At 41.0% G+C, this 72,089-nt stretch overlaps 1 protein-coding gene across 1 annotated transcript; it reads left to right on the plus strand.

The window, feature by feature from the left end:
* The first annotated feature begins 3,298 nt into the window (after positions 1–3,298).
* Positions 3,299–41,450, plus strand: KBTBD11 (kelch repeat and BTB domain containing 11). Its single transcript, XM_063442910.1, has 2 exons — positions 3,299–3,990; positions 36,937–41,450. The coding sequence occupies exon 2, from the start codon at positions 37,768–37,770 to the stop codon at positions 39,673–39,675; it is 1,908 nt and encodes a 635-aa protein (XP_063298980.1). The 5' UTR covers positions 3,299–3,990; positions 36,937–37,767; the 3' UTR covers positions 39,676–41,450.
* Positions 41,451–72,089: the final 30,639 nt, after the last annotated feature.

Genomic DNA, 72,089 nt, shown 5'->3' on the forward strand with positions numbered 1-72,089 from the left:
GCTTGATTTTATAAAGCATTTATAGAAATACACAAACAATTACAAGGCAAAATATTTGAAAGGCGAAGCACTTGGGCCACAATTTGATGTGGTTATAGTAGAGCAGATTATTGTTTTATGTGAATCCTGGTTGAATGATGGCAGTGGCGTTTACATCTAGCATCTTTACTGGAAGGTCTATGCCAGGGTTAGGCAACTGTCAGTGCTCCAGATATTGTGGACTACGACTCCCATAATGCTATTACAGCTATAATGCTGGCAAAGCATCAGGGAGACGTTGTCCTTAACATCCAGAGTGCCAAAGGTTGCCTACCCCTGGTCTGTACCTTGCTTGGTGATATAAAGATATATCCTATTGGTTATTAATAGTGATGTCCCGAACGGTTCGCTGGCGAATAGTTCCTGGCGAACATAGCGTGTTCGCGTTCGCCACGGATGGCGAACATATGCAATGTTCGGTCCGCCCCCTATTCGTCATCATTGAGTAAACTTTGACCCTGTACCTCACAGTCAGCAGACACATTCCAGCCAATCAGCAGCAGACCCTCCCACCTCCTAGACAGCATACAATTTAGATTAATTCTGAAGCTGCATTCATTTTTTTTTTTTTTTTTTTTGTGTGTTTATTATACATTATCCTCCATAGCCAGTAACCTGTGTTTATTATACATTATCCCCCATAGCCAGTAACCTGTGTTTATTATACATTATCCCTCCCATAGCCAGTAACCTGTGTTTATTATACATTATCCCTCCCATAGCCAGTAACCTGTGTTTATTATACAGTAACCCCCATAGCCAGTAACCTGTGTTTATTATACATTATCCCTACCATAGCCAGTAACCTGTGTTTATTATACATTATCCCCCCATAGCTAGTAACCTGTGTTTATTATACATTATCCCTCCCATAGCCAGTAACCTGTGTTTATTATACATTATCCCCCCATAGCCAGTAACCTGTGTTTATTATACATTATCCCTCCCATAGCCAGTAACCTGTGTTTATTATACATTATCCCTCCCATAGCCAGTAACCTGTGTTTATTATACAGTAACCCCCATAGCCAGTAACCTGTGTTTATTATACATTATCCCCCCATAGCTAGTAACCTGTGTTTATTATACATTATCCCTCCCATAGCCAGTAACCTGTGTTTATTGTACATTATCCTCCCATAGCCAGTAACCTGTGCTTATTATACATTATCCCTCCCATAGCCAATAACCTGTGTTTATTATACATTATCCTCCCATAGCCAGTAACCTGTGCTTATTATACATTATCCCCCCCCATAGCCAGTAACCTGTGTTTATTATACATTATCCCCATAGTCATTTATCGTTGGACCTAGGCAGCATGATGTCTTAGGCCCGCCCAGAGATTGAGTGAGTGAATAATATAATATATTTGTTCAGAAACATATAAGTAATATATGTAAATCGGGTTCATGCAAAGAGGGTGAAAAGATATTAAAGAAAAACACACTTATTGCATCAAATTTACAAAGCCAAACTTTTAAAAGCTTTCCTCATTTCTTTCTCGGGATGAGGAATATATCGGTTGTAGACTGAGGATTTCCATCTGCCCTATCTTTTAATAATATGCACTGGAGTGTCAGTGTTGAAGGAGACCGAAGCTGCCCCTATTCTAAATGAAAGACCCGAGACATGGATACAACCCAATCTTCGGAGTAGTGTTCTGATGTAGAAGATGAATTTAGCCGTAGTCAGAGGGATTCAGTGAGAGTAGTGGTGAAATGTGTGTGGCATGACTGAGTGTGGGTAAGTAAGAGTCAAGTATTTTAACTGGGCACTAGTTCTAGGTGGGATAAAGTGGTATAGCGGATGGATGAGTAGTTTGGTTCGTTTTAGAGGTTTGTAGAGAAAGTATATAGTGATCATGATTTTTAGCAATATCCAATATTTTTAAGGTGGTCCCAGTGGCACCACTCATATCTGGTGTCACAATAGCTTGCATTTAAAAAAAAAAAAAAACTTTTTTGACTGTAATATAATAGCAGTCAGTTTCCTTCACACGTGTGTGTTTCAGGGCCTGCCAGGGCACAGTGTCACACCAGTGCAACTCATAACTGGTGTAACAGTAGTGTACATTAAAAAAAAAAAAAAAAACTAGAAATTTGACTGTGAAATAATAGCAGTCAGTTTCCTTCACACGTGTGCGTTTCAGGGACTGCCAGGGCACAGTGTCACACCAGTGCAACTCACTCTGGTGTAACAGTAGTGTACATTTAAAAAAAAAAATACAGGGGGCTTGTTGTCACCTTTCGGGGACCCTTGGTGTTGTACGTGGCTGGGTGGAGGAAGAGACCTTCAATGACATCAGTCAGGACAAGGAACGGGACATGGCTAGCTTGGTATCCAACCTTGTGCAAATGGGGAGTTTGCGTTTGTGCAAATGGACTGTTTGCGGTTGTTTGCGGTGCGTTAAGCGGGGAGTTTGGTCTGTCACTGTGAAGCGGGCGTAACCCTTACACTACCTGATCGATACAACATCATACCTGATGTTTTAAAGCACGTTATTCCAAACAATTTAGGAATGTTAGGTGATTTATGCCCTTTATGGATTAAAACCAGACTCTGCATCAACTATGTAATTTTCCATGGGAAGTCTATTGAAGTCTATGGCGGTTCGCCAGGTTCGCCCACATTTGAGGAAGTTCGCGTTCACCATTCGCGAACGGAAAATTTCATGTTCGCGACATCACTAGTTATTAAATATTGCTGAATACAGTGCTCATTATTGTCACAAGTCTTTATACAATGAAATGTACTTTTCAGTAGAGGCGTAACTCTCAATATACTAAATGAAGCCATATCCCTGAACTGGTTTAGGTTAGGATTGGGTAACCACTTGGAGGGTGCACTCCATTGGTCAAGACACAAGATATACTCTCAAAGGCTGGCTAGACATAATGTGAGTTATTGTGTATAGCAGTGCCAGAGGATTTGTAGACAGTTCACATCACATACACCTTTGTATTGCATTATTTCCAAACTCTCCCTAGCAAAGTAATCTCCAACACAACTTTGAATTCTGACAATCAGTCTGTAACATGGATTGATTTTTTTGTTGTTTTTTTTTTTAGATATATTTTCTTTGGAGGCAGCTCTTAAACAATCAAGCCATTATTTCATCTCCGCCTCCTATGACCTCACCAGCTCTCCCTGCAGCCCAACTTAGAAGGGGGGCAAGAGAGGGAAATGATCCTTTGCTGAGCCCTGCAGTTGCCCAAGCAAAGGGAGACCCAGGCACCTGCATGCTGACACTCACACAGCCCTTCCTGCAACCACCTGCTCTCTTTTATTTACTGTAACCATTGTATCAACACATCCTGCCTGCTCCCTGAGCACAGAGAAGCTCACTGTGCTGCATGCGCATAGCATGCTATAGCTGTAGAGGCTGGGCTATGTGAATGCCATCATACATGATACAGCCCCCATGATCCCTTCCTAATAGACACACATCATCCCCAAGCAGTGCTGAGAGCTTCCCAGAGAGCTGAGCTCCCCTGTAATCCTCTTGCTTGGAATCTGCTGCACTGATTCTCTCTCTCTGCATTGTTCGCAGGAGTGCGGAGACAAAGACTAGGTGGCGATTTGATGGTCTGTCATTTAGCAGCAAGTTGGTGTAAAGGGGTGTGGATCCACTCCTATCTCCTCCTGCCATGCATCACATGTGTCGTACTGGCTGATTTTCTGCAGTGAGGAGCTTGCTCTGTTCATCCTGACCTGTGGATGTGTGCTTTGGTTTTTGTTTTTATATCTTTTTTTTTCTTTAAAGATAGAATTCCAGATCTGCATGTCCATAAACGTGTGCTGTGTTTTTTTTTTTTTTTTTCCAAAGCCAATGGGAAGCTGTGCTCCAGAACTGGGATCAGGGAGAGATAACCTGGCAGCCCACCCCAATACCAGCACACACTGACCATGGACTGAGAATGCATTAAAGTGGGGAGACATTAATAAAAGGTAATAAGCATCTTTGTTAACCCCTTTTGTGACAGGTGAGAATGCATAGCTTTGCAAAGTATGCTCCGGCAACGAAAAGGTTAAACCAAGCATGCTTTGTATAGATGTGCAGCATTCATGCATTTAGTCTCCCCCTCCCTGTGTTGTTGTTGTTGTTGTTGTGTGATTGACATTGTCTTTATGCAAAGACACTGATTGAGAACCTGTCTCACTGACATGATATTAAAATACATGGAATCACTGTCAGACCTGGTCCTGAAAGGAAATGGCATGCAGAGGTGTTTTCGTTAAACAGCTAAGCACATTATGTATTGCATAATTACATAGCTATAGGAAATGTGTAATGATTGTATCTCACTCCCCCTAATGCTCTCCTTAATAAAAAATAACCTTGATGGTTTATCATATGTGGCACGTTAAAGGTTAATATGGATGAGAAATGTTGTTTTCCCCTTTCATCACCACCCCATATCGATTTCATCATTTGCCTCTTTATGATCACTTTCTGCATACTCTTTTAAGGCATAATCCAGTCGGTTAGTATTGCATTGCAGGCCAGAGTGCTCTAACAGCATTAGATCTGTGGCTCAACACAAAGGAGCTTATATGATGCCTTAGGTACAGCAGGCCAGATACATTCCTGGAACCCTACTGGACCAGAGGAGAGCCTGGTAAATGCAACTCCTGGGGACTGCAAGTTCTGTCATGCTGAGCTAGTCAAAGGAGAGTTAGCAGAATATCAGTTCTGGTATAAGAAATTATAATTTATTTATTTTTTATTTCTGACAGAGGAAATCATGGTTGTAAATCATACATAGAAAATCCCGTTGAATGTTCAATTCCAGTTAACTTAAGAAAACTGTTTTTCAGATCCATGATATGATTCAACAGCTAGTAAACACATGAGATTTGGCTAGTCACAAATCATTATCCTGTTACCAAGTAGACATTTAATTTGTATATGTATCATTATTATTGTTATTTAAACTTTGTATTTTTAGGTATAAAGGGAACAGTCTGTAATTCTATATGCACACACAAGCTACACACAGGATCTAAATAAGTAGATTATAGATTGTACATGGTAGTTATGTTAAAACGCCAGCTTTAAATTTTGTTTACTCAAAACTACAGTGAAAAACACAAAAACTGCGGCTTTTACTTTCTTAATTTAATATAGTAAAACATATCTGATAAAGTATTTTTTACAGGAAACATCTGTTGATTTATTCAATCGTGCTTGGAATTATAATAGTATTACAATGTTAATATTATATCAAATTTGATGTTAAAAAGTGGTCACTCCTATTAAACAAGATATATTTTTTTCTATTTCATTTTCTGGTGGGTTGTACCTGCCATTCTTGAATTTAGCTATATAGTCCTTACCACCTCTACTGGAAGGCTCTGCAAAGTATCTACATCCTTGTAATAAAGCAGTGTTTGCTGTGGTGCTAATATTTTAAACCTCATATCTAAACTTTATATCTCAAAAGGTAACATTTTCCAAAATAATATAATGAACTGTTATTCTGTGTTGTGAATAGTGATTAGAGTGATAACTTATCAAATCTGTTAGGAAAAAGAAAAGTGAACCTAGAGGCAGTGAATTTTCCCAGCACTGTAAATCAGTGTTAGACAATGCCAGCTTCTCATTTAGAAGTAACAAGTTCCATGATATTGGAACTCAGGCCTTTCTCCCTAGAGCTGTCATGCCAGAAAGCTGGGGGGTGGGTTACCATGACAACTCTGGGATGTTGAAATGATCTATTTAAAATGTAAAGATTCTTAGGACAGTGATGGCTAATTCTCAAACTGCACATATTTGTGGAGTATATTTTCCATCACCTTCAGCCAAGATTTTACAGTAAATATCAGATATAGCAGTAATGTAGAATTGTGTTTGTGTTGCTTTTTATAAAATGCTTTGTTTCTTCTAATGAACAAGACACAGGTCCAATATAAGAGAACTACCAATCTTTCTTTAAAGTAGGCTTTCAGTGCAGAGCGCCAGTCAAATCTAATCTACTGAAAATGGAAAGTTATACCGTATAAACTTATTTTCACATTTGTTTTCACTAATATCACAAAAGGGTAATTGTGTCTATATCTATTGTAAATATATTTTAAAATATAAATTAACAATCGCTGTTAAAAACATCAAAACAAAACAAAAAAACTATAATCTAAAATAAGATAAATCAGAGCACTTTTATTAAAGTTGTTTGTTTTTGTGTGCAGTTGCAATCCCCAGGTTTTAGACACTGTATCTGTATAAATAAATCCAAACAAGGTTGCTGGGTGTAACAACTTTATTACCTGGGAACTCTACCAGATAAAAGTTCAAGAGGTCTCTCTCATTGCACAAATAATGACGACAAGAGGGGTCTGCCTGCCTGGGGTAACAACAACATTTGTAAATGATCTCATAACAAACTTTTGCATTAGGTTGGATTTTAGTGAAAATATCTTAAGTTTGGGATGACCAGGGAGAGTTTTAATGACTGTATGTTTCCACACAGCAGTTATATAATATAGTAGTACTTTATTGCACAGCATCATAAATTCTTCACCGCCTCCACTTGCTTATCTCAGCCCTTACTTCTGTCTCTTATCTTTTCATGTTTCTCAAACCTGCAGTTCATGTCAGCTACTCTCCCCCCTTGTATTCTGGCCCCATCCATTGCTAGTAATTTAGCTCATGTATATGACAAGATGTAAGGTAACCAAGGCAAAATAACCACATTAAATGCACATTACTCAATTTAATGTTATTTATTATTAATTTGTCCTATATAGATACAGATTTTTCTTACTGTACTGAAGTTGGTCTGATTGGTATATCTACAATTATAGAGTCTAGGGACATTGATGAAATATCCTCAGTTAGTGCAGTGTGAGAGCATTAGACCCATGTGTGCTATACAGAGTGCTGCCAGGGCATTTAGCTCATGGTCAGAGACGTTTCCTGCCCTGAGTGAGGTTGGATAGACAGGCAGGCAGTTAGCTTGGTGTGCATGTATACCAGGCTAGTACACATTCTTTTCAGATGGTCATGTCCCTAATTCATATTCAACTGTATTGTCATTTTACCATGTACAAACAAGGGCAATGAAACACAGTTGGCCTCTGTACAGATATGCAGCAGTAATTTAAAATACTTAAAAAAAAGATGTACTTCCAGTGTAAGCTTACTACGTTACTACGTTATATTACAATTTCCTAATACTGAAGAATACAATCCTTCTACATTGCTACCAATTTTTTGCCTAAAAATACATTATAATAAACATTATAATAATGCCACCATATAAAAATTCAACACATTACCCATAACCTCAATCTGAAAATTTGTTGTACGGACTGCCATTCAGTTAATACTCTAGTGCAAATAAATACCCAATCCTTAATAGTGTTTCTTAATCATGTGACATAAAAATAAGTTGCTCAAAGATACAGTATCTCACAAAAGTAAGTACACCCCTGTAAATGTTTTAATTATATTTTTTCATGTGACAACACTAAAGAAATGGCACTCTGCTACAATGTAAAGTAGTAAGTGTACAGCCTGTATAACAGTGTAAATTTGCTGTCCCCTCAAAATAACTCAACGCACAGCTATTAATGTCTAAACTGTTTGCAACAAAAGTGAGTACACTGGGCCCAATTAGCCATTTTCCCTACCCGGTGTCCTGTGACTCGTTAGTGTTACAAGGTCTCAGGTGTGAATGGGGAGCAGGTGTGTTAAATGTGATGTTATCGCTCTCACACTCTCTCATACTGGTCACTAGAAGTTCAACATGGCAAAGAACTCTCTGAGGATTTGAAAAAAAGAATTGTTGCTCCACATAAAGATGACCTAGGCTATAAGAAGATTGTCAAGACACTAAAACTGAGCTGCAGCACGGTGGGCAAGACCATACAGCGGTTTCACAGAGCAGGTTCCACTCAGAACAGGCCTCACCATGGTCGACCAAAGAAGTTGAGTGCACATGCTCAGCGTCATATCCAGAGGTCGTCCAGAGGTTGTCTTTTGGAAATAGACGCATGAGTGATGCCAGAGGTTGGAGGGGTGGGGGGTCATCCTGTCAGTGCCCATACCATACACCGCACACTTGAATCAAATTGGCCTGCATGGCTGTCTGCATGGCTGTCTGCATGGCTGAAGGAATCCTCTTCTAAAGATGATGCACAAGAAAGCCTGCAAACAGTTTGCTGAAGAGAAGCAGACTTGAATTACTGGAACCATGTCCTTTGGTCCGATGAGACCAAGATAAACGGATTTGGTTCAGATGGTGTCAAGCTTGTGTGGTGGCAACCAGGTGAGGAGTACAAAGACAAGTGTGTCTTGCCTATAGTCATGCATGGTGGTGGGAGTGTCCTGGTCTAGGCCTGCATGAGTCCTGCCGGCACTGGGGAGATACAGTTCATTGAGGGAACCATAAATGTCAACATGTGCTGTGACATACTGAAGCAGAGCATGATCCCCTTCCTTCGCAGGGCAGTATTCCAACATGATAGCGACTCCAAACACACATTCAAGATGACCACTGCCTTGCTAAAGAAGCTGAAGGTAAAGGTAATGGACTGGCCAAGCATGTCTCCACACCTAAACCCTATTGAGCATCTGTTGGGCATCCTCAAATGGAAGGTGGGGGAGCGCAAGGTCTCTAACATCCACCAGCTCCGTGATGTGGAAGAGGACTCCAGTGGCAACCAGTGAAGCTCTGGTGAACTCAATGCCCATGAGGGTTAAGGCAGTGCTGGAAAATAATGGTGGCCACACAAAATATTGACACTTTGGGCCCAATTTGGACATTTCCACTTAGGGGGTGTACTCACTTTTGTTGCCAACGGTTAATACATTAATGGCTGTGTGTTGAGTTATTTTGAGGGGACAACAAGTTTACACTGTTATACAGGCTGTACACTTACTACTTTACATTGTAGCAGAGTGTAATTTCTTCAGTGTTGGCACATGAAAAGAAATAATAAAATATTTACAAAAATGTGAGGGATGTACTCACTTTTGTGAGATACTGTACATGAATAAAGTGCAAAATAAAGGCACATGTGCATGAAGATGCAGAACATGATCACCTAGACCATGTGCATAAGTTCAATGTGAGCACAGTAGTGCAATGTGAACACATAATCGTGTAAATAAAAGTGCAGTATGCAGTCACAGAACAGATAAACGTACATAATTATGTGCATAAGAGTGCAAAATGCGATCACCACGATTGCTCCCTCCTTTCTGGCCTGCCTACTTTCTAATCCTATATCTCCCAGTTTTGGAAGGCCTACGTTTTGCATTTTGTATTTTAACCTGACAACTCACCTTTATTCTCATTTCACAAAATTTACTGTGTAATTGTATTGTGAAAAAACAGACAAACAATACTAAAAAAGGGCAATCTCTGATGTAAAATATATAACTCCCTTGTTAATATTTCACAATTCTCAGTTCATTGAAACAAATACCATTGTGTAAAAGCAGAAGTAAAACAAAATAGCAATTTAATGATATTGTGTGCAAATGTGTAATTTTTCCCTTGAGAGCCATTATGACATTTCCTTCAATAGGGAGCTCTGACTTTACTGCAAACACAATGCTAATTTTAAAAATGATTAACGTGACAACTAATGACTACTAATATTATATATATATATTCCTTACTCTTTCTCAGTTGGAACACTTTATAGTTGAGCCACAATTTATAGAGCACAGTAGGGCAAACCTCTTTCAGACAACATGTAATGTGATCTACACACTCTGCACATAGGGGCTCAGCAATGTAAACCTGTGATTTGCGGCAAACACAAACACTACTTAATTTTCGTATTTAATCCCTGATTGAAAGCTGCTGGAGCACATATGTGAATGTACTTTAAAAAGGCATGCTGTTGGGATGAAAGAATATAGAGTACGTTTCATGCTAAGAAAAAAATATAACCATAAACTAATAATCCCTATAATTTGGGACATTTCTTTGTCTGTTTGTAAAGTCACTATTGTTGGCTCATGCGCTATTGGATGTTACATACTATGTAAAATCTGATCTAAAATACATTCCGGTCCTAGAAACTGACAGGAGTTCTCAAGTTATCTAAATGTTCTCTTTTATAATAGAGACTGCTGCTATTTAAACAAATATACGTGTAAGGGTTTTCATGTCCTTAAATAACTTATTTAAAAGTATAATGAATAATTTACACTAGTTGTTCTTTTTTTCCAATAGCCAGGAGCAATTTTCCATTTTTATATCTTAAAACAACCTCTTATTGACAAGATGCTCAGGATGTCCTCTCTAGAGGGCACTCAAAAAAGTGTGTTTATTTATAACTAATGGTATCATTTATTAGCACTTTTTCCCTATCTGCATTGAAGGCTCTTAGCCAGGTTTGTGCGACCGTTAGTGGAAGGGTGAGTGCTTTTCTGAGGTTTTATAGGCTTGAAACAAGCCCCCCCTATACACATTCCTTTTTCCTTACATTACAGGAATGACAGTACAGTTCTGCACCTTACATAGACAGGGCACTCGACTAAACCTTAAATTGTAGAGAATTCAATTCTGAATTGCTAATAAAACAAGCTCCAATTGTAGCTCAGTCACAGACCATTACCAGACCGGCTATGTTTTCGCCTTCATTTTGCCGTGTGAATCCTAATTTGCTACCATTCTTTGTGACAACATCTGATAGAAACTAATTCACGGAAATCCAACTAGCTAACAATGCAAGAGTCAGAGAGAGGGGCAAAGTACCTCACCAAATACATGCATGTGTCTCCATATTTGTCTCTCTTTTCACATTTAATTCTTATTCTCATTTTTGCTATTTCCATCTTCTCTACCTTCTGCAGATTTCCTCTTGCCTTTTCTCAGTGCACCATCATGTTTAAATTGCGTTGTTCCTCTTTATTTTATATCTCCTCCCCACCTCTCATTTCCCTTCTTTGTTCAAATGTCCTTGTTACCTTCTCCACTTGATTCCATGCCCACGTAATATCTCTCCTTTGCTATAAACTTTCAAAATTAACACATATGCCCTCTCTAGCCATCACTATCTTTCGTTTATGTACCTTCTCGAAAATCATTTTCTCTGCACCGGTGTGATCAGCATCCTATGCAGCAATGTAGAACAGGTGTTTCTGAATTTGTTGTGGAATTCCATACTTGTATATCTCTGCATGTAGTAACCCACACAGCCTTCACAACCTTATTTAGGTGATGGATACCTATGACTGTATTATAGAAACATTCCAAGTACCATACAAAACATATACATACATAAGGTGGAGCTATATGGTAGAAATTAGGCGTAGATCTGTAACAACACAAAAGTGCAAAACAGTAGTGCAATATTGCCTAAACACATTATATATGGTAGACTGAAATTAGGAATATCACTCACAAGTCAGGAGCCATGAATAACTTTATAATTTCTACCATATAGCTTCACCTTATGTAAGTATATGTTTTGTATCGTGTAAAGGTGGTTTAGGGGATCCCACCCAAAGTATTTTTGAGCTTATTGTCCATTTCTCCTCACTGTGTATTTGTTTTACTATATTGTATTCCAAGTAACATAACCAACCACTGTAATGCCTAAGGTTAGTGGTCAAACGAGGTGCCAGTCTCTTCCCTCATGGAACTCATGAAGTTCCTGCTAGAAGCTTCTATTAGCGCTCTCTCTCTCCTCCCTCTCTCTATATTTATGTATATCTACCAAATATTATCGAGTAATACAATTTTTCTTTGGTAAAGCTATTTTACAGCAAGCTTTCAGAAACTATAATAACAATAATTTTCTCACCAGTGAAACTGATCACATATAATTGCATTCTATTACTACATAGCATATTAAAACAGAACTTGCTATTATAATCACAGGAGGAGGGCTTTTATATATGTATGTCTTTAAGAGTGAGAGGAAAAATGCATAGGAGGTTGACATGATTTAAAAGAAGTAAGGGAGCTGATCAGTGGAGAACCAGTGGACTGAGTAAGAATTCTCTGCACTGATTTCCCAGCACCATTGCGCACCATATACTGATGCTGTAGCCAGGACATGACATCACTCCCACGCCAGCATTAGTACAGACCAGAAAAGAGCTAGACAATCAGTACCGAGGCTGATCCCAGCAGCAAACCACTGGACCACAGGGCTGAGGTTCCACTCCAGCTCTCCCTAACAAGGTAAGAAAAGGGAGACTGAGTGGACTTCATCGTGCCCCCCCCCCCCCCCCCCTAAAAATGAAATACAATGAAAATAAAGTGTGTGTAATATGAATGTGTGTGTATGAATGGGAGTGTGGATATGAACATGTCATTGTGTGTGAATGTGTTTGAGTCTATGTGCGTCTGCATGTATGTGAGTTTGTGTGTGTATATGAATGAGTGTTTGAATATATGAGTCTGTGTGGTGAGATCAAGGGATCTTTTTACCATGCCCTTAATAGTTTTCATAGAGTAATGAGTGAAATCTGGAATGAGAGGTCTGTGGACTTTCAGCCTTTAGTGCTTATTTGTACAAAAAAAAAAGTAGGATATTTACAGTTCTTAAAATAGTGACCATACTTTCAGTCAAGAGGCAACCAAATTCCAAAGACTGGGCACAGATCTGAATTCCAGGTAGATTCCATAGATGAAGAGCCGCAATGTTTCGGCTCCTAACTGAGCCTTTTTTTATCAGCCGGTCTTCATCCGTTACATTTGCGTGGAATTAGGACCGATGCTCAGCCTTTTTGCAGTGCTTCTTTGTGTCTTGCTGCTTGTTTTCTGATGCACTGCACAGGGAAGGGCTGAGAAGCAGCAATGAAAAAGACATATCAACAGACCTCCTGTTCCTTTGGGAACAAGCACAGAGCTAATAGTGAGAATTTTTATCAGAGAAAATGATGCTTGAAAGTCTTTAAGAGTGTTGAGACACAAGTTAGATGGTAGAATGATTCTAGGAGACTGGTGTCATCGATAGGTTTAAGAGGGCTGATAAACTGAGTTTGGGAGCATTGAGGCCTATTGGAGAAGGGAACGTGTATGAAAGCACTGAAATTAAGACTGGATTTTGAGACCAGTAATAAGTGGTAGAAAAAAGTGGGAACAATGGAATGTGCCTGCTGGTTCCACGGCGGTTGTCCTGCTCTTAGTACTTTAGACAACTTTTAAGAACACCACACTTCCATATATCTCCCCCATGGTGCGCAGATAAAAGACACACACACATTTTAGTAAAACAGAGAGCTACAGATACTGTATTTAATGCCAACTCTTCGTCTGGCAAACTTTATTTTTTTCCTTGAAGAGTAAAAAACTACAATTTGGACTCATGGCTTTGCCAGACCTTCTGCCGCCCACTGAGAAAAGCAGCATAAATTATGATTCTTTGTGTGGCCTCTGCTGCAGTCTGTTCTCATTCTTTCATTTTAATAGAATAGCTCAGCACACTCTGAATGTATTGTAAAACATTTTGTGAAGGTCGTATTTGTGCCATGGGTTGATGTTCCTGATGCTGAGACAGCACTTAAATACATTTAACTGTTAGTAATAATGCGTACATTTATTTTGCATCTTACTTTTCTGTTAATGTTTTTTTTTGTTTAGTTTTTTCCAATCCTCCCCGTTTCTATAAAATAATTTTTTTGACAACTGAAATACCACTTTATGAAAATCCAGTTAAGCAGGTTATTGTAGTTTGATACAAACTTAGGAGAACTTCAGCTTGGTATATAGAGTTTAATTGCATGCACTCTCTTTGTTACAATCCACCATCAGCACGCTGCATGTAATTTGACTCATAACTCTCTGATTGGTTACTTAATCCACCAATCAGAGTGTTATGAGTCAAATTACACAGGGTGGGAAAATTCCAAAGAACTTTCCCACGCTGTGTAAAATGACACAGAGCACTCTGATTGGTGGATTTCAAACCAACCAATCAGAGTGCTGTGACAGGTAAATGTAGAGACTTACTTTAGGAGCCTTCCCCCGCCCTGCAGAGCTCAGTCTGCGTGGAGCCCTCCATGGGTGAAGAAGGATTATTTTTTTTTTGCGCTCGTTTTTGTTTTTTTTTTTTAGAATTGCGTCGTTTATTATGTTTTTTTATTTGGCCTTTTTGGGTTCTGAAAAAAGAAAATTTTAGAAGAAAGGAAACATCGAATGCTAAGTTATATTTTTTTTTTACATGTACTTAGTTAAAGGTCCCCCCTCATTAGATTTTAGGGTGAGGGGGGTAGGCAGGGGGATACTTGGGGGTAGGGGGTGACTAGGGGTTTGGGGACCCCTAGTCACCTGGGGGGGACTTTTTTAGGGCCCCCACCCGCCGCTCAGGGGTGCGGGCCAGGGGGTAGGACCTTAGGTCCCCCCCTTATTAGTATTTAGGGCCCCCACATGCTACTGAGGAGTGGGGGCCAGGGGGGAGGACACTAGGCCCCCCCTTATTACAATTTAGGGCCCCCACCCGCCGCTCAGGGGTGGGGGCCAGGGGGGAGGACATTAGGTCCCCCCCTTATTAGTATTTAGGGCCCCCACCCACTGCTGAGGGGTGGGGGCCAGGGGGGAGGACACTAGGTCCACCCCTTATTAGTATTTAGGGCCCCCACCTGCCGCTCAGGGGTGGGGGTCAGGGGGAGGACCTTAGGTCCCACCCCTATTAGTATTTAGGGCCCCCACCCGCCGCTGAAGGGTGGGGACCAGGGGGGAGGACACTAGGTCCCCCCTTATTCTTGTTTAGGGCCCCCACCCACGGCTCAGGGGTGGGGGCCATGGGGGAGGACATTAGGTCCCCCCCCTATTCTTGTTTAGGGCCCCCACCCACGGCTCAGGGGTGGGGGTCAGGGGGGAGGACATTAGGTCCCCCCCCTTATTAGTGTTTAGGGCCCCCATCCGCCGCTCAGGGGTGGGGGCCAGGGGGAGGTCATTAGGTCCCCCCGTTATTAATATTTAGGGCCCCCACCCGCCGCTCAGGGGTGGGGGCCAGGGGGAGGACAATAGGTCCCCCCCCATCATTTTACTTTAGGGCCGGTGGGGGCATAATTTTTTTGTTAAAACAGTGAGCAGTCACAGGCTTAAGTTGCCAAAGTTCTGAAGTCTTGAAGTGCCGAATTGCCGAAGTCCCGAATTGCGAAAATCCAGGGGGGAGGACACTAGGTCCCCCCTTATTCTTGTTTAGGGCCCCCACCCACGGCTCAGGGGTGGGGGCCATGGGGGAGGACATTAGGTCCCCCCCCTTATTCTTGTTTAGGGCCCCCACACACGGCTCAGGGGTGGGGGTCAGGGGGGAGGACATTAGGTCCCCCCCCTTATTAGTGTTTAGGGCCCCCATCCGCCGCTCAGGGGTGGGGGCCAGGTGGGAGGTCATTAGGTCCCCCCCGTTATTAATATTTAGGGCCCCCACCCGCCGCTCAGGGGTGGGGGCCAGGGGGAGGACAATAGGTCCCCCCCATCATTTTACTTTAGGGCCGGTGGGGGCATAATTTTTTTTTTAAAACAGTGAGCAGTCACTGGCTTAAGTTGCTGAAGTTCTGAAGTCTTGAAGTGCCGAATTGCCGAAGTCCCGAATTGCGAAAATCCCGAATTTCGGAATGCCGAACCGAAACGAAAATTTTCCCCATACACATGCCTACTCTTTTTATTAGAGGCTTACTTTGCACATGATCAGATCTCCTGGTCCAGTTTAGCTCCTAGATATGGGAAGTTAATTGTTTATTGCTTGTTGAAGATTTTCGTTGCATTTTGTCAAATAAATTAGTCAGCAGAGAATTCAGAATAGTGAGTTTAGAGTGCTCAGTAACATATGCTCCTCGCAGCATCCCTAATAAAATTAAACTACTGTCCACAAGGTAGTGGAGGAAAGAAAACATCGGTAGTGCAATGTACAAATTTGATAGTTATTCAAATTTTTGCATCATTAATGATATTACAAATGGCACCAATATTATAATTAATATTTAGCTATGTATCTGTCTGTCTATTTATCTGTCTGTCTGTCTTGGTACATATTACACATTTGTGAAATGTGTGATTTGCTTAGAATTTAGTTTAAGTGCCAGTCATACTAAGGAAATATATTTACTGTTAAATGGCAAGTTTCTATGACTCACAGTGTTTAGATGAAAAGCTTTTAGCTTGAAGCAGAAATTGTTAGAAACCTGACAATAACAAAACACCATGAAAATAAGCAACAATCAGCAGGTATGTATTTTCTGTGTCCTGTTATTTTAGTATTGTAGTTTATTGTATACAAACAAAATATAACCATTTGTATGATTTAAACTTTAATCTATATGATTTAGATTTACTATGACAGCTTGTGCTCCAGTTCTGCAAAGCCCTACCTTAAAACAATATATTTATACAATGCTATATGGCCTGAATTTCTATCTGGCTATTGCAAGAAATATTATAATCTGTTCTGCCTTCTTTTGTCACGTGACTTGGATTTGACTTTCAGTGTGGAAGTTACAGTGGAGGTGTATCTACCTACCAACTGTCTCAAAACTGCTGGACAGTCCAGCTAGCTTGGATTCTCTGTCATTCTAGTTCCTGTCAATAGCTCACTGTTATAGCTGAATATATTCAGGATTAATATTTTAATTCCTTGCTCCATGGAATCCTGTAGGGCAGGCTTCCCCAAACTCTGGCCCTCCAGATGTTGCTGAACTACAACTCCCATAATTCTCAGCCTATCTATTTCATTCATAGAATCATGGGAGTTGTAGTTCAGCAACATCCGGAGGGCCGGAGTTTGGGGAAGCCTGCTGTAGGGTTTGCATTGTAATAAAAAGTCCAGAACTGAAACAATATGCTAACTTTACTAGTGTGGATTTAACAATCTTCTGCAGAGCTGGCATTATAAGGAATATGTGTTTCTTTTACTTCCAATTATTGCTGGGAAACTATTTTTTGTAAACTGTAAAACCACATAAACCTCCCATTCCTGACACCAAAACAATGTAATTCTTATTTTAATATGCCAAAAGGATTTCACTATTGTCGACACTATTTGTTAACATATTTTATTCCAATATTTATATTACTTTGACAGACTTTGGACCAGCTGAAAAGTAATTGTGTAGCGAGCAATGTTTTGCTCATTTTCTGCACATCATTTGTGTTTAGCGGTTTAGTTATGGTAGACTCTTGAGCACTGACATTAGCTGCAGCAAGAGATGCTTGCACATCCCAATTGAAGTTTTTTAAAGGGTAGTTTAATTTGAAGTGGTCATGGTGCCTGGAGTCAATATGTGCAGTGTGTTTCGATTTAAAATGCTGCACATAGAGTTTAACTCTTTTGCTGCCTTAGGTGTAACTCCACCTCCCGCAGCATCATAGTTGCTTCATTATCCAGTTTTAAACAAGTCAATTCTGTGCATTTTCCGACGTACAAAATTGCACTCAATGGTCAGCTGACACTCGCAGCCAATGAATGGCTGGAAAGGATATACTTCCAGCTTATGTAGCTCTGCAGAAGCTGGATGTCATCCCTGGTCACCATGAACCCAGGTAAGAGGGTAAACCATTGCAACATGATTTGACTCTTTACTTAGAAACAGGGCCAGGGTACTCCTGGCACCATAACCACTGAAGTAGGCTGTAGTGGTTAAGATACTTGGAGTAACCATATAAGAGTGCATGGAGTATAGTTATTTTTGCTTTTGTAGGCTTTCATTTGATGACCACACTTGGCAAAAGCAACAATGGTGTTAAACATGTTATCTGTCTGACTATTGTGTCATTGGAATTTTGCAATAATGTCATAATCCCCTTCTAACTGTTACACAGTAGCAGGCATTTTACTGAGGTTCTCAGGAATGTGTATTTTCTCGTAATGATTTACTTTACAAACCTCAATCTGAAAGCCAGACTATCAATATAATCAATGTTTGTGTTTTTTTTGTATGGAAGACATTTGTAACACCTATGGAAATGTATTTCTTGTACATCTTGATAAACTTATTATGTTAGAGGTTCACATAGTTTTTTATGTTATCTTCTTGAAGAACTGATTATCTGATGATGTTGGAAGTTAACATACTTTTTAAAAGTCTTGATGGAGCCGATTACCTGATTTTGTTGGGGGTTTAATTGCTCTCTTGTTGTTTTAACCCCTTAAGGACACATGACGTGTGTGACATGTCAGGATTCCCCTTTATTCCAGAAGTTTGGTCCTTAAGGGGTTAAAGGGACACAAATGTCACCAAGACCATTAATTTCAGTGAAGTGGCCAGAATGCAATGTACCTGCCCTTTGAAGTGAGAAACTGCAATGTTTAAATTAAAGGATAAGTTCCACCTCTAGTGGCTATCAGTATGACAGCCACTAGGGGCACTTCCACAGCACTGACCGAGTAAAACTTGGTCACGTGACATGGAAGCCCCCTGGGAAAGCACTGAGTTAATGCTTTCCTATGTTGAATACGTGCTTGCCATTCATGCGCATTTGGTCCCCAAAGGTACTTCTATGAGGAGCATTGCATTGGATGTTGGCAGACCTCTGTGACATTGTGGGAGGCACAGAGGTAAGTAGCACGAAAAGAGCCTCAGCACATGAAAATGGTAAGTAAAATGAACAGGGGGAGAAGGTTCTAAAAATGAGTATGGGCAGGTACGCTATAGCTTTATATTCCTCATGCTATTGTGTTCCTTTAATGCCACACACCATATCCTACAGACCGATACTACCACATCTTCATCTCCATTCTCCATTCATCCTACCACACATCCCTTTTGCCTCTCACTAAAGGACATCAAGATTTCTACTACAGCAGATTACTTTATAATATGTTTAAACTATTTGTGTCCCTACCTGGGACAGTTCAAATATCTCTTTTTCCAGGCAACATGTATTCCTGACACTATAGGTGTACAAACCCATTTAAGATCACCGGCCTCCCTTGGCCCCCATTAAAAAGTTAAAGAACCTACTTTATTTCCAGCGCCTTACAGGTCTCATCACAGCTGGCCCGCTCTGCCTCCATGGCTGGGATCATCATACTTGAAGATCTCAGCCAATTCAGTGCTTTCCCATAGAAAAGTATTGAACAGTTATTGCGCACGCCAGAGTCTCATCATAGAGATGCTTTATCTCTGAAAAGGCAATGTTTATATTAAAAGTCTGCAGGGACATTAAGCTGTCGTTGCTCTGATCACTATAATGTCCCATTAACGGGAACTTGTATAAAGATCATAGTGGGACCAATCTAATTCATAGCCATCCATGTCACTTGTACTTGATATATATATATATATATATATATATATATATATAATTTTTTTTTTTTTGCTTATATCACTCTAGTCATTGAGAGCAAAGGTCAGGCTAACACACCTGAACATGCATAGGAATTGATTTTATGGATTAAATGCCAAGACATGGAAAGCATGTGAAATAGCTAGTACTACTTCCGACCACTTCCCGGTCCTGGCCGTCTTGGCGTCACCCCTACATAAGCCCACACGCCGGCAATGGAAGCTAAATGACCAACTGCTTGCCGTCACGATAGCCCTCGCAGACGCTCAGACAGTGCTTCGCCAGTACTTCGAAGAAAACGACCCCACGGAGACGTCGCACCTGACCCGTTGGGAGGCACATAAGTGCGTACTTAGGGGACACTTCATCAAGGTCGGCACAGCGCGGAAGAAGGAGCTGCACAGGCTACTAACGGAGCTCCATACGCGGGTCGCCCAACTGGACCAAGAGCACAAAAGCACAAACTCAGAAGAGGTATACCGGGCGTTATTGGAAGCCCGACAGGCTTTACAACACCAACTGTCAAAGCAATTGTCGCACTCCCTACGGAAGTCCAACCGCCACTTCTACGATTTTTGGATTAATGCTATAGTACACACCTTTTGTGTAGCCACTTCTACGAGTTCTCCAATAAGTGTGGCCGCCTGCTCGCCAGAATGCTACAGCAGAAACGCCGCCTGAGTCAAATTACTAAAATCAAGACGCGCAGTAGTCCCCTTACGCAAGTCCCTGACAAGATAATTGGGGAATTCTGAGAATACTATGCCAAACTTTACAACATTGCACCCGACAGGACAGACGCTGAGACACACAGGAGACAAACGAAGGTACAAGCATACCTGGACCAACACGTTACCCGGACCCTCACGCAAGAACAAAGAGAGGAACTCGAATCCCCCATTATGATTGAGGAGCTCCAGGGGGCCCTAAAAAATACTCCGCTCAACAAGACCCCGGGACCAGATGGGCTCCCCTTGCGTTACCTTAAGGCCTTTGGAGAGATACTGCTGCCGGAACTACTACAGGGCTTGAACTCGCTCCTAGAAGATGGGCGGTTCCCGGGGGACACCCTCCTGGCAACCATAACGGTCATATCCAAAGAAGGCAAGGACCCGGCTGCATGCTCCAGCTACAGGCCTATATCGCTGCTTAACACCGATCTTAAGCTATTCACAAAGATCCTGGCGACTCGCATAGGCCGACTGGTCCCCACCCTAATTCACCCGGACCAAACAGGTTTCATCCCGGGGAGAGAAGCCAAGGACAATACGGTCCGGGCCCTTAATATCATGCACTCACAACAGAACTCCGAGCGGGGTAGCCTTCTCCTTTCCACCGATGCCGAGAAGGCTTTTGATAGGGTGGACTGGCAGTTCCTGCAAACCACGCTACAGAAGATGGGATTTGGCCCCAACATCCTGCGATGGATCGCAGCGCTATATGAGACCCCGAGAGCTCAGCTCCGGATCAACGGAGTCCTATCCCCGACGTTTGCGATAAAAAAACGGGACCTGGCAGGGGTGCCCCTTGCCCCCCCTCCTGTTTGCCCTCTCTCTGGAACCATTTCTGGAGGCGGTCAGATGGGACGGGGGCATCACGGGGGTCACCCAGGGCGGCAGGGAACATTAAGTAGCGGCTTACGCAGAAGATCTCCTCTTTTTTATAGGAAATCCACTGGTCTCGCTACCCAACTTACTCTCGGCATTCGATGCGTTTGGAGCACTCTCAAACTTGAAACTCAACGCGACAAAGTCGGAAGCTCTCCCCATATCCTTGTCACACGGGCTGGTGAAACAACTGGAAGCACACTTCCCCTTTCGGTGGTGCCCGCAACGACTAAAATACCTAGGGATTTGGCTGACAAAAGACCTGAATCGACTCTACCAAGAGAACTTTCTCCCCATCCTCCGCACACTTCAAACGGACTTGACGCGATGGGGGAAGCTCTGTGTGTCATGGTTTGGACGGATAAATGCAGTGAAGATGAACTTGCTACGACGCTTGCTGTATCTGTTCCAGACCATCCCGATAGTTATCCCACAAGCCTTCTTCAGTTCCCTGGGCTCCGCGATATTGAAATTTGTGTGGTCATCGGGGCCGCCGAGAGTGAGGAGGGCACAGCTTACCCTTCCGAAGCACCGAGGAGGCACGGGACTACCATCTATACAGGGATACTACCAAGCCTCCCATCTCTCACGCGTCATCGATTAGCATGTGCAGGACACGGAAAAGCAATGGGTTCATCTGGAACGGACATGGGCTAGGGGACGGGTCCCGCTGGTGGTATGGACGCGGGTCCCGATGCGAGACCAGGAACTCAGGAACCACCCCTTTATTGGGGCGACACTGCGGATATGGTCGATCATCCGCTACAAGCTGCAGCTCACGACCTATCCCGCGCCCATGACACCGGTAATACACAACCCATACCTGGCTGACTATTACGACAGCGGGACATAGAAGGCTTTGTAGGGAGGGAAGCCCAGCACCTTCGGGCGTGGTGTACCAGGACAGGAATGAAAACATACACGACTATGTTAACACAAACCAGGCCTTCGGGCCTCCTCCAATTCCAGTACCACCAAGTTAAGCATTACTACGCCACCCTCCAAGGGAGACAATTACTGCACAGAGACCCCACGCAATTTGAGGCATTCTGCTCTAGCGGTGAACATTTGACCCGAGGAATTTCGTTACTCTATGCAATGCTCATGACGGCTGACCAAGTGGCGCCGGCGCATTTCCACTCCAAGTGGGAACAGGCCACGGGGGTCGCCCTGACGGACCAGCAATGGGAGAAGATAAACATCCTAGCGCACCAAGGGATACTAAGTACCAAAATGCAAGAACTTAACTGCAAAATCTTGACCTGCTGGTACAGGACCCCGTCCAAATTAAGAACCATGGGGCTGACATCTGACGGTACATGCTGGCGATGCAAAGCCGCAGAAGGAACGGACCTGCACGTTTGGTGGGTATGCCCTCAGATCACAGGCTACTGGCAACAGATCCACGACAAACTCGTGGAAATCCTAGACGAGGACATCCCCATGGAACCCTTGCCTATGTTGCTTAACCATACACAGATGCCAGTGCCACGCTACAAGAAATCTCTAATTAGGCACTTCCTCAATGCCGCCAAAAGCCTGATCCCTGCCAGATGGAAATCGACAGACATCCCCACGATAGCACAATGGATAGACAAGGTGGACGAAACATACACGATGGAGACCCTCATGGCTGAGCTACGGGGGACTCAGGAGCGCTGCACCCGCCTGTGGACCCCTTGGATCATCTACATGGCTGACCGGGGGCGGGGCTCGCCGACGCGGGCCCTCCAGGGGCCTGGGAGAGGAGCTGGGGACGGATAATGGGAGATCACGGGATACTGGGACGCAGGACCCCCCCCCCAGGCCCCTTCCCCCCTTCCCATTCCTCCCCGACCAGCTCCCCTATATAGAAGAAAAGTGGACAATCCGCAGAAGACCACCCTTGCCTCGCACTAGCGCCCAAAGGGACCCGACCGACTTCCTCAACCAACATGATTCGGAACAAACGTTAAGGACCCCTACCTACATAAGACTGACCCCTACGCAAGCTCATGAAAGGGACTGATAGAGCCACGCACACCGCATAGCCGACCCGGGCACCACAGGCGGTCATAAGCGGGAGGGAGACTGGGCGGGAAGAGACACACTCGCTGCAAACAGCTAGACAACCAAACCGAAGGGTGCACACCCCACACACAAGACCCCCACAGGACGGTTAGGGGCCCTTGGGGAACAGGGGGATCACACGACACAGACGGGCTCTGACGCCAGACAGACTCCGGAAGAGACCATAAGGTACCGCCATAGTACCGAATGGGTCACCCAGGGGGGTGGCCAGCACACGGACCCCTCACCCCGACCGAGACCTAGGTGATGTCGGCAGCTTCAGGGCGGCCCTATCCACCCAGGACAGCACAGGGACACTACAACACCCAATCCCACGACAAAGACGATGGGACCTAATTGACCCCGACAAACTAGGGTCCGCCAAACTGGCCGCCCAACACAAGCCGCATCGACATGCAAAGGCAACAACCAAACAGTAAGATGCTACCCACCTACCTGGCTGACGAGGCCGAGACCCTAGGGGAGGGACACCCCACAAGGCAACCCCAGCTACCCCCCCAGAAGACAGGGCACGACTTACCCCTCGAACCGAGGAACCCTGACCGAACTGCACAGCAAGCTGCTCTCCCAGCCTTCCATCACACTCACACAACCCTCTCCGCCCAAAATTCGAGACCATAGGACGGGGGATTGGGACGGAGGGAGGGGAACGGGAGAAATGCGCCCTTAACAGTCTTTCCGAGGCTGCCACCACCAACCCACACGGACCCAAATACCAGCGAAGCCCCAACAGTAGCTCAGTAATACAGCAGAGAGAGCGACACAGGGTAGGATATGCCAGTACATAAGGGGACTCTTCCAATAGTTCCCACGGGCAGGCCAGCAAATACCCCAGATGAGGTCATTAGCGAAACATTGTTACGTTGAAAAATGGTTGTACTGTTACCTTCTGACGAAAAACAAAACTAAATAAAGAATGTCAAAAAAAAAAAAAAAGAAATAGCTAGTACTTCCAAATGTAAATTACCTTTAGATTTTGTAGATCATGGTTCAATTCATAGTTTGTGTCCACTGCGAATTGTGTCATAGTTGCCCAAAACATTAAATTTGGTTTTAGAAGGACTACATTAATAAGGCGCATTATGTGATTGAACTACATATTCCATCACTTAGACTACCAGTGTATGACAAAGGTCGATTCAATTTGTAATTTAACGACATCTGAAACTAGCCGTCGTTATATTGTACTTAAAGTACAGTAACATTTTTTTTTTAATCTTTATCATGAAAGGGGCACAATATGCAGGAAATCATCACCCACCCTTAGTTTTATACATTATATGGATAATGTATTACGAAAAATATTTAAAATAAGTTATAAAAAATGTGCTTGCTCAGGCTAGTACTGCTCCAGAGAGAGACCTTCCAGACCAGGAAGGGGCTTCACCAAACATTTGCCTCTAATTCTGGGCTGTTGTTTTTTTCTCACCTTAAACACCTGCCCAACAGAGATTAATGGTATCTGTAGTTTAGTCCCAGTCAGTGTCCAATCATCACATTGGATGAGTGCAACTGCTCAATATACTGAAACAAGTTTATTCACAGCCTGGTTTACATGTTTGTGAACCGGACTGTGTTCACAATTTGTGCACTTGCGAGACTGGTGCCTTGCAGAAAGGAAGGGACAGATATTGTGCATGTAGTTTGCAAAAATTGGAAGGAAGGAATATATAGAGTACTGATACAGTGGGCAGCCTTACAAGGGCAGTGAGCCAGATACCAGTGTATTCTATACGTAATGATCTTTGCTACTATGCACGTTTTTATGGTCCTTAGAGTGAATATGTAAATACCATATTTTTTTTTACCAACACTGGAAATATAAAATACCCTTTGTTTCATTATTTCCGATTTTTCCGATTCTTGTTTTAAAATACAGCTTTTCCGCAGAATATAAAATGTTTCTGGTATGCACAGTAATTGACACGTACCTATTATTTAAAATAATTTTTTGGCAGAGAATTCCAGAATTCAGTTATTTAGCTTTTCTCTTTACCATGTTTTTATAACCTACTAAGGTAAATATTTGGTTGCCAAGGAAATTACAGATAGAGAAGTTGTTTTCATTTTGTAAAAGAGATTATGCAATTTTACTTGACAAGGTCAAAATGTTACACTGTTAGCTTTTAATGGCAGGATTCATTTTACTTGCTGTAGCAACTAAAACTAACTGAAATCACTTGGCAATACAGTCTTACCATCCTGCCGCAATGCGTGTAGCAGATCCGTTACATAGAAATGGTGCATGTTGGTAAGCTGAAGAATTGTCGCAGTAAAAAATAGAATTACTAGAATTACTAGAAACTGTAACTGCAAAAGGAAACTGAAACAACTGAACAATTAAAACATGCATATCGCATAATTAATGTCAAACAAATCGCTGATGCAAAAAATTGTTATATGCACAGTGCTAAAAAAAATGTAAATGTTCACAAATGTTATATTGTTTATATAAAATTTGAATTTCCTGCCTTGTAAATAATTAAGCTAGTTAGAGGCACACATGCAGTTAAAACCTAATTTTACTTAAACTGCCTCAATTCAGGGCTGGCAAAGTATTATAACACTGTAGAATATAGGCTGACAGATATTTATCATATCTTTATTTTAATTTTCTCAAACAAAGTGTATTCACAGAATAATATATATATATATATATTAAAAACAAACTCAAGAAAGGTACCAATAATAAAATGTAGGTGCAATTGCCCCCTGGCATCGGGGCTTCACTAACTACAACATAAAAAAAAATAAAAAAATATACCAAGTGACAAATTCATGAAAAGGATAACTTGAGGCATGATATAAAAACAAGTCACTGTACAATGATCGACTGTCAGCAATCCTAGCATGTTCTAGTCTAGCTGTGCTCCTAACTTTGAGATCAATTAGTTTTTATAGTTTGGACTGTTATAATTATATGTTATAATAGTCTTGTGGTAAGGTATATTTTAATCGCAGCACTTGTCTTATCTTAATATCCTTGTTTGTTTTCTCTGTTTCTGAATTTCTGCTTACTGTTGATATTGGATAAAACAATATTTGTTTTTCATATGTGTGAAACCTACAAGAATCCATTTGGCATCCATCACACAACATGTATGCACAGCAAGTAACTGATCTTGTTTACTATGCGGACCCACCCATCAGTATGCTTTCATGATATCGTATGTTCACTGGAAGAGGGGAAAATATTTTCTCCTCTCACGTAATTCATATTTGTCTTACACGAAGTGTGGAACAGTGAGATAAGTAAAGAAGGTCAGAGGCCTCTCTCTGTATCACACTGTGTGAAAGAGCAGAATCATTTGTGCCAACTCTGCCCTAATGATTCATCACATCTTCAGTCTCAGTCTGACATACCTCACCACGATTAATACAGATTAAGGAACAGCGCACACATAAAAATGCAGTTTTCATTTTATTAAGTATTAGTTTGCTAAGATAGTGGATTTTAAGTAGTAAAATGTAAAACTGCATTTTTATGTGTGTGCTGTTCCTTAATATTTATTATGTAAACATTTTGGAGGATCTGTTTGAAAGGCGATGTTGGATATGTGGAAGCTTTGTATTCAGGGACTTGGAACAGAAAGCAGCCGTAAAAAAAGATCAGCCCCATAATTCTTTGTGTGCATTAAATATATATTACAAAGCATGTTCCACAATAAATCACACAGGCTCACTAACACACATAGACAAGCTCAATGGTGGGCACACACGCATACAAGCTGACTACTACACAAGCTCTCTGACATACAGAAGCTCTTTAACCCACACAAGCTCACTAACACACACAAGCTCACTACAGACAAGCTGACTGAAACACACAAGCTCATTGCAAGCTCACTGACACAAACACACACAAGCTCACTGAAACACACAAGCTTACTGAAACACACAAGCTCACTCACACAAGCTCACTAACACAAACACACACAAGCTCTCTGACCCATAGACAAGCTTACTACAGACAAGATTACTGACACACACAAGCTCACTACAAGCTCACTTACACACACGCACACAAGCACACTACAGACAAGCTCACTGACACACACACGCTCACTACAGACAAGCTCCCTGATACACACAGAAGCTCTCTGATCCACACAAGCTTACTACAGGCAAGCTTACTGACATACACACAGGCTCCCTGACCCATACACAAGCTCACAACAGGCAAGCTTACGGACACACACAAGCTCACTTAGGGCAAGCTCACTACAAACTAACTGACACAAACACATACAAGCTCACTACAGACAAGCTCTCTGACACAAACAAACTCACTACCGACAGGTTCGAGACACACACACACAAACTCTCTGACTAAGCTCACTACAGACAAGCTTACTGACACACACAAACTCAATACAAGCTAACTTACACACTCACCCAAGCACACTAAAGACAAGCTTACTGACACACTAGCACACATGCTCAGTGACACAAGCACACACAAGCTCTCTTACCCACACAAGCTCATTACAGAGAAGCTCACTGACAGACACAAGCTACAGAGAGGCTCACTGACACAAACAAGCTCATTACAGACAAGCTCACAGACACACACAGGCTCTCTGACCCATACACAAGCTTACTACAGACAAGCTTACTGACACGCACTACAAGCTCACTCGCTCACACTCACCCAAGCACATTACAAACAAGCTTACTGATACACACAAGCTCAATGACACACAAGTTCACTACAGAAAATCTCACTGACACACACAAGCACACTACAGACATGCTCACTGACACAAATACATGCAGTGGCTCTCTGACCAACACAAGCTCAAAACAATCAAGTTCAATGACACACACAAGCTTACTAAAGGCAAGCTCAGTGACACACTTACAATCTCACTATAGACAACTCACCAACACACACAAGCTCACTGACACACACAAGCTCTCTGACCCATACACAAGCTCACAACAAACTAGCTCACTAAAAGTTCAGTGACAGATACACACAAGCACACTACAGACACAACAATACACAAACACAAGCTCACTAATGATACGCTTACTAAGACACACAAGCTTTGTATAAGCTCACTGACACACACAGCCTCACTGATAAATACACACACACACACACACACACACACACACACACACAAAACCATCAGTGATTGGCTGCTGGGTAACATGCAATTACCTGTCACTGGCAATGGGGAACCTGAGGGTAGTCTTCATGAGTCTTGTTCCTTTTCCTGTGTGAAAGGTCAGCTGGCTGAGACTCGGGGGTGGAGTAACATTGTGCTGGTGGGCTCCTAGCAGACTAGCCATGCTGTGCTGGAAACCACAAATGAGCTTTTGTGGGAGAGCCTCTCAGCGCTCTCTTCCCCTGCAGCTAGCTGGCTGCCACCACTGCCTGTGTACCAGCCCCTGGCAGCCTCACTACGGCCACCTACCTGTCTGTCTGCCCCAGCCTCCAAAGAAAAACCAGAGGTAGGAAAAAATAAATATGAATAATCTTCTGCTGTGCAAATACAGCGGCTCACCAGGAAATTTCCTGGTATACCGGTGGGCCAGTCCGACCCTGTTTGTATTGATGCTATTAATTGGTGACGATATTGAGATCTCTTAGATCTCTACTCCATATTCTTACCTGGTCACGGCTACTCCATTCCCTCTCTGGAGTATTAACCCTAGTAAGACATACACATCTTTAAAAGGACACCACAGTCACCAGAACATCTACACCTTAATGCAATTGTTCTGGTGTCTACTGCCTGTCACTGAAGTCTTTTTAATGCAAATACTGTCTTTTAAGCAACACTGACGTTCAGCATCTCCACACTCTGCATGCAGACTAAGAACATTCCTCATATAAATGCATTGATACAGTGTATCTCCATGAGGAGATGCTAACTGATGCAGAACTGCATTTTGCCGCTCATGTGCAATATCCTCCCAATGCTTTCCTATGGGAAATAATTTGATTGGCTGAGATGATCAAGTTTGATTATCTCAGTCAAGGATGCAGAGTGGGGGCAGAGCCAGCCCCGATGGACACACACGATTCTGGAAAAAAAAAGAGTAAAATTACCTTTTAATGAGAGCAGGGGGTGCCGGGCCCTAAATGGTAAACTTAGAGCTAGACATTTAAATCACTAGTCAGTAAGACTCGATTTTAAATCATGATTTTTTAGCGTAAAGACTTATTCTTGCTGGTTGTCATAATCTTTAAAATTTACAACCAGATGAATATTTTATATTTAAAAAAAAAAAAAATAAGATTAGTTTAACAGGTACATACAAACTCATTTTGTTATACAGCATTAGAAATATATAGATACAAATTAAATTATGGCAAGATGGAATATCCCCAGTTGAACTGGTTCATCGCTCATGTTTGGAGAACAATTAAAATTGAAGGTGTTCATTATGTGTGTATAGATTTGCAGAATCTATATAGGGATTAATGTTTTTCTTCTGAATTTTGTACACAAAATTTAACACACGTTCCATTACTTGGATTAATAAAATTAATTTACCAAAAATGTAAGTAATGCATGAATGTACAGCCTCATGCTTCATAACTAATCACTATTTCATGCTGAATAAGCTTTGGATTATAATGTATCTCAAATAGAAAACAATCTCTAGATAAATTTTTCCTCCAATATCATTTTATTAAAATAAATCAGATTTAAATAAAAAAAGAGTTATTTAATTTAAATAAGCAAAAAAATATGATTTAAATAAAATTCATTATTTATACTATAAATGGCTATGCATATAATTTTCAGCAGGTCATGTCAGCAAAAGAGTGTTCAACGAAGTACTAAAGATGCTTGCCATGAAAATGTTAAATCATTTTGAAACTATAAGTCATTATAAGTTGCATTTTAAGTCGAATTTGGGGAAACCACTTGAAGCATTCATTGTATTGAGCTATTTCAATTGCTTCTGTTTCCTTGCAAACAGTTGAAAGTCTGTAAATATTGGCAATAAACCTGATTTTCAATAGGGGTTGAATACTTTTGATTACAACTGTATTTGTTTGTTAATGAAGATAGATACGTAGGAGCAGCATTATGTAGATATTTATAAGCAAATACCAGAATTTTGAATATACATCTTATAGAAAGCCAATTTAGGAACTGATATATGGGGGATATATAGGAAGTGCGGATGGGCAGGAAGATGAACCTCGCCACAGCATTCATTATAGACTTTAACGGGGCAAGTTGGGAAGATGTAAGACCAATGAGAAGGACTAAGAAACGGATTGCAGTTGTCAAGGTGAGATGGAATAGCAACATGGACCAGCCACACAGGGGTGTCACTAGAGGGGGCGATGACCTTCACTACATCATGCACCTTGTGTCCCTACCAATTGAAATTAAAGTCCAGCACACTGAGTCTCCCTTCACAAGCTGCAGCAGCACTGTCACTGTGGAACTGTGTTCCACCCTTTTCCCACTAGCAGCCAGAGGGGTCACTGTGCTGGGAGGACTTCCTCCTGGGTCATAGAGAGCACCGCAGGGGAGAGACAGGGAGAGGAAACTCAGCTCTGCACAGAGGCATGCAGGCAGCTGCTGGTAAGTGTGAGTCAGTGTGTGGTTCAGTCTCTGTGTGTGTGTGGGGGGGGGGTCAGTCTGTGTGTGTGTGGGGGCTCAGTCTGTGTATCTGTATGGGTCAGTCTGTGTGTGCGTGGGGGTCAGTCTGTGTGTGTGTGGGGGTCAGTTTGTGTGTATGGGTCAGTCTGTGTGTGTATGGATCAGTCTGTGTGTGGGGTGTAGTCTGTGTGGGGGTAGTATGTGTGTGTGGGGGTAGTCTGTGTGTGTGGGAGGGTCAGTCTGTGTGTGTGTGGGGGGTCAGTCTGTGTGTGGGGAGGGTCAGTCTGTGTGTGTAGGGGGGTCAGTCTGTGTGTGTAGGGGGTCAGTCTGTGTGTGTAGGGGGTCAGTCTGTGTGTGTAGGGGGTCAGTCTGTGTGTGTGTATGGGTCAGTCTTTGTGGGGTGGAGCAGTCTTTGTGGGGGCAGTCTGTGTGTGTATGGGTCAGTCTTTTGTGGGGGGGAGCAGTCTGTGTGTGTGTGTATGGGTCAGTCTGTGTATGGGGGAAGCAGTCTGTGTATGTGTATGGTCAGTCTGTGGGTTAGTATGTAAGTGCTTGAGCTCCAGGAGAGATACCTCTCATCTCGTCACCTCCCCTGTACCCGATGGATAGACAACCTTCTCAACCACCACGGATCTGATTGTGCCACCCCCTCCCTGCAAGGTAAGATCAGGGGAAGGGGAATATTCTTCTTTTTTTTTTTAAAAGACAATTATTAAAGTAACCATTGTAAAGCTCTTCTCTATCCCACTCTCTATACCCCCTGAACACAGTAGACCCTAACAGACAGTGAACCCCCACATACAGTACACTCCCACTAACACAGAGTACACCTTTGCATACACACACAGTGCACCTCACCCACATACACACTTCTTTCCCACATACCTTCACCCCCCACACACATGCATACATACATGCTAAACCTCATTACACACTGAATCGTGCATACATACACACTACAGCTCCTTGATAAGCACACAATGCAACATTGTACACATACACTTATACTGCAGTCCCTAGATGCACACACACACACTTTACAGGCCCTGTCAGCACACACACAATCTCAAAAGCTTATATACTTGATGCTTGTGCTCACACTACAGCCCCTAGTTACACATAGTACACCATAAACAGCCTCCTGTACACACACACACTTCACAACAGCCCATTCTAAACACCATGGAAAATGATCTTGCATCTCCTGAACAGGTTTTCCAGTTTCTGTGAAAAAGTGTCTCGCCTGTAATAAAGAAGGAGAAGCAGTGGAACTACAGGCAGTGTTGGTCTTGTGGTTACACCGGGCCTATCAAGTGGCCCATGCAATTAGAGCCACCCGATGGGCATGTGTCTTCAGGGGCCATAAAACTGTTTTTGCACCAGGGCCCACTCTATGTTAGTTCCGCCACAGTGCAGCAGCTTCCCCGGAACACAAGCTCTTCCCCTGCATGGAAGATCGCCTCACTGTACGCAAGATCTGCCCCTAATCTTTGACTGAGAAACACTGATAGATATACAGTGACACACACACTCTAAGACACATACACACACACACACACATACATTTTCTCACACACTCACAAATTGCTATTTTTATTTATATTTAAATCCACACAGTCTCCCTACCTTTGGGAGAGCTGAGTGGATCTTTTCCTGGCATCTAGTGTGTCTCCTCCCAATCTTCCTGCAGTTTCTGTCTGCTCTCCTGCGCGCTCTCGGTAGTGATGCCAGGGCCGGAGTGACAGCATGTCACTGAACAGTGCGCAAGGGAGCAGAGAGGAACAGCAGGAATGTTACAGCTCCCTCGCACGCCGCCTCCATGCTCCCCACAGTGGCTGGCTTTAATGTTTCCTGTGCGGCTTATCAAAGGGTTGACAAATGCCAGACGCCAGGGCACAATCTCTAGCCTGGGATTTGTCGAGCCCTGTGTATGTGTGTGTGTGTGTATGTATAATATATATATGTATGTATTTTGTCCCTGGCCCCTTATGTGCCCCCCTAAATATAATTCCTGGAGACGCCACTGCAGCCACATCCGGCATTAAATAGGGGCAGATACAATTTGCTTTTGAGATGGAAGTGGCAGGAATTAGAGATCAATTGGACATGAGGGCCGAATAAGAGGTTGGAGTCAAAGAGAACACCTAGGCAATGACCCTGTGAGGTACAGCTGATGGTAATGCCATTGACTTAGAGGGAGACAGACATGAAAGATAAGAAGTGCTCTTTTGGACATGTTAGGTTTAATGAAGTGAGCAGTCATCCAGTTAGAAATAGCAGTGTGGCAAACCTAGCCACTTTAGGTCATACTGTTTAACATCTGAAGGTTGTCTGTAAAAAGCTGCTTTAATTCTATGTATGTATGTATTCGTGTATCTCTGTAATAGAGAGCATTCAAATGCTAACGTCCGAAAGCCGCTAGCATTCATATGGTAGTTTCACGAACAGTGACTTTATACACTGTTCGTGAAACGAATAAAGTACCGAATGGGAGCCCACACACAGAGGGTCGTGTGGCTCCCATTAACTGATTGCAACATTGTAGCAATCGGTGGTTAATTGCTTTCCTGGGTGGCCGTCGTTTGGCTACCGACCACACGGCGGTTGGCCATCTTGGATCCTTTGTTAGCCCAGCGGTGTTTGGTTGTCGAGTGCCTGGAACAGTCATTCAGTATAATCCCATGAATAATATTAAAGTGATGTATTTTTGTGTTAAAATCCGGTTTTGCTGTACGGAGGGATAATCCTCTTAACAGGATATTCTAGTGGGAGTATCCCTCTCGTACAGCAGTGCAGGGTGGGAGAAATGCCCTGTATATTCAGTTCCCCATGAAGTCCTCTACTGTATAACCCCTGTAAAGTGACTAAGGAAACCCCTTTAATGGGGAACCACATATATACTGGAGCTTGTGAATAAAATCGTCAGTTGACTCCCAGAACTGTGTTTCGTCCGGTTACTGGGGGATTTGGGATATTGCCTTCATTTCCAGCGCTTTACTTGGATTACTTTCTGTACCAGCGGAGATATGGGGATTTAACATTGCAGCTCCGCTACAAGCAGCAGGGATGTATTTAGCCCAAAGCAAACTAGGCATTTGCCTGAGGCGTACCCTGTAATTCCCCTGTCATGGGGGGGGGGGGGGGCAAGAGCTGACCTGCTGGCCAGCTAATAGAGACCCCACCGGCGGGCGGCTTACCATCCGAGGCGGCAGGAGAGCTGTGATCTCTCGGCTCTGCTCCCTTGCTCGCCGTTTACTGATGTTGGGAGCCAGAATATGACATAATATGCACGTGCTTCAAAAAACGTGTTTCGCCACTTTAAAGCATGTAAAAACATCTAAACATTAAAGCATTATCAAAAACGTTTAAAGCAGTAATGTGTTGGAATGAAATTGCTGTGGTTACAAGCATAGAGGAGTTATAACCTGTACTAAGCATCCATTTTTTCTGGTGCAATAAGCCAGAGGGCTATGTGAGAGGTTACTTTATATCATCTTTTTTTTGTCTTGTGTTTTTTATTTACAGTGTTAACATATCTCAGTATTTCAAGGGTTTTCCATAAAATAATTTACCTATTTTATAGTGTTTGCCGGTGGCTAAATATTTTCTAGAGAACTAGAATATTACATTTTCTTTGAACAGAGAGGGAAATCAAACGTGAATATAATGTTTCTGTGCTAATTTAGGCATTCCTTTAAAATCACAGGAGGTGGGAGATGGAAACATATGGCAAATAATTGTGCTTCTCTGGAAAAGGATGATCAAAATAAGAACTTGCCTTAGGCTTCCAATAATAAACATTAAGGGATTAAACATTATGAATAAAATACAAGCGCATGTTTTTTTTTTTTAGTTAAGAAAAAAAGAAAAGATCATATGTAAAATCAACAGAATAAGATTGTAGAACTGGCAGGAGTTAGGAAAGGTATTTTTTCTACAAGAAACACAAAAATAAGTATGCAAAAAGAGTTACAATGCATCACAGGTAAAGGCACAAATGGAAATGCCATATAAACAAAATAAATGTTATTACAACATATACAAATGCTCTTTTAAATTTAATGTAATTCTGTTTCATTTTTTGTGTGTTGATACCATCGCCAGAATCACTGCTTAATTAAAAATCCTTATGAAATATGGGTGGAAAAGGAACAAAAATCTAAACTAAAAAAATAATTAGGTAAATGAAATTGAACATAACAATTTAGGAGTTTGAGAAAGAAAAGGAGGAAGATAAAAATAAGGGGCAAGGAGTGTCCAAAGGACTGGGATATATGATTATAGATTAGGCATAACTGAGAGATAAAACAAACAAATGTGGCTTATAGTAAAATATAGAGACTTATGTATGTGGTGTGTTTGCAGAGAAAAAATGTCCCAAATAAATAAAGGTATAATAAACGTATGTATGTATGTATAAGGTAAAATGTGAATTTTCATGTATACGACAGTGTATTGTTAAATATATGTTTATGTGGATGAGTTAGGTATAGTATATGTATGCACATATAGGTCAAATGTGCATCTACCTGTGAAAGGATAATGTATCTGTTTATAAAGGAAGTGTGTGTGAATACATGTAAAAGGTGCATTTATGTACAAATATGCAAGTGTCTTGTAGTGATTATGGTGCTTCTTACATGGGGTCCATTGGTAGCTGCTCCCTGTTCTTCCTTTCTTAGATTTAGAGCTGGAAGCTCCAGCTTGGTTGCCTAAAGCCAATGAGCTAAGCTCTGCCTCACTGGACTTAGTTTTGAGCGGAGAGCTCTCTGGTTTTTATTGAGTCAGAGAACGGTGCCAGGTGAGCCCCAAGTGAGTAGTCAAACCATTAGCAAACGTTTTGACTACTCGAACAGCCAGGACATTCCCGGCACCTTAAGCATTACTAGAGCAGGCATAGGCAACCTTCGGCACTCCAGATGTTTTGAACTACACCTCCCATGATGCTTTGCCAGCAATATGGGTGTTAGATCATTATGGGGGATGAAATCCAAAATATCTGGAGTGCCAAAGATTTCATATCCCTGGTCTAGAGATTTCATTTAAAGAGATAATATAGTCACCAAAACAAGTTTACCTTAATGAAGCAGTGTGTGTATAGATCATGCCTTCAAAGTCTCACTGCCATTCTCTGCCATTTAGGAGTTAAACAACTTTTGTTTCTGTTTATGCAGCCCTAGCCAAACAAAATGGTTTCCTTACTTTAAAAGTTTGTATCTCCTGCTCTGTAAATTGATCCTTAATTACACACAGGATGCTCCTGCAGGGTCTAACAAGCTATTAACAGAGCAGGAGATACGATATTCTAAATTAAACAGAATTTTAAATAAATCCTTTATTTCAAATTCTGTTTAATTTAGAATATCGTATCTCCTGCTCTGTTAAATATTAGATGAATATTTACAGCAAGTGTTTAGGAAAGCTATGTAAATCACATGCACGGAGGTGTGGCTGCATCTAAAAAGTTATTTAACTCCTACATTGCAGATAATTGAGCAGTGAGACTGCAGGAGCATAATTTATACATCAAAACTGCTTCATTAAAGGGACACTATAGTCACCAGTGCAACTACATGTATTCCTGACCCTATAGTGTTAACATAAATATAGTAAAAATCTTACTGTATTCAAGCCAGAAGCTGTATACCTGCATGCTGTTAGACTCAGGAAAAACAAGCAGTCTGCTGACATGTGATATAGCCTGATCCAATCACAGTGCTTCCCCATAGGATTGGCTGAGACTGACAAGGAGGCAGATCAGGGGCAGAGCCAGCATGATTCAAACATAGCCCTGGCCAATCAGCATCTCCTCATAGAGATGAATTGAATCAATGAATCTCTATGAGGAAAGTTCAGTGTCTGCATGCAGTGGGAGGAGATACTGAATCACAGGATGCTCGTGCACAGCAGATCTGAGTGGATGGAGGCATATTGCCTCCATCAACTCAGAAGTCCCTCTGGTTCACTCTGAGTGACTGCAACTGGAGGTGTTCCTAGCTTTCAATGTAAACACTGTATTTTCTCAGAAAATACACTGTTTACATGAGAAAGGCTGCAGGGAGCTATAGTTCTCACCTGGACAACTTCATTAAGCTGAAGTTGTTCAGGTGACTATAGTGTCCCTTTAAGCTAAAGTTGTTTTGGTGACTATAGTGTCCCTTTAAGCTTTCACTAGAGCCTAGTTATGGTTCATTTGTATATGTATGTATGGTCATATGTATATGAGTCATGTAATTAAATAAATGGTTCTTCAAAATAAAATAAGCTTGACTAGTATTGAAGAGCTCACAGCCATCACTGAGGCCAGTACATATACTCACAGATACTGCTACCCATTCATAAAATTGTCAGGCTGTTTTATGCATATTATAATGTATCGGTTTAAAAAATATTTTTTTTTTTATCATAATAATGCTGGTTATGTTTTTCATTTTCTTTCAGAACTTGGTGACTATCCTGTGGATGGTATTTAAACAATAACAGAACGTAATGCCCGAAACATCATATTAAATAATCAGATTATGGTGCAAGTATGATTGGACAGGAAGTTCTTTAACACTACAGGGAATTCACACTCAAAAGGTGAACTCACTGACATATTAAGGAAAGCTGCAATACATCTGGAGAGAATTATAACTATCAGGACAACATAATCACATACCAATCCAACTTTACAAAGGGAGCAAAATGTCTCATAATTCAGAGAAGTAAGCATTAAAAGCTCAGCAGTATCTGTCTCTTAGACTAGAATGGTCTAATATTACAAAAACGGAATGTGAGCTTTTGCAGTACTGTTATTTCCTTGACCAGGATCCCAAGCATATTATTAAGTGAGCACATTTACATTTCACCAGTATGGATTAAAGCTGACTCATGGCTGTTGCCGCACAGTACATGTTCTAACGTGACCTGCAAACAGGGAAAGTTTGTATTTTTTCGCCTTTAATTTTAACTGCTACGTATGAAATATTTAATTGAGCAAATGGGCAAAGTGCAATCTTCATAATCAGAACTGGACAACAGTCATAAAAAAAAAAATCTTAATGAGCAAGTAAGTGCTAGAGGGCTGAAATATTTCAAAGTTCAGTAGTTCAGTCTTAATGTGTAACTGCTGCAAATCTGACACACCCCACCGTCCTCAGGAAGATCAGCAGTGCCTGAAAGGCTCAGTGTTGAAAACAAACCCAAATTGGGGACATGCCAAGGAAACAGAAGTGAAACTACAGGAGAAAGTAACACAAGTTAGGTTATGCGATTGCATCCTTCTGAACCATGGAGAACTCAGTGTCAATTACACCCTATCAAGGTGATGTGAGTATGAATGAGGGACGAACTTTGACTTTTAGTAAAAAGACATGTGAATTTGAGGAACCAGCTCCAACTGGAAGTCAAGTAGAAGCACCACTTCAGAAGAACTCACTGGAAAGCAGTAATCATACAGAGAGTAATGGGGGTTACAGTGTACAAAGTGGGAAATGTGACCCAGTCATGCAATCCCCTGGAGACGAGAGAAGTTCTGTCAAGGGCTTCATCAGTGATGCTGAAGAGAGATCATGCTCTGACCCATTAAGTGAGCGAGGAATGGTGAGAAGTCGGTGGGACATGAACAATGCTACATCAGAATCAGAAGATGATACAGAGGAAACCAGCATAGGTGATTATAGTCAGCAGTCTGAAATAGAGACACAAAAGGACAGTGCTCAGGAAGAGACAATAAGGACCCCTCTCCCCCAAGGAAGACCTGATCTAGTGATTGAAGTGACTGGTGGACAAAGGATAAGTGCGCATAAGGGAGTGCTTGCTGAAAAAAGTGACTATTTCAGGGCACGATCATCAAGGGATATCTTAAAAATAAAGGGCTTGAGTTACCAAACTCTTCAGCTGCTCGTTGATTACATTTATAGCTCAGAGCTGGAAGTAAAACTGGACAATGTAGTTGAGGTAATCAGCGGTGCAAAGTTTCTACAAATACCCTGTGCTGTGCAATGTGCTATGGACAGCATGAAAGCACAAATATCACTTAAGAACTGTTATCAGGTTCTCTATATTGCTAAGAAACAGAGACTTAATGAACTAAAAGAGGCAACATATAAGTTCATGAGTGACCATTTCCTCCAGGTACTGAGGGACCCAACAGTCTATGGGAAGCTTACAGGAGCAGAGAGGGATCTGATACTGCAACGCAGGATGGATGGAAAGCAGTACTTGGTGGTGGCAGAAATTAATGATGCTTTTGAACGCATGACTAGTAGTAGTAGACCTCAAAGTAGGGAGAGCAGCAGACCACAGAGCCCCTCCTCTGTTTTTTCCTTGGAGGAGGATGCAACAAGTTATGAGGTACATTGCTACAATGAATCTACTAGATGCTGGAGGTCACTGACTAGATTGCCAGAGGAAGCTAACACAAAGGGATGTGGGGTTTGTGTGCTTTATAACTACTTGTTTATTGCTGGTGGCATCAAAGGTAATGGTGATAAGGCCAGACTTTCTGACCAGGTATTTTGTTACAACCCGTTAACTGACTCATGGGATAAATTACGTCCTCTCTCACAACCTCGTTCCCAACTCAAGCTTCTGGCCCTTGATGGTTACTTATACGCTATTGGTGGAGAGTGCCTCTTTACTGTAGAAAAGTATGATCCACGCATGGATCGTTGGAGCTCTGTGGCTTCATTACCAAAGGGTGCATTTGCTGTGGCACATGAAGCCACTACATGTAATGGAGAGATTTATGTTTCTGGGGGCACTCTCTTCTACCGACTTCTTAAATATGATCCAAAACGAGATGAGTGGCAGGAATGTCCTTACAACAATAGCCGTCGACGCTCTGCTGGCATGGTGTCCAACAGAAGTTGCCTCTATCGTTTTGATGTTAGCCGTGAACATGGGCTTAGTGTCTTCACATACAATTCCATGGCAAGGCACTGGAGTGAAGGTGTTAGCCTACTTCGCCCTGGCCCAGGACCACCACCACCCAGTATCCCTTTCCGTTGCACTGTAATGGGAAGCAGCATCTACTGTGTAAACCGGGCCAGTGCCCTACGAGTACCACTCCCCCCTGATGGATCGGGAGGAGAAATGACAAGTTGTGAACCAGAAGTCTTTGTCTCACCAGAAGAGGCGAAAGGGGTCCTTTTCCCATTTGTACTCTCTTTACCTGAAAGCAGGCCAACTCATTGAGAAGGTTATACTAACATGAATGGTGTTCTCCAGGCGCAGACGACTGGCATGTCTAAATTTTCATTACTCTTTTGCTGTCCCATTCAGCTTTCAAAAGAACAGAATCATAAGACATGCATGCGTTCCACATAACCTTATAATGAACATGTGGTCATACATTTACAGGCACTTACATTTTTACTGGAGATACTTTATTGTCAAATAATCACAGCACACAGTTTCCTATCTGTAAACATTTAACTGGCTAGTTCCTGCATGAAGTAGCCATTTCTATATGCTTAAGATCCCCATGTTTAGTATTAAGTAATGTGGTAAAAATGCTGTCATGCTATCTTATATTTAAGAAGACGCTGCTTAAAAATGTGCATTCAAATCAAATATTGCATTATGCATCACATACTGTTAAATAGTCATTAATAATAATGCATTGATAATCAGTGCACCAGTAAGCATGATTTAAAGCTAACTTTTATTTAAAGGTGAAGCTCCACTTTAATAAAATCATATTTACTGTAAATCATTCCTTTAAGCTGTAGTGTGCTAAGTCACCTGAAAAAGGGACATAGGCGGCAATCAGAGTATACCATGGGATCAGGTAATTGTTTACTAAAAGATAGCACTTATGCCACACGTGTGTCTATTTATGCTTGTCTCTCTTTTTTTTTTATCATTAGCACTAGATATTTGCATGTTTGTAGAACACTATAACATTACAAATCGTTTAGGTGCACTGTTATCACATACATGTATATGTGTGTATGAAAGATTAATATTGTAAATTGTATATCATACCTATATTTGTCCTGGATAGCTGCCATCTTGTCAAGACCCTAGGCTGGAAATTGTTTAGTGGCTATTTTTCTTTTTGTCTGATTAAAAGTCAAGTTAAGAAATATATTTCCATGTGAAAAAAACATACAAACGTTTCAACTGGTAAAAAAATAACGACGTCTAAGGGTTTTATTCACTAAAGTGTTATTTGTTATGAGCGGAATACAAAGCTGTAAATGTTAGGCCCTAAAGCCATGTTTTGATTTAGGAAAAGGTGGAAGAAAATTCTCATCACAGCTCTTTTGGCTTACATTTTGCAAGTTAGGATTCCTTTCACCCAAAATGTTTGATTAGTGAGTATGCCCCATGTAAAATAATTATTAGTTCATCCAAAACCTGGCTCACTTTTCCATTCGAGTACAAAAATGGCAGAGAAAAAAAATCTATAGTTTTACTGTGGGCATGCAATGTGGTCATTTAGCTGGGCTAAGACCATGTAGAAGCACCGTGCAGTATTAACAATAGAATACTAGATGTATTCCAAGGAACAGAGATAGCTTGTATTGCTGCAATTCTGGAGATTTTTAAAGTGTTGGAAAAGTTTTTTAAATCCCTTTTTCATATATCTGTAGAATTAGCCATTGTGTCCTTGTTAGCTTTTCTACATACTCTTTAGTACATTAATACGAGTTTTCAAAATGGCATTTGCAAAGATTGGTTCATGACAAAGGCATAGGCCTCAGGAGTATATGGGCACAGTGACAGACTAATAGACACAATCAGGTACAGTGGCACACATACTTTTTTACAGAGACAAACACACTTGGGCACATGTACAGAGGCACAAATACAGACACTCTTATGAAAAGCCAGAGGCACACTCATGCACAAACAGAGTCATACAAACACGCACTGTCAAATTCAGACATACACAATTGTATACTCTCATGTACAGAAAATTAGAAATATTCACACACCTGTATAGGTGGAGGAACACATGCAGACACATTCATGCATCTAGAAAAATAAGTATACTCATGCAGAAGCAAAAACAGACACACTAACAAAATATTTGGGTGGAGACAACTACACTTATATGCAGACAAATTTACACAATGCTGTACACTTGCAGAGGCACACATACAACATTATACACAAAGACATGCTTACAAATAAATGCATATACAGACATACTTATGCAAAGACAGGCTTGCAGACAGCCTTTTGTTTACAGTAACACTTATTCACAAACAATCTTAGTCATGCACAAACAACTGGCTACAGCAGTGGCTAGAAGGATTCTCTTGTTATGAGGTAAATAAGTCATGGCAGTCCATACAAGCCCAGGCCTGGTTTAAGGAGATTATGGGGTGAGAGGCGGTGAGTCAACCCTTGATTGTGAATTATTGCTGTTTAGAAAAGAAGGGAGAACAGTTAGAACAATAGCAAACCACCGAGACAGAACTTGAATGGGAATACCAAACAGCCTTTTGGGACTAATTTAATATGAACCATGTCTTGCAACCTGATATGTAACTTCATTTTACCTCTCACCTCCTATTATCACTTAAAAAATTCTCACTCACAATTTCCCCTGCCCACATCCCTGTCCCAATTTCACCTACTTGCTACCTAATTTTAACTACTTATTCCCCCGTCCCCATTTATTACTCCCATTATCTTATTACATCTTCTTCCCTTATCATCATTTAATCCATCCACTTCCTTTATCCATATTTAATTTATCCAATCTTTATTTAATCTAATCTAATCCTTACCCACATTACACCTTTGCAGTCCTCCATACCCATCTTACTTCCCCAATTCTCAGTTGACCCTCCCTATTCACTCTGTTTGTATCCACCTACTGTCACTCTTAGTCTTGATCCAATTTTAGTACACTACCATTGTGGTATTTCTCATGTGCCTTCCCCTCCTGGTGTGCCTTTGCCCATTGTGTCTTTGTCCATGCTACAGTATCACAAGCAGATATAAGAATAAATTAAAAAAACAACAACATTTCCTTTAAAGTAAGGGCACCAGGAACCCAGACAATGCCCTACGTTACCAGATACAGGGCTTAATTCCCGTGAAGTCATCCCTAAAGAAATCCAATGGTTCGTGCCAAGTAATCATTTTAGGCACATAGCAATGCTTGCTATATGTGCACTGGGAAACCTTAAGGTCATCCACATGGAAATTGAGGTATATTGATAGTTATTGTGTTAATTTTCAGAGTCTTCATATTCTCTAGAGTAAGCTGAATTTAGTTTATTTTAATACATATTGGAAATAAGTAATTTTTAGTGATATGTAAATGGAGAGACAAATTATAAACGTTGTTCAAAGGGACACATCAAGCTGTATTACTACTACAATGCAAGAATATGGGGAGCAGCAAACCCCATGTAACAGTCAAATTGTTTGTTAAACGATTTGACTACTTATATTGCAGTAATTCCAAGGCATATATGCGTAGTGGTCATGGTGCTTGGAGTGTTCATTTAATTGAATTGCTATCTGTTAAATATGAATGTACCTTATACCAGAACTTGAATGTTACTTGTCTGGAGAGTGGAAATTCAGCCAATAGGAAGAAAGAAAAAAAGATAGTGTCCATACACATTTTAAAGTGTATATATATATATATATATATACACACAAATGAAATCAAGAAGACTACACTCACCCAAACATGCATACATTATATTAAAGAGCTGCTAATATCAATTAATATAACATAAAATACAGCACATTTGCTCACTAAACACCAGCTTCTAAGCTCACAATTTGTTTTTTAATTTTTTTTTTTTTAAAACACCCGACTGATGCAAACATATTGGGGGTTTAGTTACAATATATGATCATATATTGCGTAAGCATGCCACAACGACAATGTACCTCATTTTTGTCAGTTCCTAGTCTAACAACATAATGCCTGCTCTTATGAGATTAACCCACTTATTTGGGAAAGATATTTTTTACACTAGTAAGAGAATTGGAGCATGGTTGGAACGGCTGTCCACAGAACTCATTGCACTCGTTGGTAGTTTTGTCTTCTGTCCTCTTGATAATGTTTTTTTTATTTGATTTACAACCAGCAGATATGTATTGCACAAACGATGGAAACATTTATCTAGTTAGAAATATGCTTACAGTAACATTACTGTACTTAAACCCAATAACATTTAACCCAGTGGTTATACAGTGATAAACAGCTAATGGCCAAACACCCAAACGCTATGGTTTTCTTCACTAAACAATGCATTATGGGGAAATGTCATTACAGGCATGTTGCAAAATTTAGGCCACAAAAAAAAACTTGGTTCTGTCACCTGGATAGCTTATTTCAAAACCATTAGGCAAATTATCAGTGGTGCTTTTTGTTTCTCCAGTAGAATAATGTTTTTTCAATTATATGTGTTTTAAGTGTTAGGGGCTATTTTATCTTAAAAGAGCTGCCTTGTACTGCAATTGAGAAAAAACCTCTACGTCACACTAAGTCCTCCTCATAGCTCAATAGAAAGCCATCAGCTCCCACCATAGGGCAGGGACATTATAATTAAGAGAAAAAAATATTCCAAATTGACAATCAGATAAAATAAAATAAAATATGCCTCCAGGTAGTTCAATTTATTTCTGGCTAATAAGCATATAATAAGCAGACAATAATAATATCATGATTTAATTTACTTACGGTATATGTTTCATGGGATTGGCTTTTAGTGGTGAGCTTGGTAGCATAGCTGTATTTATTTGTATATGTATAGAGATTGTAGCCGTATTAGTCCAGTGATGTAGATGTAAAAAAACAGATACAATTCGTATTTTGTAATACCTTTTTTATTGGACTAACAGAATACTTTAATGACAAGCTTTCGGGAGAACCTCCCTTTCTCAAGTCTGAAGCATTTCTGAGCAAGACGACACATAGAATTTTAAGTTGAGTTGTGATGCAGAGGTTAAAGCGACATGTGCAGATAAGACACAGGTTTCATAGGAAATAGACACCATTCTTGCAGAAGGTTGTAAATATCTTGTGTGAAGATCACAGAGTGAGGGGGAGAGAGAAAGAAAAAAAAAGAAAATAGTGGTAGTGGGACAGGAAACCCAAATCAATATTTAGTCCTCTATTCTTGCTGTTAAACAATTGGATCATTCAAGGACCTAAAAATCAAAGTACTGAAAGGGTTTTTAAAAAATACCTAAGAAAGAAAAACTTTTAAAACCAGAATGATCCAATTGTTTAACACCAAGAATAGAGGACTAAATATTGATTTGGGTTTCCTGTCTCACTACCAAACACTTTACATGAACACTCCCCCACATTATCTTACTGTTCTGTCATATGTATCAATACTTTAAAATGCATTCCAATATGTTTATCATATCAATATACATAGTACCATGTGTAGACCTATGCTTTCCTATACTCTTATGCATGTATGCTTATATATGTGACTGTGCATTTATATCTGAGTATATGAGTTCATGTGCATGCATGTATATGTTTTTGTATGTGTCTATGTATATGTGTTCATGTATGTATCTGTATGCGTATACATATTTTTATTTGTGTATGTATAAAGTGTGGACATATATGCATACAAGTGTGTATATGTGAATATGTGTATGTGTACATGTACATATATATCAGTCTATGTATGTGTAGGCACATTTGTACATGTGTAGGTACATGTATTGGTGCTTATGTGTGGATGTATGTATAGGTGTGCATGCACATATATTTGTGCAATTGGTTGTATTTATATGTATATTTTTGCATGTACTTATGTATATTGTGTATGTGCTTGTGTATACTTGTACATATACACTACTTATGTATACGTATATGTACATGTGTGAGTGTGTGTGTCTGTGTATGCTGAATATAGGCCTTCATGCACAGGGGCGGACTGACAGCCTTCTGGGCCCCTGGAAAAATCCCCTATAGGGCCCCTTATGTTTCAAATAAGTGTGCATTTTTAAATTTGTATATGGTGTGAGGGTATGTGTATGAAGGCATGTTTGTACCTTAGTGTTAAAATCATTGTAAACACTGTTGCACTTTGTCCACGTCAATGCATGTGCTGTTTTGTAAATACATACTTCCAGTATGGTGTAAATGCACAAGCAGTTAACTACACACAAACTTACAGAGCTCACTATAGACGGCTCACTGGCACACAGACACGCTCACTACACACAGCGCACTACAGAAAGTTCACTGACACACACACACACTAGATCCCAAGCTCACCACAGACAGCTCACTGATATGTACACAATGTCAATACGCACAAGCTCACTGACACATTCTCAAGCTCAGCCACAGACACACAAGCTCACTACAGAAAACTCAGGACACACAGTTCACTGCAGAAAGCTTTTGGATACATACAAGCTCACTAAAAACAGCTCACTACACACAAGCTCACTAATATACCCAATCATGCAAGATCACACAGTTCACTACAGACAACTCACTGACACACACACACACACAGCTCACAACATGCACACAGAAGGTCACTACACAAAGCACACTAGCACACACAAGATCACTGCCTCTCACCCCTTGCTGTGGTTGAAGAGCTGCAAGTTGCTCCTAGTCTCCCAGGGTTTTCCTGTCAGCATGGCCACATGGTTGAAGCTGGGGGCAGAGCTTAGGTGCTGCTGACTTTAGCCCCTGCAGCTTGTTTAAGGGGTTCTGCTGTAAGGGAGAAGCTGCCAGGGGGCTGTGTTTTATATTTGGGGGGTATGAGGGAATTTGGACAGAAGCTTCCCAGGATATTCTGAGGGCACTTGCCTTGATGTCCCCCCTTGGATCGGCCCCTGATGTAAGGTATGTTTGTAAATGCTGGTGTTTGAATAAAGGCTAGATTTGTATGGCATTTCAGTGTGTGTGAGGTTGTGAATATAGAGCAGTGTGTCAGTTTGAGTGCATGTCTGATTGTATTTGTGTGAAAGTCTGGTAAGTCTACTTATTTTGCAATCACCCTTTGTTTTTATCTCACCATACCCCCAATTCCCTCAAATTAAAGTCCTCCTCTGGTGCCTACACTGCCATCTCTGCCCCATCTTACCTTGCATTCCAGGCTGACTCTCCGTCCTCCCCTGAGCAGCATGTCGCTGTTACCATCACAGCTGCTCCTCCCCCTTCACACATGCGGTGGGCGCTCTCTATTTGTGTGAGAGAGAGGAGGGGATGTGATGTCACTCCTTATCCCCTCCTCTATTCCGACACAGAGTGCTCCCGCTGGGGAACTGGTTTTACTAACTTTGCTGCCTTGATGCTGGGCCGGTTGTGGAGATCATCTAATCTTCCTAGCCCAGCCATAGCTGCCCCAGGCCCCTGACTGCCACAGGACCTCGGTCCATGACCTATGTGCCCGAGTGGTCAGTCCGCCCCCTGTTCATGCATATCCTGTAACTCTTGGATGGGAATTCATGCATTCTTAATATAAGTAATTATTTTGTTTTCACTCTCCCCTTCAAGCACCATCTTCTGCACTGTTTGCTTGTTTTTTTCCCTCTCTCTCTCTCCCCTCACTATGTGATCTTCACACAAGAACACAAGATATGTATGACCCTCTGCAAGAATGGCGTCTATTTTCCATGAAACCTGTGTCTTATCTACACTCATGTCGCTTTAACCCCTGTATCACACCCCAACTTTGAATTCTATGTGTCGTCTTGCTCAGAAATGCTTTAGACTTGAGAAAGGGAGGTTCTCCCGAAAGCTTGTCATTAAAAAATTCTGTTAGTCCAATAAAAAAAGGTATTACAAGATATGAATTGTATCTGTTTTTTTCTTTTGCATTTGTATATGTAGTGTAGACAATACATGTGAATGTACATTAGTGGCACTCCAGATAATGAGACAGGCTTTAGAAGACATCTTATAGGCAATGCATAAAGTCTATTCATAACCAAGTCTGTATCACTACCACAGAGTACATTTGGCTTGTCACGTTCAGGAAATTCACTTATTAACTCTAGACTCATAAAGGAGTCTAAATAAAGAAGCAATGCAGGGGGTGTTAATTGTTAGCCTCTTTCTTCTTGCTTGCAGAAGCTTAATTTAGATCTGTGTTGCTCTATGAGTTCAGGTTTCTTCTTTGTTAGATAATTCACCCTCTCTTATTCCGGCATTGTTAGATATGGGTTTTGATTGGCCACCAAAAGAGTCCTACAGAAATACTTTACATTAATCAGAGGGGGTAAAATTTTTATTGGTGGGTTCTTTCTAAATTGTTTTCTGTGATGCTATTTTTTGTTGACATGAGCCAATGAGCAAATGGGTTTTAGTCTTCATGTGGGTGCTAATTTATTTCAATATTTGTGAATCAATGAACACAAATAGGTTATTGTACAAAATGCATTACTTTTAAACCACATGGTTATTTAATGTGGCAAGTAAATGGTCAAAATAGTATACAGTACTTTTTATGGCAACTGATACTTCATAAATCACTGAGTGTCCACCCCCCCCCCCCCCCACCCCGTTAAAAAAGAGAAAAAATAAAGTATACCACTTTTGCTGGTTGTGTGAAGATGTGACCAATTATGTTACGGAGTATTTCACATTAAGGCACCCACAAAAAAAAAATTGCACAGGAAATTGTGGATTTATTTGTTGCTCACGTATTGACAGTAGTTGTACCAGTTTTGGTTCATTGTAAAATATTTAATGGACACGTTTTTAAGTCAAAGACTGAAAAGAGATGTATCAGATATGTACCTGTTTCCACATCTTCCACTAGCAACTAATACAAAAACGTGGCTTACCAACTAACTTTTCCATAAAAGTTGCCCACTACATGGACTGAATTACTGACAAATTTAAGGTTCTGGTGGACAAAAAGCGACAGATAAAAAGAAGGAGTAACTATAGCAGGTTTGAATATTGTAAACCCAAGATATGTTACCAACCTTCCAGATTCTGCAATTGTTAAATGACCCTTCAATTGCATGGTCATCTGTTCTTTGTAGACTAAAGATATGCTTAACTTTAATAAATGAATAGGCAGCCTTAATTTGAAAGCTATGTGACATTTATCCCCTTACCATTGATAAACATGCAGTATCTCTGGTCATAGAATCCAGATTCCAGACCCACCTGTTTTAATCTCACTTTATTGTACAGTGTTTCCCATGAGATAGTTCATATCTGGATGGACTTTATAATAGATCCGTTAAAGCTGTTGAACTGTTTTATCACTAGTTTATACTTACATGCCAGATAACACATAAGTGGAAATTCTCAATACGATCTGGCCAGTTTTGTATAGGTATACAGAAATTGGATGGGATCCTAAGATGTATGCCCATTTCCGTTGCCAAAATTAAACTCTCAACAACATCATTTGGCATTAGACAGTGAATTGTGGCCAATAGAAAACTGAGTTTGAAAATTTGGGTTACATTAGAATTTTTTTCCTAATTAGCTGATTTTTAGCTTTTGACCCTATGTGTCTATCTGTGCATCTGTCTCTGACTACTTGTTTGTCTATGACCTTTGTTAATGCCTACCTGACGCTATGCTTTTGGTTTGTCTTTCATGAGACTTTTAGTTATTTTTGCACTGAAAACCTAATATAAACATTTTACCAAGGATACTACATCATCGCATTGTATTTACACAGCTGTTACTCCCTAATGTTCTTTAAATATCACTAATGGGGCACTGTTATGAGTGACAGTTTTTATGTTTTATGGCGGATCCAAATTGGAGGGATTGCAAGTAGCAAAAAACAATGCATCACACATGGCTATCCTTTTATTTTCAGATTTTTTTTAGTGTGCTATCATTTTTGTATATATTACACTTTGTGGAAATGCGCAAATCACAGTGTGCACGACAATGTGTAATTATCTAATTTCAAGCCGTTGTTTACATAAATGGACATTAATGTGTTAGACGAAATCTGAATTTTTACATAATGCGACTGCACATTTTTTAAATTAAGGTAAAGACTAATTCAGTCAAGAAAACTGGAAATGTATTTGATATGAAAAGTGAGATACGTTTTAAATTATTCTAAATTAGAACTTTCCTAAAAAATAGCTTCCTTTTACTGTAGCTAACTTCAATGTTTAGATTATAGATTTTTTTCTTAAAAGCAATTTGTGAATCTGTCAAATTCTATGCATTTTTAATACATGTGCATTATATTAGCATACTCAATTCACTCTGTTATTACTTGCTTTTGCACTTAACTCTTTTGCCTCTAGAGTTTCTATGTGCTATAAAAAAAATAAAAATTCAACCATAGGGTTTAAAAAATATTGCTGAATATTTGTATTTCATTTTTATTAGCAGCCAAGCTATATTTTGTCATTAAGGAAGCTGCATTTTTGCACATTGACTAGTCTACTTTTCTGAGAATTAACCAATCTTTGAGTGAATCCTTTATTGAGAGTATTTCTTTACTTAAAGAATCTTGTATACTTATTCCCTTTTGCATTGTTCTTATTAAAGTATTGAGTATCTGCAAACTGTTTCGAATATGGACTTTACAGCTCTCGCACATTCTTATTTCAAAAGCTTTTTTTTCCTCTTTGTTGAAATTTCGTGCATTCCAATAAATATTATGACAAACTAAAGATGACCTTGTATTATTAAAGCAGTGTTCTAAAGACGTTCTCAGTTGTGTTGTTTTATTGTCTAATATTGAATTTGGCACATGTGTTTTATACTTTGCTGATAGAAAAAAAAAACCTTTGTTTTTAAACAATCTTTCCATTTGTAATATAGGGGATTAAATCTAAAACAATATGTCTAATTCAGTCTACTTGTGTTTCAGTCATACTGTTAATAATAATTTACTTTTATGATTTAAAGGGTTACTCCAAGCATCATAAGCATCATAAACACTACAGTCTGCTCTAGTGATTATAATGCCATTAGGTAACTGGCCCGGTTTCCCAGTATCAGGGTAGCCACAGCCATCAACATTCACTGACTGAGAGCATCCCAGAAGTTGCACAGAATTGACATTAGCCTGCCTGGAAGGCAATGAAGGGGTCAGGCTCCATATGTGCAGCGTTTCAAAGTGAAACACTGCGCATTCAACTTCAGTTACCATGACCACATCAACTCACTAAAGTTCTCATGGTGCTTGGAGTAACCGTATATTGCTAAATACCCAACCGTAAACTGTATTAAATAACACAATTTAAAGCACTCTAAGAAGACCCCATCCCCCACTATTTGTTAAACAGTTTTTTAGTGGTTTACCAAAAAAACTGCTCTCTACTGGTACCCAGAATCCAACACATTGGCTGCTGGCATGGTAATATAGAACTTTGATCTTCTTGAAATTGTGAGCACTGAATGCATAGCATGTGACCCAAAGACTAATTGCACCATATTTACATGTGGTATTGGTTATGTATATATGAAACTATTCATATAGTATTTAGAAACATTGGGCAAATGCTATGTACAGGATTGAATTTTGATTAAGAAATATGTGAATCTTACATTCTGGAAAATGTTTGGACTTATTAGATATATGATTAAATAATTTGTTGGAATTTGTTGCACAATACCGAAGGGAAAGACTGCAAATGCAGAGGGTGAAACAGAAACATTAAAATCTAATATCAATACATCGCGTACATTAAAGTATGAGCTAGATAAAAAAAAATACTCATGTGAAAATCATCAAATTGGAAAACAAAAAGAATATTGAAAACATTTAAAAAAAAAGAAGACGGGGGCGGGGCTGGGCGGCCATGCCAGCAGGCTGCAAGTCACTATGGCTCCAGAGGGGGAACAAACTAATTTTGGGTGACTACCCACCCTACCCTGCTCGTACCACCCTGGGAGGAGAGCGGGGCGAACGGCCGCTGCCTCACTTTCTGTCCCGACTAATGCAAACTTCCACTTGCCTGGTGCCTTCTTGGTCCCGTCTACCCCCCCCCCTTTGGACCGGTGGGGGTTATCCCGGTCCCCACCAGGCAGGCTACCATCTGTGCATCTCACCTGGGCGGCCCAAAGCCATAGGAGGAAGGCTCCCACGCGGTCTCACCAAAATGGCCGAAGGCGGTGCTGCAACTCCACTGGCCGAAACAGTGATCCTTCTGAGACATGCTGATACGGTGATACGGTACTACACAGCCCGAGCTGCCACCACGGAAGGTCCTCGAGGGCTCTCGATCTCCCATGCAACAACCCTGGAACACGTTCGATGACAGGCGGGAACCATTAAAGCCTGCCCATGTCACAGTGACAATCTCCTAAAGCGCACACTGGGCCACCTTCGACCAAGCACCCTTCACCAACAATCAGTACTGGGAGAACAAACGGGAAAATCATCCCCATCCACCGACCGCACGGTGCTACAGCCCACGACTGAGTAGAATTGTGAGGCAAGGCACCTAATCTCACCCAGCAAACGGGTAGCTATGGTGGGACTTTGGGACCCAGTGGATCTCTTGGGGTAATCTACAGGTACTCTCCCAACGCCTAGGCATGGACTGCATTCCCACTACCTCTTACTTTGCGCTCGGTTGGAGCTGGCGGTGACCTCAGCCGCAGGGCTGCCATCAGGGCATGACAACTGTGAAAATTGTGTATCAGTGGAACTGCCGACGCTGAAAGGGCCCATCAGGTGGCCCAAGCATTTAGGGCCACCCAATGGGCCCTATTATCTTCACGGCCCGGTCAGCGCTATAATAGCGCGACTGGGCTCCTTTAAAAAAAAAAAATGCAGCCGGAAAGCAAGTGCTGCTGGGAGGAAGTGACGTCCGGTCACTTCCTCCCAGATTACTCCGTGCGGGAAGGAGGAGAGAAAGGCCGCGAGGAGAGGCAGCCGAATCACATCATCCCCAGCCACCCTCCTGCGACGAAATGGTAAGGAAGAGAGGAGGGTGACTGAAAATGTGGTGTGTGTGTGTGTATGTATGCCAGTGTGTGTATGTATGCCAGTGTATGTATGCCAGTGTATGTGTGTATGTATGCCAGTTTATGTATGCCAGTGTGTGTATGCCAGTGTATGTATGCCAGTGTATGTATGTATGCCAGTGTATGTATGCCAGTGTATGTATGTATGCCAGTGTACGTATGCCAGTGTATGTATGTATGCCAATGTGTGTATGCCAGTGTATGTATGTGTGTATGTATGCCAGTGTATGTGTGTATGCCAGTGTATGTATGCATGCCCGTGTGTGTATGCCAGTGTATGCATGTGTGTATGTATGCTAGTGTATGTGTGTATGCCAGTGTATGTATGTGTGTATGTATGCCAGTGTATGTGTGTATGCCAGTGTATGCATGTGTGTATGCCAGTGTATGTATGTATGTATGTATGCCAGTGTATGTGTGTATGCCAGTTTAAGTATGTGTGTATGTATGCCAGTGTATGTGTGTGTATGCCAGTGTATGTATGTGTGTATGCCAGTGTATGTGAGTATGTATGCCAGTGTATATATAGACATGTATTACCCTTTGTACAGATGGATACAAAACAAAGCTCACTATAAATCTTCCAAAACGCTATTTATCTGACTGCAACTGATGGACATTATTTTTTTAAATGATGTTATATTTGTATTCCTGGACCCAGCAGCTGGTATACCAAAGTGCCAAGATGCCATGTCCATTGTTTAACTGCTGGAGTTAACCCTGCTGATCATAGGAGGTATCTTTCTGCTCCTTACTCAGAGAAAGCATTGGCTGGTAGGTTGTTTTGGAGACTGTAAATATGTATGTATGCCAGTGTATGTGTGGATGCCAGTGGATGTGTGGATGCCAGTGTATATATGTGTGGATGCCAGTGTATGTATGCCTGTGTATATATGTATGCCAGCCAGTGTATGTATGTATGTATGCCAGTGTATGTATGTATGTATGCCAATGTATGTATGTATGTATGCCAGTGTATATATGTATGCCAGTGTATGTATGTATGCCAGTGTGTGTATGTTTGCATGTATGTATGCCAGTGTGTGTATGTATGCATGTATGTATGCATGCCAGTGTATGTATGTATGCCAGTGTGTCTGTCTGTATGTATGTATGTATGTATGCCAGTGTGTCTGTATGTATGTATGCCAGTGTGTGTGTATGTATGTATGCCTGTCAGTATGTATGTATGTATGTATATATCAGTATGCAGTATGTGTATGTATATGCATGTTTGTCAGTATGTATGTCTGCATGTATATGTGTGTGTGTGTCAGTATCTCCCTATGCATGTGTGTATGTCTGTTTCAGTATTTGTATCTGTTAGTGTGTGTGTATTCCTGTGGGCGGGATTTGGAGGCAGGCTTGAAGGGGGGCCCAGACCTTGAGCTGTGTTAGGGGCCCCAAAATTTCTGATGGCGGCCCTGCTCAGCCGTCACACTAAGAAGCACACTGTATAGCATGCCTCGGATAGCCTCACCAGATATCACTGTAACTGCAATTATTACCTCGTCTGCCATAACTGGTAACTGACATGCGGTGTAACCATTGATGCAAATACATTACCTTAAAATATAAAATGCGCTATGTCCTGATAAGTCAAACGACTACCGTTAAATGTTGAATGTCATGCTAGCAATAGCTGTTGAAACTTGTTTATGTATAAAAACAAATGTGCGATTAATCATGCCACTGTCAAGCTCGTTGTGGCGTTTGTGGATATTCTGTACCTACCTGCACAAAAAAAAAAAAGAAAAAAAAAAAAAAGAAGACTGAGTTACATCAACCATCAATCCAAGTTTAACCCCTTAAGGACACAACTTCTGAAATAAAAGGGAATTATGATGGAATATTTTCGTCATGTGTCCTTAACGGGTTAAGAAATAAACAGTTTGATTTAGGTGTAGTTATAGTTTGCAAAAACGATCACCCATGCACAATACTTTACACTACACATGGCTTTTAAAGTGTCAAAAACATACACTCTGTTATGCAAGCTTGTCTTTTGGAGCTTAAATAGACAGTATCTGTTTATCTTTCTCTCCCTCTCTCTCTTTGTAGAGACAATAGATTGTCTATCTGCACAAACACAGGTGCACTGCACATCATCTTATAAATAATAACATAATAGGATAAGTGAATACTGTTGGCCTTTGTATGCTTCATTGCAACAGACCTTTTAATACAACTAATGTTTCACGGAGCAGTGAACCACTTGATAATGTAATATTGGCACATTTACTAGAGGCATCAGAAAGTGGGACGAAATACTCAGAAAATTACTCTTTAGAAAATTGTATTTTGTCCGTCCATGCTTTACCATTGTGCTATAATCGGGGATATACAAATATTATAATATACTTAGATGAAATAAGAAGGACAATGCATCATGTTGTAATAGTCCATGTCACAGCCCTGCCTAGATACCATCTAAGTATTTTGGCTGTTTGCTATGGGAAATCCCACATATTGGTTAAAGCTGCCTTGCAGGGGTTATGTGTGTTGCTTAGGTATTCTTTCAGTGCAGTCTGCGTAATTTCATGTTATCATTACCAGCATAGCCAGAAGACTAGTGTCTCCCACCTTAGAAAGTGATATTTTATCGGGTTCTATTTCTTCATGTTTGTGACCACAGATTGAATTGAAAGTTGCAACGCTAAACCTAAATAGAAAATAAGACGTTTAAAGGACCACTCTAGGCACCCAGACCACTTCAGCTTAATGAGGTGGTCTGGGTGCCAGGTCCTTCTAGGGTTAACCCATTTTTTCATAAACATAGCAGTTTCAGAGAAACTGCTATGTTTGTGAATGGGTTAAGCCTTCCCCCTATGTCCTCTAGTGGCTGTCTCATTGACAGCCGCTAGAGGCGCTTGCGTGCTTCTCACTGTGATTTTCACAGTGAGAGCACGCCAGCGTCCATAGGAAAGCATTGAGAATGCTTTCCTATGTGACCGGCTGAATGCGCGTGCAGCTCTTGCCGCGCATGCGCATTCAGCCGACAGGGAGGAGAAGAGGCGGATCGGAGGAGGAGAGCAGGAGGAGATCTCTCCGCCCAGCGCTGGAAAAAGGTAAGATTTAACCCCTTTCCCCTTTCCAGAGCCGGGCGGGAGTGGGTCCCTGAGGGTGGGGGCACCCTCAGGGCACTCTAGTGCCAGGAAAACGAGTATGTTTTCCTGGCACTAGAGTGGTCCTTTAAATATCTGACCTTTGTCTTTGGCTTTCTGAGAAAGTATTGTAGGAAGCTTTAGGAGAGGAGTTACTTTTTTTTAAATATAACTCTGTTTAACCAGTTTCCTTAGACTTTGTGGATAATTCTTACTTCTTATATGTGATTATGTTTTACCAATATAACTTTTTGGCTGACACTCTCCAAGGGAGCTTGCAGAGATTGCAAAAGCCTTTATTGCCCTAATGATGTCCGTTTACTCACCACAGACTCCTTCATGACCAAAGCACCTGAAAGAGTTTGCATGTATCAAAATCAAAATCCCCTTGACCAGAAATAGTGCATCTGTCTCTTCCAGGTTTGGTCATGCCAGAAAAAAACAAACAATAGTATGCCAAACGTTTTGGTGGCCAATAATGTGGAAGGATGTACACACTTATGTTCACTAAAAAAAAAAAAAAAAACACTAGCTCCTGTAACCACTAGCTTTTCCTTGAAAGCCAAACTCCGATCTTAACACAGATTATATAGTGGAGTTGCCCCCTGAGATCAACCCAATACCATGGGACACAGTGGTGGACTGGCCAATAAGGGTGACTGGTTATGTGCCTGTCCCATTATTAAACAAAACACAGTTCCATATGGTATATATTCAATTTCAGTTGGCAAAAGGGCACTACTACTACTACAAATACATTATTTGTTGAAAGGGGTACAGCGGTAAGGGTTTTCCTGGGAATCTATCAAAAAATGTTCATGTCTTGGCTGTCAGGATCAAGACAGGGATCCAACACGCAGTGTTCTAATACTATAAAGACGTGTACCGGACCTTAGAGTGGCCGGACTAACGTCAAGCAAACAAAGAATGGTCAGGGACAAGCCGAGATCGAGGGAACGAGAAGACAGGTAAGCGAAAGCCGAGCCGAGTACAAGGGTAGGAGAGGGAAGCAAAGTCAAATAACAAGCCAAGTTAATAACCGAAGAACACAATGAATATAAATGCACTGAGGGAATAGACAAGCTGAAACCACGACAGGGCAATGTAAGTGAGTACCTTTTATACCCTGTCTCTTTAATTGATATCCACGCCCCCAGAACATCCTGGTTTGAGATTTCCCGCGGGTTGTGACGTCGGCAGAATTGCGCCGCATCATAAAAAGGGGCGGGGCTATCGCGGCCGGCGTCCAAAGTGCTGAAATTGCTGGAGGAGAAGGAGGTGTGAGTGGCAGGTACCATGACAATACCCCCCTCTTAGGAACGCCCATCGGGCGAGAAGGACCAGGACAAGACGAAAAACGGGCATGAAATGCCCTAAGAAGGCGAGGAGCGCGGACATCTGCATGAGACACCCAGGATCTTTCCTCAGGGCCATATCCCTTCCATTCAACGAGATACTGTAATCCCCACGAGAGATGCGGGAGTCAAGAATTAAACTAACCTCAAATTCTTCCTGACCCTCAACCTGAACGGAAGAGGGAGGAGCCGAGGCAGAGGTGTATCTATTACAAACGAGAGGTTTCAGGAGCGAAACATGAAAAGAATCAGGAATGCGTAAACCAGGGGGAAGAGCAAGTTGATAAGCAACTGGGTTGGTCTTCCGTAAGACTTTGTAAGGTCTAATGTAACGAGGTGCGAATTTCATGGAAGGAACTTTCCAACGTATGTGTCTGGTACTTAACCACACCTTATCCCCCGGGTAAAAAACAAGAGCTGGCCTTCTGCGTTTATCCGCATGCTGTTTAAATAAAGCTGAAGTGTGACCAAGAACATGGTGAATCTGAGCCCACAACTTCCTCAGATTGGCGACATGGACATCAACCATCGGTATACCTTGTGAGGAGGACACCGACGGAAGAATGGTAGGATGGAAGTCATAATTCATGAAGAAGGGGCTATTATGAGTAGACTCGCAAACCAACTTGTTGTGCGCAAACTCCGCCCAAGGAATAAAATCAACCCAATTATCTTGATGTTCAGATACAAAACAGCGCAAATATTGTTCAATCTTTTGGTTGGTACGTTCGGCAGCCCCATTAGATTGGGGATGGTAGGCCAAGGAGAAATTAAATTTTATACTCAACTGGGAACAGAAGGATCTCCAGAAACGAGAGACAAACTGGGGACCTCTATCAGAGACAATATCCGTAGGAATACCATGCAAGCGAAAGATTTCCCTTGCAAAAATGTCAGCTAATTCGGGTGCAGAAGGTAGCTTGGGTAAGGGGATATAGTGAGATATTTTAGTAAACCTGTCAACAACCGTGAGAATAACTGCTTGTTTATTAGATACCGGTAATTCAACAATAAAGTCCATAGCTAGACTAGACCAGACTAGATGGTGTTTTAGGAATTTAAAGAGAAAAAAAGTGTATTTTCATAACCTGAAAAGATCAGGTGAAAAATACACAAGGGCGGGTTACAGGGATACAAACAGGGCTTGACCCTAAATACTACACACAGAAAAATTACAGGAAAACCAGTACCCCAGTGGAGCAATATATATGGAACACATTAAAAATGTATCATAGGCACGGTGCAAACCTCAAGAAAAAATAATAAACAAGTTTAATAGATAATTAATAAATAGAGGTAGCACCTTGTGCCTAGGTACAATGGACTGATCAAACAGTCAATATAGACAAAAAACACAAAATTAAAGATATAAACTCCAGCCTCAAAATATGTCTACTGAATAGATAGATACACTCATTGCTAGTCAACCGTTTCTAGCACATTCATGTATTCATCTTCTTCTTAGTTACCTTTTCAGCATGTTTGAAACATTTTTTGTTTCATATTAAGTTATGTATTGTCTAAATACTTATGAGAGAATAAGCCAACACACAATTTTTCTGTGTGTTTTAGGAATTTCTAAAGGTTGAAGTAGACCACATGGAAGGGTGTGAGGCTGTTTATTTTTAGCACAGACTACACAAGCCATGACATATTCCCTAACATCCTTACGTAAGGTAGGCCACCAAAAACTTTGGGAAATCAGAGAATAGGTCTTATGAATGCCAGGATGTCCGGCAATCTTACTGTCGTGGAAGCATGAAAGTAATTTGCTCTGGAGATTGGGAGGTACAAAATACTTTCCCTCCGGAGTAGGTACAGGTGCCATGCATTGAACTTTTCAATATTTAGTAGTAACGGAGAGTGCACTTTCAGACTGGTATTGGCTATAATATACTGTTTGGGGATTATAGAAGACATAGGAACTTCTGCAAAAGTGGCAGGTTCGTGTTGGCGTGAGAGAGCGTCTGCCTTGGTATTCTTGGAGCCCGGTCTGTAGGTAAGTATGTAATTAAAATGGGCAAGGAACAGGGACCAACGAGCTTGTCTGGCGGACAATCCTTTGACTTCTCCAATGAAAGATAAATTCTTATGGTCAGTTAAAATAGTAACTGGTTGTAAAGTCCCTTCTAATAGATGCCTCCATTCCTTCAAAGCCAATATTATAGCCAATAGTTCTCTGTCTCCAATGTCATATCTTCTTTCCGTGTCAGACAATTTTTTAGAAAAAAAACCACAAAGATGCAAAGGTTTATCCAACCCTTGTCTTTGTGATAGTACAGCCCCTATACCTGTCTCAGACACATCAACTTCTAGTAAAAAAGGTAAAGAAGTGTCAGGGTGAACCAATATCGGGGCAGAAGCAAAAGTCTCCTTGAGAGTCTTGAAGGCAGCCAAAGCCTCCGTAGACCAAACTTTGGTATTAGCACCCTTCTTTGTCATGTTAGTAATGGGTGCTATTATGGTAGAAAACCCGTTCATGAAGCGCATATAATAATAGAAGAATCCGATAAACCTTTGTATGGCTTTGAGTCCAGTGGGTAAAGGCCAGTGTAAAATAGACTTAAGTTTACCAGGGTCCATCTTGAAACCTTCATCAGAAATGACATAACCCAGAAAATCTATCTGGGATTGGTCAAAACTACATTTCTCCAATTTGCAGTACAACCCGTGTTGTAAAAGTTTGCGCAACACTTTTCTTGCTTGTCTGTGGTGAATCTCCTTGTCTCTGGAATGTATTAGTATATCGTCCAGGTATACTATACATTCCTCTTGGAATTCTCTCAACACCTCATTGATTAGCTCCTGAAAGACAGCTGGGCCATTACATAGCCCGAATGGCATAACTGTATATTCATAGTGACCGTAATGGGAATTGAATGCGGTTTTCCATTCATCACCCTGCCGGATTCTAACCAAGTTATAAGCTCCTCGTAAGTCCAACTTGGTAAAAATTCTGGAACCCTTGAGTCTATCGAATAACTCGGTGATCAGAGGAATAGGATACACATTTTTAATGGTTATTTTATTCAAACCCCGGTAATCTATGCATGGCCTCAGAGTGCCATCCTTTTTTGTGACAAAGAAAAATCCAGCCCCCGCTGGTGATGTAGACCTTCTGATAAAGCCTTTGTCCAAATTTTCCTTTATATATGCTTCTAGTACTAGATTCTCCTTAGTGGATAATGGATACATAGTACCTCTGGGAGGCATCGTGCCAGGTAGAAGTTTAATAGTGCAGTCAAATGACCTATGGGGAGGTAAGGTGTCAGCTCTCCCTTTATCAAAGACTGTCTTAAGATCTTGGTATTGGGGAGGTATCTGTAAGTCAGAAACCTGGGAAGAGTTGGTAGGTATGTTTGCTCTGGGAGCTGGTGTGATCCGTTGCAAGCATCTGCCATTACAACCTAAACCCCATGACGTTATCTCTCCTAATTCCCAGTCCCAGTATGACGGGATTGTGTTTTCTTAACCATGGATACCCCAGAACTACAGGAAATGAAGGTGAAGAAATTAACAGTAGGGATATAATTTCTTCGTGTAATAGTAGCTTTGATTGGTATGGTCTCATGAGAAATAACGGGCTCTGTCTGTCTACCATCTATGGCCTCAACGGCCAAGGGTGTCTCTCTTAGTTGAAAAGGAAGGAGTTGTTTATTGGCAAAGGTGAGATCCATGAAGCTTTCTGCTGCTCCAGAATCTATTAGGGCAAAGGTATTAACAGAACTCTTCTCTCAGATCAAAGAGATAGGAAATAGAAGCCTATGGTCTTTCTGTTTATTTATAGAGGACGAGATTGCATCACCCAAGGCCTGTCCTCTGGAGGTACTTAGGTGCGAGCGTTTCCCGGCCTAGTGGGGCAGGTAAGGCATAGGTGACCCCTTTGTCCACAATATAAACAAAGACCCTCCCTTCTCCTGTATTGTCTCTCCTGCTCAGTTAAGCGAGTAGTCCCTAATTGCATTGGCTCAGGTAGTTTTAGAGCCATAGAATCGGAATTCTGGAATGAGGGAGCTAATCTGATAGACGGTCTACGGATTCTCTCTCTGGTGTTTTGTCTTTGTCTCATACGTTCGTCTATGCGAGAAATAAACAAAATCAGATCTTCCAAATTCTCAGGAAGTTCTCTAGTGGCTACCTCATCTAAAATTTCATCAGATAAGCCATTTAGAAAAACATCCATGAAGGCTTGTTCGTTCCATTTTACCTCAGAGGCCAAAGATCTGAATTCTAATGCGTAATTCACCAGAGTATTATTTCCTTGCCTGAGACGTAGCAATGCCTTAGCGGCGTTGGCCTTTCTTCCTGGAGGATCGAAAGTTCTCCTAAATGCTTCCACAAAAGCATTATAATTATACACTAGTGGGTTATCATTTTCCCATAACGGATTAGCCCATCTAAGTGCCTTATCTATCAGCAAGGTTATGATAAATCCGACCTTAGCTCTATCAGTAGGATAGGCCCGTGGTTGTAATTCGAAATGAATGCTAATCTGGTTCAGAAAACCCCGACAAGTATCTGGTGAACCTCCATAACGTAGTGGTGAAGTAACCCGGGAGGTGGCCCCTACAGTAGCTACCTCTAGATCTGTATTAACAGGAGCAATAAAAGAAGTACTCCTCAGGCTGCAGATTCGGCTGAGATAATAGTGACTGTAAAGGCACAGCCATTTGGTCCATTCTATGGTCCATGGCTTCAAATCTAGAGTCCTGATAGGAGCCCTGGGAACTAGTACCTGCAGGATCCATTGGCCCTGTCGTAATGTCAGGATCAAGACAGGGATCCAACACACAGTGTACTAATACTATAAAGACATGTACCGGACCTTAGAGTGGACCTTAGAGTGGCCTCAAGCAAGCAAAGAATGGTCAGGGACAAGCCGAGGTCGAGGGAACGAGAAGACAGGTAAGTGAAAGCCGAGCCGAGTAAAAGGGTAGGAGAGGGAAGCAAAGTCAAGAAACAAGCCAAGTCAATAACCGAAGAACACAATGAATATAAACACACTGAGGGAACAGACAAGCTGAAACCACGACAGGGCAATGACTCACTGTAAGTGAGTACCTTTTATACCCTGTCTCTTTAATTGATATCCACGCCCCCAGAACGTCCTGGTTTGAGATTTCCCGCGGGTCGTGACTTAATTGACGTCATGACGTCGGCGGAATTGCGCCGCGTCATAAAAGGGGGCAGGGCTATCGCGGCCGGCGTCCAAGGTGCCGAAATTGCTGGAGGAGAAAGAGGTGTGAGTGGCAGGTACCATGACATTGGCCAAGTGCCCATCTACAAATACATTTTCATAGGATGCCTCTAGAGTTGTGGCTTGAGGGGGAGACATGAGATGTCATGGCACATCCTGGTAGGAGATGCTACTCACTTGGTCTGAAAAAGGAACTGATCACTCGATCTTCCCACCCATGGTGCTTGTAGTCATCTGTGGCATAGTAATTTTCAAACAAAATTTGATTATGCACAGCATCATTCCACCTGCCAGCCAGCTCAGAGCGATACATGGTACACATGACTCCTCCACATACTAGCTGACATGAGCACATTTGTTGCAATTCATACATTTATTCCAATTGTACTAAGTAAATATTCAGATTGCAATTATTGTAAAATCCCTGAGATTTTCTCAGAATCTAGCAAATCCATTGTCTGTTTTGTAAATGGCTCTGTCTTTTAAAAAAGCTCACATTACTTTTGCAACTATAAATAACAGGACCTACTACTCATCTTCAGATTATCTTCCTATCTAATACTTTTGCTGAGTCTCTGTAGTCCTTAAACAAGATTTTCCCTCTTTGCAAATCACACTGTCTGTGACAAAGAGTAGAAAATATCTAACTGCCACTGAAACATCCAACTAAACTACTAACTACTAAATGGGTGTTGTTTCGATTTGATAACCCAGATAAAATTAATATGGTATGTAATTACACCATCTTAAACAAAAACTGGTATGTAATTACACCATCTTAAACAAAAACTTTGAAACAGAGGAAAATAATAACGTAAATCATTTTGGAATTTGGAAAAGGATTTAAAAAGCAGATGGTATCATTATGTGATTAATCTTTCTGTTTAACTAGTGATTAGCCTTTTTTTTTTACTTGCAAATGTACTGGCAATAAAACAATGTTTTACTAAATCACATTGAGCCGAGGAAAGACTACTCGGGCTTTTTACATCTGTGTGTCATCTCTAGCATTTAATATTAAAAGAAAATAATGGAAAAGTATAACAGCACAGTTGACTTATTATATGATTTCAGAAAAGACCATAAATCAGAAAAATTCAATAAAAGATATTCCTGTGGTCAGTATATTTAGTTTTTAGAATAATGTGACTGTCTGGTGCAAGACACATGAAGAATAATATTGGCAATGTTTTTATTTTTGTTTTTTGTTTTTTTAAACTTTTGTAGAGAAGAGTCTGTTATAAGGGCCATTATAAACTAAAACAACTACAGCTTAATGGAGTTGTCCTGGTGTCTATTGCCTGTCCCTGCAGGCTTTTTAATGTAAAAACTGCCTTTACAGGGAAAGATCTGAGGAAGTCAAGATGTTGGCGAAATGCGCCATCACATCCAACTTCATCACGGCGGTTGGAAGCCCCACCCATGGAAGAGTACCTGGTTCCCTCGTTCATTAGAAGCCGGATTTTGAACAGAGGACCATAAGAGAACCTTAACCAAAGGGGTAAAAAACCAAAAGAGGGTTTACCTACCTATTTTAATCAGCTTGAAATAAAGGTTTCTACAAGTGTATTCCAGTCTCTACACCTTCATTGCATATAAGGCGGAGGCTTATACAGCTAGAGCAGACTTCAACTGCTCTACACTAGTGAGTAATATTCATATTTTTGCAACATTATTTATTATCATCAGTATTGCCCTATTTTTTTTTTGTGTGTTTTTTTTCTCACATAGCATATGCTGTATGAAATTGCCTGGAAGCATATCAACCTATCTAATATATTGGAGAAATATATATATGTAAGTAAAGTGCTAGATTGCATATTTTCACAATATCGTTAGCACTTTATTTTTTTGTATTTTGCAGTGTTGCACATTATATGTTTGAATTGGGTACATTGCACTTTAAAAGAGGTTCAAGTATATGTCACTTTATGTAATGCACTTTTGTTTGTAGCACATTAGCACAAATACACTTTCATATGGTTGATGCTACAGCTTATAAAATTATTAGTTTGTCTTAAAGGAATGTCACTTTTCCTTTTTTTTTGGTAGAAAAAAAAGACTACTAGGTTTAGTATTGACACTAATAGATTCCCCTGAGGAAGTCCTAACCTAGGACGAAACGCGTAGGACTTGGAGATCAACATAGTGACTCTATACCAGTAATGTTTTTTATTGTGTACATTGGAGTACTTGCTGCCTTCTTCCGTGTTCCATTCTGGAGAGATTTCTGTTCGTTTTCCCGGTCCATGGAGGAATGGGAGTGTTGATGTGCTCGTATTTTTAATCTTTCTCGGAAGTGCAATATAAATAAAAGGTGGTTTCAATTTTAAACTGGCACACTATATTTGTATTTTCTCCCTCTCTTTTCCATGTAAATTTGATACAAGATAGAACCCTTAAAGGCCACATCGTTTAAAGACACCTTTATGAGCCTACAATCAAGTTATATATTGTGAGTGCAATATCACCAGCGTTTCACGTAGCCTACAGTTCTACACTATTTTATTATATTTTCTTTTAGATTGTATATTTTCTATACTAGGTTTAGTGTACGACTAATGTGTGTTTAATATAAGGTGGATGACATCTGATCAGGCTTCGAGACCACCTTAGAAACAAATTAAGTTATCTTCTTTTCAACAGTGTTAGTATTACTAAATCAGAAACTGTTTTTTTTTATAAAACTTTGCTGATGAAGTCCAGACCTACTCTGATTGCCACTAAAGGATTGGAGACATACTGGGCCCCTTAAAAGGCTCCATAGACAGTGGGGAAAGTGATGCCTTAAAGTGGCCGGACTTAACATTAATAAATAAAGATAAAGACAAAGTCAGAAAAAGCCAAGGTCAGGATAGAAGACGTACGGATAAACAAAATAACTAGCCGGGTCAGGATACCAGAAATACACAAAGTCAAATGCAGGCCAAGGTCAATGCCAGAATATCCAGAGAGACTTAAACAATATAAGCACTCACGTTTATCAAAGGATAAACCATGATAGGGCAATGAACAAGTGCCAATTAATTACATATGAGTTAACACACTTTATGATTCGACCACGTCATCTCTGCAACTCCAAATTGATTAAATATGGGGTCGTCTAGATGACACGGTCACTTTGAGGGTGGATGGGATGTCACATAATTAGAATTTTATTACATGACAGGCTTCATATTTTGCATAAACTTTCTTTACTATTCCATAGCATCAAAGAACATAGGAAAAAAAGAACCAATCAGAGACAGGCAGAGAATATAATATGCACCTCCCACTGAGGCACTTCCTCTTTCTTTGCTGCTCCATCACAAGTCAGGTCAGAATATTGTGTGTCTACACATTTATGGGCTTGTCTTGTTTTATGTAGATGTTTGAATATTTGTATTCTAATTATTTTATTGTAATTATATCTATTGTGGGATTTGGAAGTGTTTGGGCCTGTGGGTAACCCTTTCACAGGGATTACCTTCTGTAGGTTATTAGGGCTAGTCTAGGCCCCTTCCCCTTTCCCTACCTTTCCCTTACTCCTTCTCCCCTTTTCCTTAGGTTCTCTACAAACCTACAGTCACTGGTATCCTCAGTGCTTCTTATGGCTAAGCTCGCCACTCCCAGAGGGCTCTTGTGATGCTGCACTCTCTCTTCAGGTGGCGTGAGGTGCCTTTGAGACTCTCCCGCCCATCAGGCATTCGCCTTTCACATGCATTCGTGCAATAAAATTCACCTGTTTCGGTGCATCAATTTACCAAACGTTTATACAACTGCACACGTTCGATAGATTTTGTACTTCTGGTTTGGCCATTCAGGTCGTTCACTCACCGAACATGATTGACCTTCACGTTTGGTAGATTTTTTCGCACTAGGTTCGTTTGCCCAAATGCAACACAAGCATTTGTTTTTTTCTGCTAACTTGAACTCCGTTCACCTATTTTTCCATTCATTTTTTTTCCGTTAGTTTTTTCCATTTGTTCCCTACTCATCTCTGTGTGCCTGTTTTCCTGGTGAACGTTCGCAAGTTACCCACGAATCACGTTTCATGAATGCTTTTTGTGCCCATTTTGGATCTTGCATCAAGAGATCTGCGGCGGCTATCTTAAACCTTGTTGGTTGTTAGGAGTTTCACCTGGACAGTCAAAATTTTGTGTGCTGATCAAAATTGTGGAAAATTGTGCAGATTTCACTTCTGTTCACCTTGCCTGCTACAGGCACCTGTTACAGGTTAGTGTCAACCTTAGGATGGGTGAGTCGGTCAGGTCTCAGCCTATTAACCCGGCTCGGGGTGAGCCCCCATATACATTGAGCTGCTGAGTGGAGCTGTGCATACAGTCTCATTATTACCTGGGTGAGCCCCAGTGTTTTGCCTCAGTCTGCATTAACGTGTTTTGCATATTTGACCACTATACCCCTCTGGCTGTCCCTGCTACCAATTTGCCTCACAGTGCCTATTTACACATGGATTCTAATTTTGGTGAGCCCGGAAATTACTTGAGTGCTATAATATCTTACCCCTTCACTATCCATTCTCGATGAGTGGCGGGACATGGGGTCCCATTTCCTTAGTAAAAGAAACATTTCTGGGTGAGCCTCAGCAGATGGGAGACATGGACGAGGAGCTGGTTTCAGAGCAACCAGTGAGACAGTGAGTTCTTCTTTGATTACACGGGCCAACAGTTGTTCGACCCAAGGAATATTCACCATCCCCGCTAGGATGATTGGATGCAGTCTCCTCATTTACAAAAATGTATGAACTTCTGGGTACGCAAGGCATTGGACAAAGAAGTCCGCAAACGATTAAGGTCAGAATGCCCCAGACCTTCACTACCAGATAAGATCATATATACCCCAGAGTTCAATCAAATGATGTTGGCCTTCATGGCAAGAGGGGGTAGAGACCCAGGGAAAGGGGTTGAGAAAGGGTTTAAGGGGCCTAGGACAAGCTCCTGGATGCAATCAGGCCCCTCTCTTTGGAGAGACACTGGGCAGCCCTATTTCGGTTTGATGGAAAATTGGTGGACCTCAGGGCCAGGGAACTGGGCCCACGGGCATGGGGGAAATTATTCAGTGAATCGCTCATGAAAGAACTGAACAAACACATTAATGTGTTCCCTTTCCTGAACAAAACCCAAACCTCGTGCTTTGCTTCATCACCCACAGAGGATTTTTGGATGGGCTGGTGACAGAGGGGTCATCCCGCCAGCCACTTCTGGCCATCAGGCCCCAGATACTCACACCCTCCACCATTCTACCCAGAAGTCTTTTTAATATTTAAGAGGTTCCGGCAAGGGCAGCGGAGGCCATGGACGAGCTTGTGCAAGCTTTGCAACAGGTAAGCTACCGTTGTATAACTTTCATGCCTTCTGTTCTAACCACTGCACCCCCTGCGGGTCGCTTTTCTATTTTTTTCCTGAAGTGGGTAGACCTGTCTTCGGATTCCTGGGTACTGCACACTGCTTGCGGTTATCACATCGAGTTTAAGACCATTATGGTACAGCTTCTGCCACGTCCACTGTATTTCGCACATGGATCAGGAACTTCAATATATACGAATGAAAGCAAACCATAAAACCCACAATGACTCCAAGAGGATTCTTCAGCAACATTTCCCTTGTAAGGAAAAAAACAGGAGAATTACGCTCGGTAATGAACATACGGGATCTCAATGCACATGCCTCGTGCCATCATTATGAGATGGAAGGTATCCATTGTGATGGTAGTCACCATCACTGGAAGCAGAATAACACTTTACAATGGTTTCTAAATCGTGACAGAAAAAAGATGTGGTAAACTGTGCCAAAAGAAAACAAAATTTGATAAACTATATACATACACCTAAGGAGGTCCAATATTGTGTTGGTATATGGTAACCTCAGAACAAAACAGAATAGGAGAAGATGATAGCAAAACAAAACAGAATAAGAGAAGATAATATCCTAAATGGCTCCTATGTCTCAGTCACCCTGTGCCCATTTTAGGTGTAGGGTGTTTATAATGTGTATGTGTGTATACTGTTAAATGTTATGCCTGCTCTCCTGTACTGCTGAGGATTGCTACCAACTAGGTGGATTTGGCTATGGAGCCTGTGTAGTGTGTTAAGACTTACCTTCTGAAACGGTCCATTGTGTTTAGTGATTTCGGCAGCTCGCATCCCAATCCAATGGAAACCGATAGGTCAGGATCCCTTGGTTTGTAGACTGCTTCGGGGAATTTGGTTACGAAGGCCTCCTGCACTGAAATATTCCTCTCTTTGGGACATAGCCCAGGTTCTTCGTTTTATAAAGGAGTGGCCTTCTAAAGACAAGTTGTTTTTATGACACTTGACTGTGAAGTTTACCCTCCTTTGTGTTTGATATCTCTCCGTCAGATTTCGGCTCTTCAGGCTTTTGACGTGGATGCCTTCTCTTTTTCTTCAGAGGTTGTCACTTTTCGGGTGTCATGACTTACCAAATTTAACTCAACATTGGTCTTTTATCCATTTTTTCCGTCGGAAACCCAACTCTGTGTGGTTCAGACACTACACGCTTATGTAACGACTTAGATGGCTGCATTTTCCTCATGGCTCCAACAGTGGATTCATCATCCACAAAGATGCATCTCCCTATCAGCCCTTGCTCTTACACTGGCAGCTGATATCACCCCTTCAATTGATCAATTTTCAAAAAATCGAGTTCTGTACATACACAGCGCAGAGGCGTACCTCGGGAATTTATCAATTTTTGCAAACTCAAGTTCTGTATACACACTGCACAGAGGCGTACCTCAGGAATTTATCAATTATCGAAAAATCAAGTTCTGTATACACACTGCGCAGAGGCGTACCTAGGGAATTTGGCACCCAGGTCAGATTCTTCCAGTTGTCCAACCCACCATATATTGCAAACACAATAACCACTGTTCCTTATACTACTTGTTTGCTTGTGAATTAAAGTTACAATAAATTACAACATTCTTATGTGAAGTGCAGCCTAGGTACTGAAGCAAATAATTATTTTTTTCACTTATTCCAAAATTAGTTTTAACATAACTACATCTTTAAACTGTGCATCTCTATGTAAACATAGATGTGATGCTTCAATTATGTAATTATTCTTGTAAATAAAGATAGATAAACGGTATAACGGTTACTATGGCAACAAGACATTCAGTGTAAAGTTATGATGCAACATGTTCAAGAACATGAAGGCGTTTTAGTATTTTATAATGACTAATTATTTGGTTGTTGTTTTTTTTATCCACACTGACATCTTCTTAGTTCCTTGCACTATAAATGCTTCTTATCAATGATATCAAAGAAAAAAGTCTGTATACGCGAACGTGATTAAAAACAAACAGCATATGTAAATATGTTTAATATTTAAATGAAATATTTTCTTATATCATTTACTGATTTCAATTGCTCTTTAGCATTGAAGCTATTTTATTCATGATTTGGGACGATTTGGTGTTTTATATTTGCAGGCAGTTTCTTGGAAGTTATAAAGCCATACCCTGATGTGAAATTACAAAATTATTAAGAAAAACTGTTTTATATAGATATACACATTTATATACATTTTATGAGGACATCATTTAGCAGATGTCCAGGTAAAAGAGACTAGCAATGTATCTATATTTATGGATTTAAATAAAACATAAACACTCAGAAGCCGAAAGGGTAAGCAAAAGACTGAGGTAAAACAGTTATTTTGGTAGAACACATAAAGGAAGAGTGCAACAATGAGATCATATCAGAGCAACAGGATTGAAAATAAATGTTAGTGAAGGGGGGAAACAGGATAAAGACCCATGACTTTATCCTATTCTAAAACATGTCATGTCCTCTGTTCTTAGCAATATTCAAGAGCGATATCTACTTAAACATAGGTATTTATTGTCCGGGAGTATTTCCTTGATAGCCACACCCCCAAAATGTGAGTGGGCGTCAACAACGTTGTAAATTTGTTTCCCCTCTCTACTTTTTGTAAAGTGCTTTGGAATATATTTCCACTTAATAGAAAGTACATTCTAATGTGTTTCGGTATTTTAGAAGTCTAACCAATTAGTCACAGTTTGTACACATTAATAAATACTAAGCATTCCAATTTTGACATGCTTGTTACTTTCATTTAATGTCACATGGTACCTTAACCCCTTAAGGACCAAACTTCTGGAATAAAAGGGAATCATGACATGTCACACATGTCATGTGTCCCTAAGGGGTTAATATTATTTTGGCCAAAGATTAAATATGTTTTGCACCACAACAGCTTATCAGTATCATCTATGCTCTTTCCCCATTGCTCAATGTACTTTGAGGTACCTCATGCTGCTAGCTAAACACTTTAAAAACAATATTGTTGTACTTTCCTGAGCAAGTGTAGGCAAGCTTCAGCACCTTGTGAATATACCCTGCCACAGCATATGGCCCCAGTTTATACATTTACTTTACTTTATTCAGTAGCTGACAGCTAAAGTACCCATATTCCTTGGTATTGAGTGTGAAATGAGCATTGATGAATTATTAAAAAGTTATTATTTTTATTTTGTAAGACATTTTATTAAGAGAGATCTTGTGAATGACATGAATTATTAATACAAATTACTTATGGCATTATGTCCAAATAGATTTTTCAAAAAATGATTGCTTGGCTAAAATTTCTGCAAACCAAAACACCACAAGGATTGCCTAAAATTATTATTATTTTTTTCAGATGACGAAATGATGTGGATGAACTGAATTTTTCAACCATGCACATGTATAATAGTTACTTCAATCAAGTCATATTGTAGGAAAGGAACTTCTTAATGAGGACTGAAAATGTCAGAAGGAATAGATATGATGTGAAATGTGGCATAGATATTTAAAGAGGGAGAGAAGGCAAACAACTGTAATAGTGTATATTAGTCATCACTAGAATCAACAGTGAGGAATCCATGGACAGCTAAAGGAATCAAGAAAGAAAATACAGAACTTGTAAGCTCTAGAAAAATAAATAGTTTGTCATTAAGAGTGATAAAATATAAACTGCAGATAATAATTTACAGTAGATACTAATATTTAGGATAATATTTCACATATGCCATTTCAATATTTTTTTTCTTACATAATTACCTTTTCTTGGCTATTTCTCATGGCAGCATCACTTATGGGTAGCTCTGCCCTTAGTTGACACAGGACAGGAATAATTGGAATAATTAATAAGACTGATAGGTATAAAGAGTACCTCCTCCCCTTACACCACAGTCTTTTTTCCTGTCCTTAGCTGGTTATTTTGGCCACCTTCCTACATTTGTCATGGGTTTACCCAAATGGAGTTCAGCCTCTCTTCATTTGACGAACCCAGTAAATAGCCTGCATGAGCAGGACTAACTGAGTTAAGTTCAGTGTAAGTACAGAACTGCTACGTGGGATAAGAATGGTGTTCTGAAGGAGACACGACAATAAGGTATTTTATGGGGTTGGACATCCTTAACATTCCCCCTTATACATTAACCCTATTGATGGGGCCAAATGTCCCCCACATGAGGCAGTTTTTTTTGAGAACCATACATGTTATGGGGGTCCTCCTTTGGAGGGAACCCTCTTAGGATAGTGTTATTTTATTCTGTCTAGGCAGAAATAAATGGTACAATATAAGGATAGGTTTTTCCAGCTTGTGTTTAAGTACAAGTTAAATTTCTACCTTGTGTACCATCAGAATTAGCCTCTTTTGGGCGGTGGAAAGCTGTTGTGCATTCCAGCAGATGGACGTGACATGTTTTGTCCTCGACTGTCACGTTCTCTTCTGCATAATCGGAGGTGACGCAACTAGCCGCTGGGATGAGCCTCGATCAGCATGGAACGCATGTCATGCGTTCTATCGATTGCGCATGTGCGGCATGGTTATATGCCCGGCACTATTTAAATTCAGTGCGGGCTGAGATGATGTGTGCCTGCAAGCTGGATTTCTATCCTGGATAAAAAATAGATACTGCTGTGACGTTTTTTTGCAAAATTTTCTGTTCCTGGCTGCTTGGTATTTTCTTCGGTATCATGAGGTACTTTTTCATTCCTTTCTTTTGCTTCAGTATATGTATTGGCAATGATAGGCTTTTACCTG

This window comes from Pelobates fuscus, chromosome 2, assembly GCF_036172605.1.
Source record: "Pelobates fuscus isolate aPelFus1 chromosome 2, aPelFus1.pri, whole genome shotgun sequence".
Taxonomy (NCBI): domain Eukaryota; kingdom Metazoa; phylum Chordata; class Amphibia; order Anura; family Pelobatidae; genus Pelobates; species Pelobates fuscus.

Bases quoted from the DNA above. Each gene is read 5' to 3' on its own strand.
- KBTBD11 (XM_063442910.1), top strand. From the start codon at position 37,768: ATGGAGAACTCAGTGTCAATTACACCCTATCAAGGTGATGTGAGTATG.